General features: G+C 38.4%; 6 protein-coding genes across 10 annotated transcripts; 2 read left to right on the forward strand and 4 right to left on the reverse strand.

The window, feature by feature from the left end:
- The first annotated feature begins 16,003 nt into the window (after window positions 1-16,003).
- LOC116119372 (probable protein phosphatase 2C 63) lies at window positions 16,004-19,829 on the forward strand. Its single transcript, XM_031405310.1, has 4 exons — window positions 16,004-16,458; window positions 17,157-17,536; window positions 18,776-19,012; window positions 19,253-19,829. Exons 1-4 carry the CDS (start codon window positions 16,203-16,205, stop codon window positions 19,523-19,525), a joined length of 1,146 nt encoding a protein of 381 aa, XP_031261170.1. The 5' UTR covers window positions 16,004-16,202; the 3' UTR covers window positions 19,526-19,829.
- Window positions 19,830-31,282: 11,453 nt separating this feature from the next.
- LOC116119376 (zinc finger SWIM domain-containing protein 7) lies at window positions 31,283-33,028 on the forward strand. Of its 5 annotated transcripts, XM_031405316.1 has the most exons (6): window positions 31,283-31,675; window positions 31,763-31,784; window positions 31,892-31,997; window positions 32,265-32,372; window positions 32,469-32,528; window positions 32,815-33,028. In XM_031405316.1, the coding sequence occupies exons 1-6, from the start codon at window positions 31,615-31,617 to the stop codon at window positions 32,905-32,907; spliced, it is 450 nt and encodes a 149-aa protein (XP_031261176.1). In that variant the 5' UTR covers window positions 31,283-31,614; the 3' UTR covers window positions 32,908-33,028. The 5 variants fall into 5 exon arrangements, with proteins under 5 accessions (XP_031261176.1, XP_031261174.1, XP_031261177.1 ...); XM_031405314.1 differs by having other exon boundaries at window positions 31,283-31,784; window positions 32,815-33,020; XM_031405317.1 differs by having other exon boundaries at window positions 32,469-32,907.
- Window positions 33,029-33,425: 397 nt separating this feature from the next.
- On the reverse strand, window positions 33,426-36,347 carry LOC116119378 (pentatricopeptide repeat-containing protein At5g02860). The gene has a single exon (XM_031405320.1). It carries the CDS (start codon window positions 36,232-36,234, stop codon window positions 33,793-33,795), a length of 2,442 nt encoding a protein of 813 aa, XP_031261180.1. The 5' UTR covers window positions 36,235-36,347; the 3' UTR covers window positions 33,426-33,792.
- A 2,518-nt stretch (window positions 36,348-38,865) lies between these two features.
- LOC116119374 (upstream activation factor subunit UAF30-like) lies at window positions 38,866-41,784 on the reverse strand. The gene is made up of 2 exons (XM_031405311.1): window positions 41,374-41,784; window positions 38,866-39,210 (listed from the first exon to the last, which is right to left on the reverse strand). Exons 1-2 carry the CDS (start codon window positions 41,662-41,664, stop codon window positions 39,094-39,096), a joined length of 408 nt encoding a protein of 135 aa, XP_031261171.1. The 5' UTR covers window positions 41,665-41,784; the 3' UTR covers window positions 38,866-39,093.
- Window positions 41,785-43,749: 1,965 nt separating this feature from the next.
- Window positions 43,750-45,481, reverse strand: LOC116119375 (classical arabinogalactan protein 9-like). The gene is made up of 2 exons (XM_031405312.1): window positions 44,769-45,481; window positions 43,750-44,106 (listed from the first exon to the last, which is right to left on the reverse strand). Exons 1-2 carry the CDS (start codon window positions 45,363-45,365, stop codon window positions 44,023-44,025), a joined length of 681 nt encoding a protein of 226 aa, XP_031261172.1. The 5' UTR covers window positions 45,366-45,481; the 3' UTR covers window positions 43,750-44,022.
- A 19,149-nt stretch (window positions 45,482-64,630) lies between these two features.
- On the reverse strand, window positions 64,631-69,074 carry LOC116119377 (transcription initiation factor TFIID subunit 6-like). The gene is made up of 12 exons (XM_031405319.1): window positions 68,578-69,074; window positions 68,383-68,469; window positions 68,034-68,135; window positions 67,834-67,942; window positions 67,383-67,486; window positions 67,152-67,289; window positions 66,938-67,033; window positions 66,503-66,627; window positions 66,017-66,149; window positions 65,606-65,731; window positions 65,412-65,526; window positions 64,631-65,127 (listed from the first exon to the last, which is right to left on the reverse strand). The coding sequence occupies exons 1-12, from the start codon at window positions 68,701-68,703 to the stop codon at window positions 64,748-64,750; spliced, it is 1,641 nt and encodes a 546-aa protein (XP_031261179.1). The 5' UTR covers window positions 68,704-69,074; the 3' UTR covers window positions 64,631-64,747.
- Window positions 69,075-70,966: the final 1,892 nt, after the last annotated feature.

Genomic DNA, 70,966 nt, shown 5'->3' on the forward strand with positions numbered 1-70,966 from the left:
ATTATCCGAGATGAGGGTATAAGGAATTCCGAAACGCACACACTATTCTTGAAAACAAAGTCTTTGAGCTTTCTGGTCGTGATCGCGGCTCGGCTTCTACCCATTTGGTGAAGTAATTTATCGCGACCACGGCATATTTGACTCCCCCTTTCCCAACTAGCATGGGGCCGATGAGATCGATCCCCCACATGGAAAAAGGCCAAGGGCTAGTCATAGTTATCAGTTCGTGGGAGGGAGCTCACGGTATGCTCGCGAACTGCTGACACTTATCACACCTCTTGACAAAGTTGTAGGTGTCATCTTGAATTCGGGGCCAATAGTTGATAATCCGTGAATTATACACTTTTCATTATACATTTTTGTCGGATTTCAGGTACTTTCTAGTGCATTTTGACCTGAATTGTTGCTTAGTTCTTTACTTTTCGTATTTCAGTCTAAAATGGACATTTTGAGCAAATAAGGACAAAATTGGATATTTTTGACTCAGAAATTAGCGGATCTCAGAAGATAGGAGAGTTCCGGAGCAGGATAAAGCACGATGAAGCTTGCTCCCAAGGGAAAGCACCGAGAATCGAAGAATCAAACGAAGAAGCAAGCAGAGTGGCAGTTCTGTAATTTCAGAACTCTTCAAGAAGCTTCGCCCCCGGCGAAGGAATTGTCTTCGCTGCGGCGAAGTAAGCTAGGGACGAGCGTGTCTGCTTCACTCTTCGCCGCGGCGACAGTCATTATGTTCAGTTTTGTTAAACGCACAGTTTCGTTCTGTGCGTGTTTTGGCTGGGTTATTTGGACGAAGTATAAAAGAAAACCTTAGCCTTTTTCCCAGGGTCTTCATTTTGTTTTAGGGTTAGCTACTTTTGCAATTTTTCTGAGAAAAACTTTGAGCGATTTGGTTTGTTAAAGGGAGAAGATTCGATTTCTAACTAGAGGATTCATCTTTTGGGGAGATTTCTAATCTTTTATCTCAGTTTCATTATGTTGAACTTGTTTATTTCCGATTTTTGTTTTTGTATTATTGATTTAGCTATGAACTAATCTATTTTGGGTTAGGGTTTTGATGGTAGTTTGGATTTTAAATGGGTTAAGGGTTTGATTGTGTTATTTTCATATGAATATGCTTTGGTTGTGTGTTACTCTGATTTTTAATGTTGTATGTGATGAACATGGTGAGATTGAGAAATGAATCATGTTAGGCTTCTTGGGTAATCACCATTATAGTATTGGATGCTAGAGATAGATTCAAGAATTAATGAAATCATTATAGGATTCTTTTGCTTAATGAGTTTGGAATTATTAATCTTCAATTTGTTGGGTGCGGAAGGTTTAATAAGGATGAATAGGAAAATATAGCCCGAGAGGGTATGTTAACAATTAGTGAGTTCGATTTACAACCATTGCGTATGAATAGAATGTAGTGTAATTTTTAGGTTTAACCCATAAAAATCCAATGAAGTCAAAACCTACCCGTTTTAATTGAATGTGATTCCGTGTTTCATATGCTTTTCTTAATTAAGTTTTAATCTTAGTTTAAAATTCATTGTTGTTTTAATTAGAATTTGCTCCCACCAATCCAAAGAATTCGATGCTTCAACTTGAAACATAGGAAACTCAGTTCTTGCTTACAATCCTCGTGGGAACGATCTCTACTCATCATATATTACTTGTGCGTTAGTATACTTGCTACATATTGCATATTGTAGGAAAACACGTATCAAGTTTTTGGCGCCGTTGCGGGGACTGTTTTAAGTTAACATGAGTTTTCTTTAGTTAGCTAGATTGAAGTTTTATTTTTGTTTTAATTTCATTTAGAATTGTGATCTCACTTTTCTTCACTTTTGTTTGTTTCAGTTTATGCGAAGAGCAAGACGTCAACCAGTGGTTCTGTTGACCTTGGCTTGAGAGGAACGTGAGAAGACGTAAACAGAGAGAGAAGAGAAAGAGAGAATCTTGCTGGAGAATCTGAAGAAGTAGTTGTTGAAATGGCTGAACAAGAAAACAGGACACTGAGGGAATTTTCAGTTTCGACAGTGAATGGAAGTGGGTCGAGTATCACTAGAACTACAGTGCAAGCAAACAATTTTGAGATCAAGCCGGCAATCATCAGATGATCTAACAGTCGGTAGATTCAACGGTGATTGAAGGAAGATCCGAATCAGCACATTGCAAATTCCAGAAATTTGTGACCCCTTCAAGTCAAATGGAGTTCGGATGATGCTATTAGGCTGCGGTTATTCCCATTCTCATTGGGAAATAAAACCAAGGGGTGGTTAATGGCATTACCACCGGAACAATAACAACGTGGAATGATCTAGACACAAAATTCTCGACCAAGTTCTTTCCTCCAGCTAAATCAGGAAATTGAGAAATGATACACATTATTTTAAAGAAGAGTCCGAGTCATTGTATGAGGCTTAGGAAAGATACAAGGAGTTAATGGGAAGTGTCCACACCATGGTTTGCCAGTTGGCTTCAAGTCCAAACATTTTCAATGGTTTGATGGGTAATGTGCAAACCATGGTGGATGCAGCTTCAGGAAGGGCCTTGCAGAATAAGACACCAGAGGAGGCGTATGAGTTGCTTGAGGTTTTGGCAAGCAACAACTATCAAAGACCAAATGAGAGAGTTACAACAAGAAAATCTTTGGGTCTTCATGAAGTTGATGCCTTCACAGCCATCTCAACCAAACTCACTGCACTTCAAAAATAGTTGGGAACTATGCAGGTAAACTCTATACAAAAACCTCAAACAACATGTGATTTTGTGCAAGAAAACATGTGAGCAGGGAGTGTCAAGTTGGAAACACATTTGCTTCGTCATCTTCATCAACGGAGCAAGTGAATACTTGGCAGGAAATCAGAGACAACCCGAACAACCCGTACTCAACACATACAACCCAGGGTGGAGAAATCATCCAATCTGGCTTGGGGAAATTAGAACCAGCAAAATAACCAATGGAAACAGAGGCCAGTTCCAAATAACAACCAGGGGTGGACAATCAATCGGGAGATCAAAGAGTGACGAAGTTAGGAGGATATGTTTGGTAAATTCATATAAGAGACAACAGGTTTCATGAATGAGACGAGGACAAAATTTAGAAATCAAGGGGCGTCCATTCGGAACCTTGAGGTATAGATGGCCAATTGGCCGAGAAGCTTATGATAGACCGCAGGGGTCTCTACAAGCAACACGATGACAAACCACGTGAGCAAGTAAATGCAATTTCGTTGGAAGTGGGGAGAGTTTTAGAGAGGTGAGAGATCCAGGAAAGGGAAACTTCATCAAAGAAAAATGAAGATTCTGATGAAGAAATTGAAGCGAAAGAGAAACCACCCAGCCTAAGTAAAGATGATCAGAAGCAGGAAGAAGGGAAAAAGAAAAGGGAAGAAAAATTGCTTATCCCCAAAATCCCACTAGAGTTGGCGCATCACACACCACCGTACCCTTTCCTCAAAGACTCGGAAAAGAGATCAGGATAAGCAGTTTATTAAATTTCTTGATGTTTAAAAAAACTGCTATTAACATTCCTTTTGCAGATGCATTGCAACAAGTGCGAGCTACGCGAATTCTTAAAGAAATTTTATCAAACAAAGGAAGTTAGAGAGAGGAAACGGTGAGCTTACGGAAGAGTGTAGTGCATTCTCAGAAGAAGCTGCCCCCGAAACTCAAGGATCCAGAGAGTTTTACTATCCCTGCATTATAGGGGTTTAACATTCGATCGAGCGTTATGTGATTTAGGTGCTAGCATTAACTTTAGCCTTTTTCTGTGTTCAGGAAACTAGGAATTGGTGAAGTTAAGCCGACAACCATAAGCTTGGAACTTGCCGACGATCAATAAAGCATCCAAGGGCATTGTTGAGGATGTTTTGATTAAGGTGGACAAGTTTATTTCCTACGGATTTCTTGTTTTGGACATGGAAGAAGACAAAGAGATTCCTCTTACTAGGACGACCGTTCCTAGCCACGGAAGAGCGTTAATTGATGTTCAAGAAGGAAGTTGATCATGAGGATGCAAGATGAAGAAAAACATTTAATGTCCTGAATCAATGAAAGCCCCACCTAAACAAGAGTCGTGCCTAAAAATCGAGTGGTAAATCAGTCAAGAGTTGAGCCCTGCCAACAGAATAATTCAAGGTAGAAATTAAGAACTACATTGTAAAACCGAATAAGTTTGGAAGTGAGGATCAAGACGGTAGAGGTTGCACAAAAATTCCTAGACGAGCCACAGTTAAGTTTGAGTTTGAATAAGGCACGGGTAATCGGGATCAAAAAGGTGAAGTTAAGAAACGAAAACAGAAGGCGAGTGAGTGAGAAAAATCGAGCTACCAAAGTAGTAGTCCAAGGGGTGGAAATGGGTGGTGAAACTTTCAACAAAAGCCACTGTGTGAAAAAGATCATCAGCAATTGAAGCTCCAGTACAAGGGAAATTTCGGGATGTGATGTACTTGGATAGTCTGGGCTGATTAAAGGATGAGAGAGTCGAACTTTCGACTATAAACAAGCGCTTCTGGGAGACAACCCAGGTGGTTTTTAACTTTTTGCTTTTCATTTTGGTGCGTTCGATTTGTTTAATTTTCATATAAGTGTGTATAAATTTTATGTTTTTGTTTTTGGGTGTTTCAGGTGAAGTGTTAGCCAAAGAAAATGTATGAAAATGTTCCAGACTTCGCCGGGGCAAAGAAAATTTCGTCGCCGAAGCAAAGAAAACTGAAACAAGAGTTGTCCTGGACATTTTCGCTGCGGCGAAGAAGGTGATTTTAATTTTGTGAAAATTTGGCTAAGCCATTTCGCCGGGGCGGAAGAAAGCTGTATCCTTGGGAAGGTGTTCACCGGCGAAGAATTTTTCTTTGCCGCGGCGAAACCTGGAAATTTATTAGGGTCATGAACGAAGAACGTCGCTGCGGCGAAGTTTCTTTTCGCCACGGCGACGAACCTTTTCTATAAATACTCGCTTTTTTTTTCATTTTCACGCCGCCTTGCATTTTGAGTTAAGAGAAATTTTTCAAACTTCCATCTTTTGCTTCCATTTTGTTTTTCTAACCAAATTCTTACTCCAAAACATCCCTAAACACCAAAACAAACCTTTTCAACAACAATTTTCGCGAAAATTTCACGAAAATTTTTGGATCAAAAATTTTGGGCTTTCCAATCTGGGTCATTTCCGGTTCAATTGGTGGTGCACAATCCTTTATTGTGGTAAGATCTCAATAACCCAAGGCTTGTGTTCGAAAAATTTCAAGTTTCTAAGCATAGATCTGAGAATTTTGTTGCGATTGAATTGATAATTGTTTGGTGATTTGGAGTTGTGATTGATTGAGAGAAGAGAGGTTTGTGCAGTAACTGATTGTTAGGAGTGTGGGTGTGTGAACTTTGGAGTGTTTGTGTGAAATTGAAAAATTTGTAGTTTGGGTGGATTGCGAATTTTGGAGTGTGGGTTGTTTTTGCAGGTTTGAAGTGGCTGTGTAGACAGGTCTGAATTTTTGGGGTTGAAATTTTGGATTGGAATTTCATTGGGAAAAATGGCTCCGAAAATTAAGCAACCGTACAAGGGCAAGAGTAAGAGTAAGGGAAGAGTGTCGACAACCGGTTTGTGAATGAGGCCCGCAAAAGGTATGAGCAGCAGCAATTCAAGAAAGGATAAAGGGATTATTCTGGAGCGCGGTTTAAACGCTACTCAGGCTTTTGACTGGAGTAGAAAGAGACAGTGGGACATGTTTTGCGAGCTCTGAGCAGTTGGCTGTTGAGCCGCTGGTAAGGGAGTTCTATACCAATCTCCCGGAGTGTAAGGAAGAAATGTTTTTGTAAGAGGGGAGGACGTGCTTTTACAGGAAGGAACGGAATCAATGATTTCTTTCATTTGCCGGAAATCCTCAGGTGTATGGTATGTGCAGTTCAAGAGATCACGGATTGATGACGGCTTAATCTTCCAGTATATTGCAAAACCGGGTGCAGAGAGTGGCCAGTGTCCAAAAGAAACAGAAAAAGACTCTTAAGGGCACCGCAGTTGACACCGATGGCTCGGCTGTGGCAATTCTTATCTGTGCGAGACTAATGCCAGAATCGCACTATAGTACCGTGACTCACGAGAAGGCAGTGCTGCTCTATTCGATTGCCACAGGGAAGAGTATGATGTGGGGGACATGATTTTAACGCATTAAGCTAGCAGCAAAACCGGGGCAAGGAAGTTAATGTTTCTCGCTATCATCAACAACTGGGGTCACGGTTCAGGATGCGTATCAATGCTCCAACTTTGGATTAGATTATTACAAGAAACACCTTGACCGAACAGAATCTGCCCAACCAAGAGAAGGGGGCGAAAAGGCAGAGAACAAGCCTTACACATCATCCAGCCCACCAAGTACAATACACAAAAAGAGATGATGCAGGAAATGATGGGCCTGATGAAATATATGAAGAGACGTCAGGATTGGATGATGGAGCGAATGAGGATGCATGAGTTACTGACAAATAGCTTCAAGGAGCTTATGTTAACACTTTAGCATACCAATGGTCGACTGGAACATCAGATGAGTGGATGGGTCCGAGGAAGACAAGGAAGAAGAGGGCTCCAAGGAAGATGAAGAAGAAGATTGAACCAGAGCACCTGTTTGTGTTTATTTTTGTTAATAGTTTTCATTTAATTTGTGTCCTGAAACATTAAACTTAGTTTATTTTGGTTTTGGTTTTGTTTATTTTGTTAGTTGTTTAGTTGTTGTTTTAATTGTTGTGTGTTAAAAGGACAAGATAGGTTGTATATTTTCAAGTTAGTGTGAATTGTGCTAAAATAAAGGACACCAAGTTTAATTGTTTTGACAGATTTTGGATGATGAAAAGTCCGAGACCGGGTGGTTCATTGTGGAGCGACAATTCATGGATTAACCAGGGAGCATTCTCGTAACTTTATTGTTTTATTATTCTCTATTCCTGATTTGTGCATATGGAACATTGGGGACAATGTCATGTTTAGTTTGGGGGTAGGGAATAGAATTAAAACCGAGTTTAAGGGTATTTGGCTGGAGACCAGTAACCGCCTTAAAAACTGCCTAGCAACACTTGGCGACCTCAAGTTTAACAACGCATGTACACCTTAAAATGACTTAAAAAAAAAAAAAAAAAAAAAAAAAAAAAAAAAAAAAAAAAAAAAAGGCAATGGCTAGAAACCAGTAACCGCCCTTAAAAACTGGCTAGCAGCACTTGGCGACCTCAGGGTTAACAATGCACGTACACCTTAAATTGATGGTTAAAAAAAAAAAAAAAAAATTCTTTTGTTTATTTTACTTTGTTGGTTCGTTTTTGCCGATGATGAATTGTATAAATCCATGATGAGAATAAGGCTGTTGAATTTTTTGTTGAGAAATGTTAAGCATTGCTTCAAGTTTATGTTTATTGATTGGATTTTGATTGAGGTTGCTGAGTGGTCAACTACCATTTTCATTTTCGGCATGCTTAGATTCATTTATGTGGTTAGGTAAAGTCTTGATAATGTTGGTGGACTCTAGAACCTAGTTGAGAAGTGCTTGAGGCGAAATTCTAGGATTAGACATGGTTGAGGAGATGATTTAGGCATTTTTCGAAACGTTTGAGTCTTTCTGCCAACCCATGAATGAAATTTTCCCTAGTCACCCTTTCGAGCCGTATGAATTTTATTGCTTATTTTTCTTGGAAAACAACAAATTTGTCAAATCCTTTACCTAAACACTTATCGTACCCCTTAGGAGAATTCGATCCTAGTGCAAAACAAAGAAGGGAAGAGGTGTACGAAAAGCAAAAGATAGTTTGGGGGTGAGAGAAGAAAAATGATGAAGAGGCCGAAAGAATAGTTTGGGGTTGAGAGAAAAGAATAAAAACAAAAGAGGGAGTCACCCTATTTTCAATTCAATGTTGCACCAAAAAAAAAAAAAAAAAAAAAAAAAAACCAATTCTGCCTAGTTTAAGGGTATACCGGCTAGAAACCAGAACCCGCCTTAAAAACTGCCTAGCAGTACTTGGCGACCTCGGGTATAACAACACCACGTACGCCTTAAACGAATCTCCCCCGCGTTTATGGTATCCTAAAATAAGAAAGGTATGCGTTTGAGGGCTGTGAATTAGTGGACATGTCGATTGGTGGTTGAGAAGGTATGGGTTTCGATATGATTTTAGTTTTGCTTTAGGACAACCGAGTTCTCTTACTTTGTTATTCCTATCCTTTTTATTGGAACCCACTACCCGAGCCTAACGTTATAAGCTTTTAAAGACCTTTTGATTCTCATCTGTGTTTAGTCCTCATTAGTGGAGAGTAGTTCGATATTTAGGCTTATGGAGTCTGCCACCATTTGATAAACTTTACAATTTTTGCATAAAATAATCCTGTAAGTTGGAATTTTGATTGAAGTGGGGATCACCTACTTGGTGGACCGATTGAGGAAGACAGTCGATGTAGCTTATAACTTCTTGGAGTGTTGAATATTTCCTGATAATAATTTTTCAACAATTTTTGAGACATGTGCAATTTCTAGGTAATCCTTTGTAGAGTTGAGTCTTGTTGGTTTTTGTTTTTCAGTATTGCTGTGTGTTTTGTGTTTTTGTTTTTGTTTGTTGTCTGCGTTTTTGTCAATTTTGTACTGTATGCCCGGGGACGAGCATATCTCTAGTTTGGGCGTAGTTGATAATCCGTGAATTATACACTTTTCATTATACCTTTTTGTCGGATTTCAGGTACTTTCTAGTGCATTTTGACCTGAATTGTTGCTTAATTCTTTACTTTTCGTATTTCAGGTTAAAATGGACATTTTGAGCAAATAAGGACAAAATTGGATATTTTTGACTCAGAAATTAGCGGATCTCAGAAGTTAGGAGAGTTCCGAAGCAGGATAAAGCATGATGAAGCTTGCTCCCAAGGGAGAGCACCGAGAATCGAAGAATCAAACGAAGAAGCAAGCAGAGTGGCAGTTCTGTAATTTCAGAACTCTTCAAGAAGCTTCGCCCCGGCGAAGGAATTGTCTTTGCCTCGGCGAAGTAAGCCAGGGACGAGCGTGTCTGCTTCACTCTTCGCCGCGGCGACAGTCATTATTTTCAGTTTTGTTAAACGCACAGTTTCGTTCTGTGCGTGTTTTGGCTGGGTTATTTGGACGAAGTATAAAAGAAAACCTTAGCCTTTTTCCCAGGGTCTTCATTTTGTTTTAGGGTTAGCTACTTTTGCAATTTTTCTGAGAAAAACTTTGAGCGATTTGGCTTGTTAAAGGGAGAAGATTCGATTTCTAACTAGAGGATTCATCTTTTGGGGAGATTTCTAATCTTTTATCTCAGTTTCATTATGTTGAACTTGTTTATTTCCGATTTTCGTTTTTGTATTATTGATTTAGTTATGAACTAATCTATTTTGGGTTAGGGTTTTGATGGTAGTTTGGATTTTAAATGGGTTAAGGGTTTGATTGTGTTATTTTCATATGAATATGCTTTGGTTGTGTGTTACTCTGATTTTTAATGCTGTATGTGATGAACATGGTGAGATTGAGAAATGAATCATGTTAGGCTTCTTGGGTAATCACCATTATAGTATTGGATGCTAGAGATAGATTCAAGAATTAATGAAATCATTATAGGATTCTTTTGCTTAATGAGTTTGGAATTATTAATATTCAATTTGTTGGGTGCGGAAGGTTAATAAGGATGAATAGGAAAATATAGCCCGAGAGGGTATGTTTAACATATTAGTGAGTTCGATTTACAACCATTGCGTATGAATGTGAATGTAGTGTAATTTTTAGGTTTAACCCATAAAAATCCAAATGAAGTCAAAACCCTACCCGTTTTACTTGAATTGATATTCCGTGTTTTCATATTGCTTTCTTAATTAAGTTTTAATCTTAGTTTAAAATTCATTGTTGTTTTTAATTAGAATTTGCTCCCACCAATCCAAAGAATTCGATTGCTTCAACTTGATAACATTAGGAAACTCATTGCTTTGCTTACAATCCTCGTGGAAACGATACTCTACTCATCATTATATTACTTGTGCGATTAGTATACTTGCTACATATTGCATGTTGTAGGAAACACGCATCAATAGTACCCTTGACGAACAACCTTGTTTGCAAGAGATCGTGCGACGGTGTGATTACCGCAAATCCCTTCATGAATTTCCCTCATGATGTAGTATGCTTCTTCGTTGGTTACACATCGAAGGAGAAGGGCACTAAATCCTCTCCTATACAGCTGGTCCCCGATGAGGGTGTAACAAGCAGATCTTGTTCGCAGAACCCTTGCCTCAACCTTGTAGTCAGGCAAGATCCCATCCTTGAGGTATTGGAAAATGGGAGTCATCCAGGAATCTGATTGTGTTACAGTCACGACCTGTTCGATCGGGCTGATACTTGAGGCCTCGACGAATCGAACAGGAATGTTATCCGGTGCTTCTGAGTCCAATGATGAGGCTATTCTTGCCAGGGCATCCGCCACAGAGTTGCTATCTCTGGGAATCTGAGTGATTTTGAAGTGCTTGAACGGCTCGAGTGCGGCCTTAACTTCTTTCAGATAACGGACCATGTTTTCTTCCTTGGCTTGGTATTCCCCCAAAATCTGGTTAACGACCAGCATGGAGTCGCTGTGGACGCTGATCGCAGTTGCACCCATTTCTTTGGCCAACCGCAACCCAGCGAGCAGAGCTTCATACTCGGCCTTATTGTTGGTCGCCTTGAATCCAAACCAAAGAATGCCATGAACGCGAGCCCCTTCGGGACTCAGAAGGAGAAGACCTACACCGGCCCTCTTTCTGTTCGATGATCCATCAACGTAGAGGCTCCAGGTCGACATATTTTGAGCAGTTTCCTGGATGGCTTCGCTAGGCTATTGCTCTGATTCACTTGGAAGATAGGAGAATTCTGAGATGAAGTCAGCAACTGCCTGTCCTTTGATAGTCGATCTTGGCTTATACTTCATATCGAACCAACTCAATTCTATGGCCTATTTAAGCAATTTACCCGATGTCTCTGGCTTCTAGAGGACCTGTCTGAGTGGGTAATTAGTCATCACATGGATAGTATCGGCGTGGAAGTAAGGTCGTAGCTTTCTGGAAGCGATCAGCAGGGCATAGGCTAATCGCTCTATTTCTGGATACCGCATCTCGGCATCTGTCAAATGCTTGCTTGCATAGTATACTGGCCATTGTACCTTTTCCTCTTCCCGAATTAGGGCTGCACTGACTGCGAACTGAGAGACGGACAGATACAGGAGCAGGATGTCTTGCGAAAAAGGCTTGGACAGGAGAGGTGGTTTCCCGAGGTGTTCTTTTATACTTTGGAACACCTGTTCGCACTCAAGAGTCCACTCGAACTTCTTGTTGGCCTTCAGAACATTGAAGAACGGTAAGCAACGATCCGTTAGCCTCGATATGAAGCGACTTAGTGCCGCTATTCGCCCATTAAGACTCATGACCTATTTTTTTCTGATCGGACTTTCCATATCGAGCAGAGCTTGAATTTTCTCGGGGTTGATTTCTATCCCCTGCTGGTTAACCATGTATCCTAGGAATTTTCCTGACGATACTCCGAACAAACACTTGAGAGGATTCAGTTTCATTCTGTACAGTCGGAGGATATCAAACATCTCAGCGAGATGCGCAATGTGATCTGAAGCGACATGGGATTTGACCAGCATGTCATCCATATAGACCTCCATTGTTTTTCCGATCTGGTCGAAGAACATCTGGTTAACCAATCGCTGGTAGGTCGGACCAGTATTTTTGAGGCCGAAGGGCATAACTTTGTAGCAATACAGCCCCCGATCTGTAATAAAAGACGTATGCTCTTCGTCTGGCCCGTACATCAGAATTTGATTATATCCCGAGTATGCGTCCATAAAACTTAGCAGTCCGTGCCTCGAGGTGGCTTCCACGAGTTGGTCAATTCTTGGCAGAGGGAAGCTGTCTTTAGGACAGGCCTTGTTGAGGTCGCTGAAGTCGACACAGGTTCGCCACTTGCCATTGGGCTTCTTTACCAGAATTGGGTTAGCAACCGAGGTTGGGTAGAGTGCCTCTCGGATGGACCCGTTTCGGAGGAGGTTGTCCACCTCTAATTTTAAGGCGGCATATCGCTCCGAATCCATTGCTCTTCTTTTCTGGCGAACTAGCTTGGCTTCGCTGTCGATGTTTAATGCATGACAAATGATGTCCGGGCTGATCTCGACCATATCTACGTGTGACCAGGCAAACACATCGATATTTTCTTTCAAGAAACTGATCAGCTCGGAGGCGAACTGGGGGATGAGACTACTCATAATCCTTAACACTCAGCTGGGCTCCTTCAGGTCGACCGACACTTCGGACAAATCCCTAACTGGGCCACTGGAAGGGCTTTCTTGAATTCGAGGATCCATATTATCCTCTACTGGGCCAAGCTGTGGCTCGATCTGGCTAATCGCCATAGCCTGTCGGGGAATACCTCGCGAAATGCCCTTCCTTTTACACGCCATCTGCGCCGCTTTTATGTAGCAGTCGCGAGATGCGCTTTGCAATCCGCTTACTTCCCCTATCCCCGTCGGGGTGGGGAACTTCATCTTGAGATGGTATATGGAAGTGACTGCCTTGAAGTTTCTCAGTAGAGGTCGCCCCAAGATTTCATTGAAGGCAGATGGGCAATCCACGACCAAGAATTCAGTAACCTTAGTCACTTCGTCATAGTCACCCAGCGTGATCAGAAGTTGGATCGTTCCTTTCGGGATCAGGTGGTCCCCTGTAAAGCCGTAAAGAGGGATCAAGGTAGGCTTTAGGTCGGCCTCGTCCAAGTTCATTCTTTCGAAAGCGGTCTAGAACAGAATGTTCACAGCGCTTCCGTTGTCCACTAGCATTCTGCGGACATTATGGTGCCCTATGAGGGGCATGATCACAAGGGCGTCATCGTGAGGATGATGCAAACGGGCTGCCTCCTTCTGGTAGAAGGTGATCAGCTCCTCCTTGCGAACCTTTTGTGGTTGCTGCGATGTGTTTATCACCCTGATTGGGTCGTGATGAGCTTTGCGAGCATATCTTTCTTGGGCACCTCGTGTGTTTCCCGAGAGGTGTGGCCCTCCAAAGATTATGTTTACACTACTATACCCTTTGTGATCATAACGCTTTTTCCCTTGCTCCCCTTGGCTCTTCTCTTATGCAGGAGCGGAGTCGTCAATATACTCCTTGAAGTGCCTTTTCTTGATGAGCTCTTCGATTGCTTGTTTTAGAGCTCGGCACTCATCAGTGTGATGTCCGTTGTCCTAATGGAAGCGACAGTATTTTTTATTATTTCTGGCTGTCGCAGGAGTTTTCATGGGCTCGGGCTCCCCGAGTAGACTGGCTTCCTCGGATTTATCAAGAATGGCTGATACAAACGCATTTAGTAGAGTATATTGGTTTCTGTCGCGATCGCGACGAGGAATAGGAGCATAAGACTTTCCCTTTTCGCTGATCGTCAGCGTCCCCTCTGCGATAAGCTCTTCTACTTTCACCCCGACCAGACGTACTGCTTGAAGCACCGGGTCACGACAGCGGAGTGCCACCAATGAATTTTCTATCCGGAGGTACTTCTTCGCAATGTTATAGAATCCTGTGAGGGAAACATAGTCCTTGGCCTGTAATTCTTTCCATAGGTCGGTTTGTGGACGAACTTCGGCTATGATAAGAGTCCGAACAGACTCTTCGGGAGTATGAGCCACCTTGTTGAGTTCTCTGTGGAAACGGTCAATGTAGGACTGGAGGTATTCATCCCTTTCTTGCCTTCTATTGCTGAGGTAGCTCAAAGGCATCGAAAACTTTCGATTCGCTTGAAAATGCCTCAGGAACGTCACGCTCATCTGAGGCCACGAACTGATTGATCCCGCTGGGAGCAACCTGAACCACCGTTTGGCATGGGATGTCAACGTCACTGCCAAACAGCGGTATTTTGCTAAATCTGAGAACTGGTGAAGCTCCATCAGGTCGTTAAATTCATATAAATGATCCTGCAGATCGGAATTTCCATCAAACGCCTGCATGTCGGGCATCCTGAATCCTGGTGGGAGTGGAGCGGCTAACAATTCGGGAGAGAAGGGGGACGCAAATGCGACCTGCCCCTGCTCATTTTGTTGAGCCCTTAGTTTGTCTAGAGCTCGCTGCAGCTCCTCAATTTGCAGTAATGGAGCTGCTTGGGGGTTGCTTTCACCAATGCGAGTTCGATTTTCGCGGTTACGATTGAGGAATGTCTAGAGGTCAAGTTCCTCTTCGCCTCGACCGGCGGTTCCAGCCACTCTCGACACACGCTGGCTAGAGGCATGTGATGGCGATGAAAGGTGTGGCGTATTTCACGACCTTCGCGGGTGTAAGAATCGCCCCGCGAAGTGTGGGACCCTCTCGTACAGTGATGATCAGGATTGTTTTGCTGGCGGTGATAAGAATCACCCCGTCCAACACTTTTATGGGTGTGTACTTGTGACGTGGCATGGGACAGCTCAGGCTGCGTCTTTTCACCGAGTCTCAATGAGACTGGTATTCTATTTGGGATGCGGTCGGTGTTTACTGGCCCTTTGGAGCCCATGGGCTTGTTTTTTGTCACTTGCTTACACTTTCGTCTACGCGCTACATTGCTCGCGGCACGGGCTATTTCCCTTTGCCGCGCTTGCTCGCGACCTGCAGGCCTTTTTGGCGGTTGCACCGTCGCAGTTGACTTGGATGGCACGCCTTGGTCCAAACAGTCCAACCTTCGATTGCCCGTCTGGAGAGTATTATCAAACCTCTCCAGGTAGCTTCTTATATCGGGGTCAAGCTGTGAACTTGACATGATATCTCCTACAACATTTTGCGGGGCTGAAGGTTTTTTGGAAGAAGTGTCCCCCTGAACTTGGGGGAGCCCCTCAGGTTGGTTTGCTCAGGTTCTGGTTGGTGGGTCATTTGTTGTTGTAGGACCGGTAAGTTGGAGATTCTCCTGATGAAGGATGAACACTAAATCAGCCCTCCTTCTAGCGCCAAACTGTTGATGCGTGATTTTTACACCAACGAAACGTACGTGTGAAATGTTGAGCTGGCCCAAAGGACACACGTGAATGTAAAGGAAAATGATAGTAAATGCAATGAGGACAGTTTTTAAAGTGGTTCGGATGCTAAGATAGCAAGTCCTACATCCACTGATGCTTATATTGATGATAAGGGTCAGGTTGCTTTTAGCTGACTAACTTTGTAATGATATTACAAGGTATCAAATGCTAAGAATTCTAGGGAGAGAGAGAGAGTAGTCAATCAAGTGTAAAAATGTGCGAATCCCCTTTAATGAGAGAGGAGCTCCCAATTTATAGTGGGATGCATTGATTCAATGATCACTAAATCTGTAAGTTTGTGGGATTACCCGTGCAAATCCTTCTTTATGTCACATTGCCCACCTTCCAGAGTGATTTGCGCGATTTAGAGCAAAGATTGGACACGTGGGATCACCACAGCTTCTGGCTGGCCTGACGCACACCCACTATTCTGACGGAAGTAGGCTGTGATTGTACCCATGATCTGACTCTTGTAGGCTGATTGGACCTGACGTCAGCCCTTATATTTTTTAGGCATAAGAACATTAAAAAAAGGAACCTTAGAATGCTTGTTAACCAAGTGTCCTTAACTTTACTGCTTCCGAAAATTTTACAAAATCTAATTTTTACTCAATAACAAGAATAATAATATGATAACTCTCTTAAATACTACTAATTTCATATACTTTATTTTTTTAATTTTTTAAAAGAAGAAAAAAAGCAAGAAGAATCTAATGTTACGTACCACTTAAAAGAGGGGGAAAAAAAAGTAAATAAAAACTTTACTATCGCGAGTCAATAAACAAAAAAGAAAAAAAGAAAATCATAAGTCGGTCAAGTCTTTAGAAAGAAGCATTAAAAGAAAAAGAAGAATAAAATAAAATAAAATAAAAAAGAAAAAGAAATGATACCAACTTTAATAAAAATCAACGCGTAGTGTACACAGTAATAAAACAGAAAACAAAAACAAAATACAAGCAATAGCAATTTACATCATCACCAGTAGTCTTCTTCTTCCGCATCACGCGGCATCTCTTTTTCATAAAGACTTCCCTCTAATCTCTCCCCCTCCCCATCTCTCTCTCTCTATATCCTTAAACACCAACTACCCTTTTTTTCCATTTTTTTCATTACACACAAAACAGCTCATAAACTACTTTACTCTTTTACGAATCATAATAAATACAGAACACGTTCCTCCGACGAGGAGTATGATGATGTTACGGTCGTGCTACAGGTGTTTAGGGAGGCGTGGTGGTGGTAGTGATGGGTTGTTGTGGCACTCGGACTTGAAGCCGCACGCGTCTGGGGATTACTCGATCGCGGTGGTTCAGGCAAACTCTAATCTTGAAGACCAGAGCCAAGTGTTCACGTCTCCTTCTGCCACTTATATTGGTGTTTATGATGGACATGGTGGTCCTGAGGCTTCTAGATTTGTTAATAAGCATCTTTTTCCTTTTTTGCATAGTGAGTTTTATTGGACACTTTTTGAGTTTTTCCTTTGATTTGGTAGTGCATGTGTGTGTATTTTGATGTGTTTGTGTGTGCTTTTTGTGAATATCTGATGTGTTGAATGACGGGCTGATTTCAAAATTTCATCTTTCTCTTTGAATTTTGTATTATGTGTTGGTTGCTTTGCACTTTGTATAGGGGTGTTTTTTTTTTTTTTTTTTTAAATTTATTTGTTGGTAAAAGGGGACGTTACAGTTGAATTCTAATTTCTGATCAACCGGTGGCAGAAAGTTACTGGAGAATTGGATTTTTAGTTTTCTCTCTTTGTTTGTTTTACTAACTTGGTTTGAATTTTAGAAGATTTGGGGAAGGATTTGTGAATGCTTTTGTTGATCCCAGAAAAGATTAGGCTTTATTTAACTCAATATAATACAAGTGTTTGCTTAATTAAGTTAGGGATTCCTTTTTATTTTTGTTTATTGAATTTATGGAAACAAATAGAATTAGTTTTTGCATGCAGCAGAACTGAGAAAATTTATTAAGAAATGAAAGAATCTACACTTTGGCACCATCGGGTTGTTGTTGTTGTTTTTGTTTTTAAATCATAAATTACAAATAGTGTCATTTTTTCTGGAGAAAAAAAATTTAATGATGTTATTGCTCTGAAGTAACAGACTATCTTCTCATACTAAATTTTTATGCTTCAAATGCAGAATTTGCAATGGAACAAGGAGGATTGTCAGCAGAAGTGATAAAGAAGGCATTTCACGCTACTGAAGAGGAATTTTTGCGTTTAGTTAAGCGTGTATTGCCTGTAAGGCCACAAATTGCTTCAGTTGGATCTTGTTGTCTGCTGGGAGCAATTTCAAATGATGTATTGTATGTGGCAAATCTTGGTGATTCTAGAGCAGTTCTTGGTCGGAGAGTTTCAGTTGACAGCAAACACAAGGTGAAGGTGGCAGCTGAACGGTTGTCAACTGATCATAATGTTGCAGTGGAGGAGGTGAGAAAGGAAGTTGAGGCTCTTCACCCTGACGATTCACATATTGTGGTTTATACTCGTGGAGTTTGGAGGATAAAGGGAATAATTCAGGTATAATGAACTTCTTGTTCTCAGTTTGTTTGCTTATCTTATATGTTGGTTGCTGAGGTCTGAGTGAAAAAGTTTTGTTAGGTAAGAATTATTTGTACTAGGAACTGTAAGTATATGGTTTTCGGCGGTTTCAGAATCAATCTGTTTTTATTTTCCCTTGATTTTTTTTATTTAATTTTTTTTCTGGCAGGGTTCTCTATGATAATTTGCATTTAATAATACTCCTTACTTTTGATATTTCAATATTCTGAAATATTTATTCGATGGAGTGTTTTGATTAAAGGTATCAAAGTACTTTTCCACTAGAAAAACTCTATCTAATGACATTATGACGGAGTGTTTTGATTAAAGGTATCAAAGTACTTTTCCACTAGAAAAACTCTATCTAATGACATTATGATGTTGTTATTATATCCATCATTTACTAGTTTTTGTCTTAACACCACCTGCATTGAATTCAAATTTCTTGCAGTTTTGGTTAAAAGATTGCCAAGTTAATCGTGAAAAATTTGTTTTCTATTGTGAGAAATAGTTAAGGGAAGTTGCACACTTGCATCTTTTGTTTTTTGATAAATAGGACATGCTGTTGTTTCCTCTGTTTAATCTGGTGAATTGAATAGGAATTTCTATCTCCAAAAGTAAAAATGTTAAAAGAAAAATTGCTCGAACAGAGTCTTACTCTGACAAAAAAGATCAGTCTGCATATTATGCATAATTATGGAAGATTAATACGTGGTTTAATGTTAGTGGCATGCTCCTTCTTGGATGCCATTGACAAGACAACTGCTTTCATATATGAAATACCTATTACTTCTTTTTGGCTTCCTTTTGCTTTTTGTAAAGGTTTCTGTATATATTGTGATGTGCTGGGGTCAAAGTTGTTAGAGAAAGGGGTTATATCTTCCATGGTCACCAGGAATCTTATGCTCTGGTCTTCTACCATCTCAGGCAGCTAAGTGAAAGTACTATGTACTATATGCTTGAGATATACATGGAGATCCCTCAAGCATAATGCGGAAGCGTATGTAACTACTGGGATTCTTTTTGTTTTTCCTTTTCTGATATGCTCCATTTAAGTTTGCGGCTCCTGGAACTGTAGAAATTTAACTGAGCGTTATTCTTTGTATGGTGGTTACTTATCCTCCAGTGGGCTTGCCCTTGATTCAAAATCTGAAATTATGAGATGAAAGTAGCTTACTTAACATTTTTTATTTATTTATTTTTTTTTTTAACTTATAGGTTTCCAGATCAATCGGTGACGTCTACTTGAAGAAACCTGAGTTTTACAGAGACCCAATTTTTCAGCAATTTGGAAACCCTATTCCTCTGAAACGACCTGCAATGACAGCTGAACCCTCAGTTCTTAGTAGAAAGCTTAGGCCACAAGACTTATTTCTGATATTTGCATCAGATGGCCTTTGGGAGCAGTTAAGTGATGAAGCAGCAGTGGAGATTGTTTTCAAAAACCCAAGAAATGTGAGTGCTCACCTTCGATTTTTTGATATTTTATTGCTTTTTTCTTACTGTTTTTGTTCTTTATACTTTTTGATTCCTTGTCTATTATTTCATCTTAGACAATTAGTCTCAATCTATCTTTGCCGTGGGCTTGATTGAACTGAAATGGTTCAGCAGATAGACCTTGTTAGAAATTTGTCTGAAAGCAAACAAATAGATAGAATTTTCATAATGGTTTTTCTGTTTTGTTTGTTCTTTCAGGGAATTGCTAAGAGATTGGTTAGAGCTGCCCTTCACGAAGCTGCAAAGAAAAGAGAGATGAGATACGATGACATAAAGAATATTGAAAAGGGAATAAGGCGTCATTTTCATGACGATATCACTGTGGTTGTAATTTATCTCGATCATCACAAAAACTCGTTAGGTGGTGGCAGATTTAAGCCCAATGCTATCGGCTGCATTAGTGCACCTGTTGACATCTATTCCCTAAATGCGGATGAAGCAGAAGAGGATCTATTTAATCCGGTTTCCTGAATAAATAAGTAAACTTGTCAAGGTTTGAAGTGCTAACATTTAGAATAAGTTTATTGATAGTATTTGAAAGTATACATGGAAGGTATACAGATGGTGGACAGTTTGTGTAGATATTGTCACTGTTGATTGGTAGATGAAGACGATGCACAGATGGAGAAACAAGCTGCAATAGATTTTTCCAAGTGAAGATCTAACCCCCCATTGCCCCTTGTTTAGTTGTTTTATTTGTTTAATTATTGATTTTGTCTTGTTCAAAATTGAGAATATTGAATTCCAGAAATCTTACAATCAAGTTTTGTAATCTTTTTTTGCTTCGTATACTTCATATATATTACAGAGATTTGCTCTCTTCAACCATCTACAATCACTTTTACTGAGTTGAAATTGAAAGTTGATTATTGGCCAGTTGAGATCTTTCAAGTAAATTAACTTTTTCGTGGTTTGAAGATGTTCCAAACAAGTGGGAATCAAGCATAAAGAAAAGAAATTGCAATTGAAATGACAACACTTTCAAGTGTGGGGAGCATACCTGTCTTTTGTGCGTTTGAAATGTCAATATGTAGAAGCTTTACTCCACCAGTGCACAGGAAAAGGATTGGCAGCTGGTGTGGTGGGTTATTATTTTCCTTTGCCCAATCTTTACCTTGTTGAATTTATCAACTAACAACTCCACAATTTATTAAGTTTTAATTCCTTATGACGGAAGCTCCACTAAACTCAAATACAAATACAAATAAATAGATATGCAAATACTATATGATGTGTTGATCATACTTATAATGTAATTATTTGACTTAAAGAACTTAGACAAGTTTACAAGAACAAGAAATATTTTAAGATATTCTAATACGGGTGGTCACTGAAGTTTTAACTTGGTTGATAGTTTCAAGATTCCGATGGATTAGTTGAGATGCAGACAAACTAGCTTGGACATCTCGATAACATAACATGTGTGTGTGTGTGTGGTCACTAAAGTTTTAACCTGGTTGGCAATTTCAGGATTCCGAAAAATAATTGAAGTGCGGACAAATTGGTTTGGACACCCAATCATAGTATATATATATATATATATATATATATATATAGTATATAATGAAGGATATGAGTTTAGCATTCCTCTTATTTATTAGTGTTATAATAACCGGATATGTAAAATTTTCAATGACATAATATATATTCTCTAAGAATTTTTTAAATAAAAACATGACATTTTGAGAATTAAAATTAATAAAGTTGGTTATATAAGATAATATTTCAATAGTTTTCCCCCGAATTAAAAGTCTTCTTTCCTTTAGTTCATCTATTTTATGGGGGCGTTTATTAAAACAACCTCTCAAGTTGATTTAATTAAAAGGCTATCAAGTTTAAAGTTAACTAAATAGCCATATTATTGATTAAGGATAATTAAACTTGTTAGTCTTAATTAGGATTAAAGAAGTATTATGTAATCTTTTAAAAATTATACTATATTCCACAAAACCAAAATTCTTGCAAACAAACCCAAACACTTCTTCTTCTCCCGCCATTAACACATCTCCACCTTGTGTGTTTTCTTCTTAGCTTCGTCTACATCTTCTTTTTTTCTTCCTCTACATTCTTTCTTCCTCATCTCTATCTTCTGTCCTCCGCCATAACACTTCTTCTCCTCCGCCATTAAATTTCTTCTTCCTCCGCCATTAACATCTTCTCCGCCAAAGATCCCCCTCCTCCTCCTCCTGACATTTCGTGTAAGTATGTGTACTTCTTTACATTTATATTTAGATTTACAAAGATTTAATAATGGATGGCGTTTGGGTTATGATTTTGATTTAGTTGTTTAGGTGTGGGTTGTGTTTGACGTAATACAAGTTAAAAGGAGTGAAATTTGTTGAAAATTTGTTATGGGTATAATGGATCGATTGTAGGTGGAATGATGAAAATGTGTTCTGGTACGATGGATCACTTAGCGATCTGGTGTATCGCTTAAGCAATCTGGTAGGTCTGGTAATGCAGCAGATAGATCGTTTAAGCGATCAGGTATGTGGCATAGATCGCTTAAGCGATCTGGTAAAAGTGGTGTATGGGAGCAGATCGCTTAAGCGATCAGTAAATGAAATAAGATCGCTAAGCAATACAGCAAACCATAAAGCAACTGTGCAGATTCTTTTTTAAAATATTTGAACCCTTAGAAAGCATTTAAGAATTTTTTTCTTGCATTACAGGTAGTTGGCTCTATTATCACCATGGGACAAGTTGTTTTGGGTGTTGAATATTTTGGTGAGTGGGTGGAGGAAGAAAGTAGCTAGAAGTGGATTGGGAAGAGCAAAGAAGTTATACCAATTGCTGTGAGCACAGAGGTTAGTTTTGATGAGTTGTTTGATGAAATAATTAGAAGAGGTAATTTGAGTTGCTCGCGTAGTGATATAGTTGTGAAGTATGTTTTAAGCAAAGTTCCTGAACATTATAAGGTACCTCCTGCTATATTAAAGTTGGACGAAAGTGTGAAGTTATATATGATTGATATAGCCAATAATGATTCGAGGCCGATTTTAAGGGTTTCTTTTGTAAAAAAACCGTTGGAAGTTGGTTCAGAGAAAGGGGATAACGAGGAAATAGACAGAGATTTGCCTGGTTTTAATTTGAACTACGAGGCCATTGATTTGTTAGTTGAAAAATCAAGAGTAGACAGTGAATGGGGTAGTGAGGAGGACACTGTAGAAGAGGTTGGGGATGGGGGACAGAATGAAAATGTTGAGGAGGAGGACCCCTTACATGTTCCCATAGATGTAGAGATTCCTTTAAATACAGATTATACAGACGGCGTATATTGTGAGGAAGAGAACACTATGGTCATTTATGCAGGTTCAGAGGGGGCAATTGGAGGTAGTAATGAATCAGCTCATGTTTTTACGGATGGATTGGAGTTGCGCATAAGGTATTTATTTGACAACAAACAGGAAGTGGTGAGGAAGCTAAAACTTGTTGTCGTGAAAGGTAATTTTGAGTTCATCACCAAAAAGTCAAATTCATTGGCTATAACGGTTGCATGTCGTGACCGAAAGTGCAAGTGGTGGGTTTATTGTAAAAGGTTGGTGGAGTTGGAAAAATTTCTTCTTAGCACATATACCCGTGAGCACACATGTGGTTTGGGGCATATTTCAGGTGAGCATCGACAAGCGTCCATTGATGTTATTGGACAATTTGTCAAAAGTCGGTTCGTTGAAGGGAAAGGTCCATCTCCTAAAGACATTCAGAGACTTGTGTGCACAGAGTTGGGATGTGCTGTTAGTTACTGGAAATGTTGGAAAGGGAGACAACATGCACAAGATTTTGTGAGGGGCACACTGGAGCACGGGTACACAGTATTATAAGCGTACCGTTATATGCTTGAGTTGACAAACCAAGGTAGTAAGACGGCTTTGAAGTGGGACAGGAATATGCTGTTTAAATATTTTTTTTGTTGTTTACGGTTCTGTTATAAGGGGTTTTGTAAACATGAGAAATGTGTTGGCTGTTGATGGTTGCTTTCTGATAGGAAAGTATGGAGGTACATTGTTGGTGGCCATTGCACAAGATAGCGAGAATCACACATATCCTGTTACATAGTGTGTGGTTGACTTTGAGAATGAGGAGTCGTGGACTTGGTTTTTTCAGCAGTTACGTACGATAGTGCCTGACAGTGACGAGTTGTGCATAATATCCGATAGGCACAACTCTATAAAGAAGGGGATTGCCACTATTTACCGTCAAGCACATCATGGATTCTGTATGAGGCACCTTGGTGAGAACATAAAACAAAAGTTTAAGTGTACTGGCCTCCTTCAGACATACTACATGGTAGCAAAAGCTTATTAGGTTGATGAGTTCGAGTAGCATTTCCAGCAAATCCGAATCAAGGATGTTAGAGTTGCTAAGTATCTTGAGCATGATGTTGGTTTCGAGCGATGGAGTAGAGCTTACTTTCCTGGAAGAAGGTTTGATGTCATGACCACGAACATAGCTGAGTCCATAAATTCGAAGTTGTTAATAGAAAGAGAGTTTCCAATAGTTGCACTTTTTGATGCAATCCAGAGGACATTGTTACGGTGGTTCCATGAGCGTTGTACGGAGTCAGATAATTTTACTACAACCCTTGTTCTGTCAGCTGAAAAATTATTGCGAGAACGTATGGAATTGTCAAATGCACTGTTTGCCTATCCTTTTAATGCTCAAGAGTTCACTGTGCATGGCTATGATCCGAATGCCCTAGTTAACCTTGTTAGAAAAACTTGCAGCTATAAAGTGTTTGACATTCAACGTTTACCTTGTCCTCATGTACTAGCAGCACTGAAACACCAACGGAAGCCGGATTTTGGTTCGAGAATTTACATGGAACTTTGCTCCCCTCTCTATATGACAGATCACTACATGCTAGCTTATTCAGAAACGATATATCCGGTGCCTCTAGAAGAGCAGTGGCTAGTGCCGCCAGAGATGGCTGACATTATCATTCAGCCGCCATTCAAGAAGATAGCAGAGGGGAGAAAAAGAGTTAAGCGTATTCCATCAGCCTTTGAGGTTCCCTGGAAGATGAATAAGTGCTCAATTTGCAAGCAACCTGGCCACAAGAGAAGCAATTGCCAGAAGTAATCACATGCAGATCCAGATAATTAGGTTCGAAGAAGGATGAAATTCAGGGAGTTGCGAAGGCCAACCGTTGATGAGTTATTGTTTTCAATTATTGATGTTTTAAATTTTATTGTTACCTTTAATAAATCATTCTTTATATTTAGTATTCTTATTACATGGTCTAAATATTTGTTGGTAATTTTAGTTTGGGATTAGGTTGTCAAATTGAGGAGAAAGTATGAAATTAATACGTGTTGGTAATTTTAGTTTGTCAAAATTCATAAGAAAAGCTGGAAAAGTATATATTGCCCATGATCACTTAAGCGACTAAGTGTATCGCTTAAGTAACAAAGGATTTTTAAAACCGAATCGCTTAAGCGATATCATGGATCGCTTAAGCGATCGTGCACCTGGACAGATTGATTCTGCCCATCAAATGATCGCTTAAGCGATCCACGATCGCTTAATTGACCAAGTGAAAAAGACAAGAATCGCTTAAGCAATATCACGGATCGCTTAAGCGACACGCACCTGGGCAGATTTGCTTCTGGCAATCACATGATCGCTTAAGCGATATCAAAGATCGCTTAATCGACCAAGTGAAAAAGACAAGAATCGCTTAAGCGATATCACAGATCGCTTAAGCGATCATGCACCTGGGCAGATTTGCTTCTGCAAATCACACGATCGCTTAAGCGATATCGCAGATTGCTTAAGCGATTCTTATGCAAATGGTTTTAAAATTTAATAGATACACCTCCACCTATCCAAGGTGCCAGATTCCGGCCACCACCATCAGAATCTTACCAAGAAAGGGCATTACGACACACAGTGGTCGGATCTAGTGGATAGGGCCTCTATATGGCCTTTTCCGGGTAGATCAACCATAGATGTGGCCTGAAAAGGCCAGACGACGGCCAGATCTGGCCGTAGACGAATAGAAAAGTCCACATTTGGCCATCTACGACAGCCAAATATATGGTAGTCGTTGTCAGCCAACGATGCCCAAGATTTGGCCGTCGTTGACCGTCAACGTCAGCCATTTCTTTGAAAGTCAATGACGGCCAGATATGACCTTTTCTGGCCAGATCCACCGTGGATCTGGTCGAAAAAGGTCACAACTGGCCACTACCGGCCATTTTCGGTCGTTTGTTGCTGTCGGCGATAGTTGGAATTTGGGAAGTTGGGTGGGTGGGGGTGTTTTTGTTAATTTTTAAACTTTTTCTTCGGTATTAATGAAATTAATTTACTTAATGGGTCTAAAATTAATTAAAAATATACTAATATTTCCTAAATAATTAAACAAAGAAATATAAAAATATACTGAACGAATCGTAAACTCCATATGTTTAGCATAGACGTAAACATTCTACACCTTATATGTTTCATACTGACGTAAAAGAACTATATGTTTAATATAAATATAATAACGATCAAGGTCCACTGAACGAATATTAAACCCTATATGTTTAGCATAGATGTAAACATTCTACACCTTATATGTTTCATACTAACGTAAAAGAACTATATGTTTAATATAAATATAATAACGGTCAAGGTCCACTGAACGAATTGTAAACCCTATGTTTAGCATAGATGTAAACATTCTATACCTTATATGTTTCATACTGACGTAAAAGAACTATATGTTTAATATAAATATAATAACGGTCATAGTCCACTGAACGAATCGTAAACCCTATATGTTTAGTATAGCGTTAATCGCTTAACCGATGCTCTGAAATACAATAAATAATATCCGAATACATAGGATCGCTTAAGCGATTCTTTACTTTTACTCTGGTCACTTAATCGATCCGTCTGTATCGCTTAAGCGATTCTTTGCTTTTACTCCTGGTCGCTTAAGCAATCGGTAATCGCTTAAGTGATCTAGTCCGTGACAGATGCCCAGATCGAAAATTGCTTAAGCGATCCATTTGTATCGCTTAAGAGATTTTCGTAAAAGACTCTTGGTTGCTTAAGCAATCCATTTGTATCGCTTAAGCGATTTTCGTAAAAGACTCTTGGTCGCTTAAGCGATCTTGTCCGAGGCAGAATGAATATCTGCCCAAATCTATGATCGCTTAAGCGATTCTTCCTAAAAGAGTTTTTGTCGCTGAAGCGATTAGGGATCGCGTAAGCGATATTCTCCGAGTCAGAATGAACATCTACCCAGATGGGTAATCGCTTAAGTGATCATATGTATCACTTAAGCTATGCTTCGTAATAGACTCTTGGTCGCTTAAGCGATTTGAGATCGCTTAAGCGATCGTTTCTGGAAAAGTCTTGGTCGTTTAAGAGATATATGTGGTCTGTCATATACGTAATTGTTTGGTACCTTGTTTTTCTTTAAGTTAATTAATTTTTAAATGACTTTTATTGGGAAACATTTGTACATCACTCATTTCCCTCCCAAATCCGAAAAGAATTTGTATCGCAAAATTAAGTAATTTATATCAATCTAATTCATCACAAATCAAAATATAAGAGACATCAATATAACCTGTTTATCAAAACACAAAATAAAAAATAGGCATGGGATGCAGCAGATATCAAAATATTTGGACAAGCTAACCATTACCCCCAACTGTGGTGAATCAAATAATCACACCAGTACATTACACATTGTACTGATACACAAAATGAAACAAAACGCTAAAAAACCATTATCCAACTTGGGTGCAGCAAATGATCACACCATACATAGTAAATTCAAACTGCTAATGAATTATCTTATATGGACAAACAAAAATATCTCTCAAATGTCAGATCCAATTCTTTATAATAATCACACTATACATAGTAAATTATTTACAATTTCTTATACACTGCCTTTAATTTACTTTTTTATGCCAAAGAGTTTAATATCACTAACACCTTTGCACAATCCCTTTATTGCAGATGCCTCCTCCTGCCAACCAACCTTTGGGAAGTTTTCGAATTCTGTTTGCCAACAACCTACCAGGAACTTGCAAAAAATATCCAGCACACACCTGCAGACACATCAGCTTTTGTAAATAAAAAAAAACACGTAAAAAAGTTACAGAGTGGGTAGGTGAGAAGTTCACTCAGTCCGTCTCTTTTGGTAAAGCTCCATATAAGCATTACACCAGCAGTATCAACACCGCAACCCAAGTATGAACATCAATATCACATAAACTACAAAATTCAGAGTCCAACTTTCATACCTTTTGATTGGGTTCTGGTCACTCAAAACGGATCCATCTGCCCATGGAAGCAGTTGACAGCCCAGTGCTCCCGACAGTCTCTCATTGTTTCGTCATTCAAGTTGTCTATCGAGCTGTTAGTCATGTCGAACTGAATAAATTTCAGGGCATATGCCCCACATTCAGCACTACAATAAGAAGAAGACATTAGCATTAGAATAAACTTATAGAACAATTGTATTATGTAAGTTAGTTTTATACAAAATTTACCTTGACTCATTTATTGGGCAGGAAGAGTGCTTAACTGGCCACTTTTCGGTTAGTACCTGATCACCCAAGTGCCCAAACATCCCACTGTCATGCAACAGCCGCAGGAACAACCTGGACAATGGCTCCAACTCGACCTCCAACTGCTTGTCTTGACAAATAATTGGGTTGCAGCCAATGATCTTTAGCAACCCCTCCTCTAGATGCGCGATGACTGCTATCCAGTGCATCTGTTTGACAAGGATGATGCAGTACACTCTTTTAACAAAGGCCCAACCGTGGCCATATTTGGACCGATTCCCCCGTACGTATTGCATAATCCTATCATCAAACTGGAAATCATCAGGGATGCAATCCAGCTGTTGTGGGGCCAATCTTTTTCGCTTCGGTCCTTTTGTTGCACCACTAGCAACGACATTTTTAATTAAAGTGCGATATGCCAAAACAAGCGTTTGGCCAAATGCCACATTGGTGATAGCACAGTCGGGATACAACAGATCACCATCAGTAGTCTATCGTAGCCTCATCAGTGCCAATATCTCATCGATGTGCTACATCAAATAAAACAACAAAATAAGTATGGAAAGCATAGGCAAAAATAAGAAAAATTAAGCGAAAATAACTTACCGAGTCCTCAAGCCACGTGCCCATCGTCAACAACTTCTCAAACCATTCCCGAGGATAATCCCCTGTCTTACATTTTATATGGCCATTACTTCCTGATCCATTGTAATAGGCATAAAAGAGTTTTTTCTTTTCCTCCATTGGCCTATACAAATCGACATTTGAGTCCAATTTCCCTTGCCCACTTCCTCCCCCTTCCTCCATTTTTACATCCCCGCTTCCTTCACCTCCCACCTCGCCCTCCTTCATTATCACTGCCCCAGTTCCTCCACCAACCTCCTCAAACTCCTCCATTTCTGGTTCTTCCTCCATTTGTTTCTTAATTTTCTTCTTCTTTACCTGTGTCACTATCATGTAAGGCGATTTCACAAACTTGCTCTTTCGGCTCTCTCTTTCCAAGCCAGTTTGCACTTCAACCGCCTTTAATTCTCCACCAACTTCCGCCTCCACTGTACCAACTTTCTCTCCCAGCTTATCCACTTTCTCCTCCAACCTTTTCATGCACTCTTCCATCTTGTCAAACATTGCATAAACGGCTATTGTAAAACTCTCAAACAGACCGTTTATGAGGTCCACAATCTCATTCTCCCGACGTCGATGTCTCGGCAAAGTGGTACTTGTTGTACCGGTTTGTTGAGGCATATGAACCTCTTCCTCCCTCGTCTCCTCCTCATCCTCGGGCCTCCCGCCCATTAGAGCTTCATAATCCTCGGCATCAACGACATTGTCAAGCAATGGCCCTGCAACTGCAGTCACATGCGTGACCCCTTTTAGGTCCCACATCAGGCGGTCTATCCGTTCATCTCTTTCATCCTTCATTGCTTTAAAAGATGTGACATATTCCTCTTCCACTTCATCCTCAATAGCGGTGAGAAAGGGACGGATGACTCCGTGCAATAAGAAACAAAATCAATCAGATTGAAGCAAAATCAAAAAGCAACTGCATATTCAAAAGCTTAATCCTTTAATCTTACCCCAGCCGCTTGAATCTCAATCTCTATTTGGCCGTAATCTGAATGGTTACACTTCCCGACATGCCACCGCAACATCCTAGGAAATTACTGTTTAACATCCAAACTGTTGCTCCTCCCCCCACCTTAGCGAAGACAGGGATGGCCTCGTACATCCAAGCCTACATTGTAAAAAACAGTCCATATCATAATTCAAACACATATATTATAAAAAAATATAACAGAGAGCTATTAATATTTACCTACATTGCTCATGGGAAGCCAAACAAATTATAGGTGCTTGGTTTAGCCTTCCCGCCCATTCGGCATGCTTTAACGCCATGTCTGGTTTTTTCAGGCTCTTGATGGTTCGCTCAAACGATATCCGTCTCCACGGATAAGAATTAAAGAACTCCAAGTCGCTTGCAAACAACAACCAATCTTTCTCAATAGCTTTTGTTGAGTCACCAACCAATAAGATAGAATGTAAAAACAATAGCAAGCACACTTTTATCTTCTCTCCATCATTAAACCGAACTGTTTCTAGCCTCTCCTCTGAAACATGTCCTGTAATAGACTTTGCCCCCTGTAAAACCTTATTACGAAACCTTATGGCTCCCGGACTCGTCCTTATTGCGTTTGCCTTCGCCTTATTTGGCACTTCCCTGCATCCTAAGCCCATCACCAAGGCATACTCCATCATCCCAAACCGTAGTGGCTTTCCGTCCACCACGAACCACATTTCATTTTTTTTTTTTGTTGCATTTTACTGAGTGCATCAACATGTAATGCACTCCTTGCCCCCAAAATGCATTTTTCCAATTTGTTCCAATTCTTAAAAACTGACCGAAACAAGTGCGACCGAAATCTCTTTCACCACGCCTCATTCCAGCTAAAATGGCCCTTATTCTGTCAAAAACCTCCCAACTCGACCTCACCGTCACCCTTGCAGGGAAGTAGGGTACCTTCTCACTTATAGGCTCCAACTTGTAGTCTCTACAGTTTATGGTCCGCACAATCTGCACAATCGATATAAACAAAATGTCAGCAACAAAAATAAACCAAAACAACTAATAAACAAAATATCAGCAACAAAAAATTACCACTGTAGTCGCTTAAGCGATTTCGGATCGCTTAAGAGATCTTGACTCTGCCTCGTGCAAGATCGCTTAAGCGATTTCATTTGAAATCGCTTAAGCGACCAGGAGTAAACTGAAAATATCTTAAGCGATACAAAAGATCGCTTATTATATCTGTGATTCTGCCTCAACAAGATCGCTTAAGCGATCTGAAATCGCTTAAGCGACCAAGAGTAAACACTCATGATCGCTTAAGCGATCATGAGTAAAATAGATTAATCGCTTAAGCAATACAAATGATCGCTTAAGCGATAGTACAAGCAATATTCCCAAACAACATACCCTTTCTTCGCCGGCCTCCTCCTCGTTGCCTGAATCCTCGGATGACTCCTCTTGGCCTGAATTCTCGCCGGAATCCTCCTCCTGACCTGAATTCTAGCTTGACTCCTCGTCTTCAAAACCGTTTGCTGGTTCTTCCCTCTGTTCTTGTGCCGCCGGCGTCTCCTCTGCGTGTGGACCACCTTCACTGATCGAATGATCCACCGGAGTAGCCATTGAACTGGTTGCGCCACCAGAATCTAGGATTCGAAGTGGCGTTGGGTTTTCCTCCTCATTGTGAGTGTCAGCCATGGTTTTGTATTGAATTTGGTGTCAAAGTTTGCAGTTTCGATCGGAAATGTGGACTGTATCGTCGGAAATCGCACAGATTCCGTTTAGGGTTAAGGAAATCGATTTTAGGGTTCAACAAATCGATCGGAAATCGCGACTATATCGCCGGAAATCGCGACTGTATTCGATTTAGGGTTCAAGAAATTGATTTAGGGTGCAAATTTGTAAGTGTTCGATCGGAAAAAATCACGTCTCCCTTTGGTTCAAGATATCGATTTTTGCCCTAATGAATTTCGATTAAGCGAGGTGAATAGTGGGGCTTGTTTCGAGAAATTTCAAATTTTAAAAATTTTCATTATTTCTAATTCGACCCACATATGTTTTAATCTTTTCATTTTAACCTATTTTACGTGTTTAATTAATCCTAACTACGTCATCTTCTCTAAATTAAACAAAAAAAATGAAAAACAATTTCAAAACTATTTTCTTAAATCGAAACTTGGGATGGCCGGGCAGCTAAATTTTCTCTACTTGATGTTTGGTTGCTGAGAATGGTGGGAAAAGAAAACTTCCAATCTCCCACATCCCATTTAACCCTTTTAATTGCTTTTCCTCATAGTTTTTCTCCGCAACCAAGACAAGCCCTTTCGGGATTTTGCTGAATCAAATAAAACCCTAAGTAGTTATTTACAGTTCCTCATAAGTTGATTCGTCAAGCTTCTTCCTTTTGCTTTCTGAACTCTTGTTGTTTCAGACACAAGGAAAGTATTTTAAAAACACTTTTGTAGGTTAAATCTAGCCAAGAAATGCGTGCAAGCAGTTTGGTTGCAGAGTCACTGTGGAAAAGCATTGAATCAACTCGTTCAGGTCTATATATTTGTAATTTTGCTCTTTTGACTCATAATCTCAGTGTAGAATTTCTCATGTTCACTTGCACGAATGATTTCATTACAGTGAGTGAGGATCAGCTCTCAACGTGAGTGTACTTGTTTTCCCTCTCGATTTATTATTATTATTTTTAGTATGATAAAAGTAGCATATATTTCTGTTCTGGTGAATAAGTGTTTGTATCCATAAATGCAGCTTGTACTTCTTGTTTGGTAAAAATTTGGAGAAAGCAACTAGAATCGTTGATCAAAAGGGTGTCAAGACGATCTCTGGTGAGCCTAGCAGCCGATTCATCTTTCAGGTTGATTTTATTTCTTGGATCTAATCCTAACATTTACTGGAAATAATTCGGCCTTCAATTTGGAAATGTAGCTGAAATTCGATACTTTTTTGTTGGAGTTTTGGGAAAGTTTGGTTGGCAAGACTTGTCTATAAATATAAATTAATTCATGCAAAGTTAGATTGGGGTACTGATTCTCCCCTTTCAATTTTGGCAAAGTTGTTTGTATGATTACTAAGGAAACTGGAAAAGTTTTAAACATGGTTTCTAGTTTATTTGGTGTCATAGGTTATGGGAGAATCACGGAGGAAAGAGGAGTATTACTGTTTTGCAGAACATTATTGTGCCTGTTACTCATTCTTCTATGACATTGTGAACAAGGGAGAGCAACTTTTTGTAAGATCCCATTACTGCTAATTAGTTATATTCGTATATCTGTAGCATTATCTTTCTCTTTTCACATTCTTATTCTTTAGCTTTTCTCTCTTCTAGTGTAAGCATCAGTTAGCTGCAAGGCTTGCTGCGGCACTGGGAGCATGCATTGAAATTAAGGTATCTGATGAGCAGCTGGCCCTATTGCTTGCAAAACTCTAACTTCTGCGGATTGAAATCTCCATTTTCGAATTTAGACATGAGGTAGTGTTTGAAGAGACACAATCAGAAGCATTGATTGATTGTCTGTAGGATGTAAGATATATTTGTATCTACGCCTGGCATGTTCATGTTTAAGATTTATGTATGTTATGTGGAAGCTTTAGAATGTATATGACTAGTTACACAAAAGGAGATGACTATTTCTTAGTTTTGATGGAATGATTGTATTTACTTGCCTTTGCAGCACCTACTGCTTCTAGTTCCTACTCATCACCGGTGCATTGTATGTGGGGGAAAACTAGGACCACATTGGATCTTATTCTTTAGTTATTCTTAATCAAAGACCTTTCAAGGAGTCTTCCATATGTTTTTTAGCAATTTGGTTTATAGAAAGCATCATTTTGGTGATCAACTGATTATATTTATGGCCAAAAATTAAACACTGCACCGTTTGACACATTTATGGAAGGTTTAGTTCTATTTTACCATCGAAACTTACTAGACTGTAGCTTTTGCGTAATCCGGGCAACCAGAACTTACCAAATCCAGGGTTGATTGTTCAGCGGCATGTATATATTATCTATTGGATTGTATAATATTTTGGATGTTACTGTATAATATACCTTTGAATGCTGTTACACGTATATCAAAATTCATGGACTACTTCTGAAGAAAAAATAAAAATAAAAAAGGTGTTCTAAAATGAGAGAGCCCTCACGCAAATCCCCCGCTCATCTAGCAAATAAATAAATTTTCCTTTTTACCTTTAAAAGTATTATAATGAATTTAACATAAAATTTAGTAATACGATTTTACAATTGATAATAGTCATATCCTATTACAGCAAATGTAGAACCTATCAAAAATATTATTTTAACGAAAAATTTACATAGAAACATATGTCAACAGAACGTATCAATTTATATTTCACTGGTACTTAGGTTGACTGCACATGCTGTGAAGTCAATTTCATAATCCTCCCCTCTCTTCATCTTTTATCTCATATATACAAGGTCCCCGATTGGCCATATACATAGACCAAAAATATGGTTCCTGGAGAAACAGTAGAATTGAGTACAAATAATTACATTCCTGTTCATCTCCAGCCCAAAACAATATACAAATTGGGCACAAGATGAGAAACAAAATACCGGATGCACAAGTGTCTGACACTGAAAAAGCACACAAACTGAACTGCCATCCCTTTGGAGAAGAGGAATGTCTATGACCATTTCTTCGCTATACGGTCTAATAACCTGCATTCTTCCCGCTTAGACGTGTGTGGATCAAGCTTGGAAAGATTGTTGACAAACATGATTGCCTCATCTCGACGATTGAGTTTACAATAACCATCTACAATGGAGTTGTATGTGTTCTGGTTTGGTTTACATCCTTGCTTGATCATGTATTGAACCACATCAATAGCCTCCACAAACAATGAATCAGCTGCATAACTTGAAACAAAGGTATTGTAGGTGATTACATCTGGAACAAGGCCAGAATCTCTGATTTCTGAAAATATCCGCGAAGCCTCTTTCATCCGACCATTTCTACAATAGGCATAAATGACAGTATTATATGATATTATATCAGGTTTCAATCCTTTTTGCAAAATTTCCCTTAACATCTCTTCAGACTTCTCAAAATTTGCAGAACGGCTGTACATATACATCAAGGTATTGTAGGTTGTCAAGCTAGGAGTGAACCCACTCTCATTCATGAAGTTCAAGATCTCATTTGTTTTGGTTACCATCTGCCTCCTGCCATAAACCGAAATCATGGCATTTAGAGTGGTTATGTCAGGGGAAAATCCTTTTTTCTTCAACTCTAAGAAGGCATGCTCTGTTTCTATAAGGAGATCACTTTTACTATTGACCAAAACAAGGGTCTTCAAGAGCACAACATGAGGTTCAATCAGACCAGAGAATATCTCTTCTGCAAGAGCAAGCATCCGCTCAATCTGCTTGCCATTGGCATAAACATGAAGCAGAGAACAATATGTTAGCTCATTGGGTTTACACCGACCATCCTTCATTTCAGCAAGTATTTTCTCAGACTGTTCCCACATCCCTCCCCGAGCCAATGCTGCCAAAACAGCATTGTAGGTGGAAAGATCTGGTGTAACCCCAGCTTCCAGCATTCTCTTATAAACAGCCATGGCTTGTTCTAAAGAATCACAACGACTGTATGCACTTATTAGGGTGTTGAAAGTGTCCCTCTCAGGAATGAAACCTGCCCTCTTCATCTCCTTGAACACTCCTGACACTTCCGAGTCCATCCCATTCTTCCCAAATACTGCCAGAAGTGTGTTCCAAGTAACAATGTCCGGGTTACAATTACATGTCTTGATCTCATCAAAAACCTTCATCATCTCCACAAACTTTCCCCTGTACCCATGCATCTTAATCAAAGCATTAAAAGTACAAATATTTGGCTTGCAGCCTGCACTTCTCATCTCCTCAAAAACCTTCATTGCGGACTCATCCTTCCCGGCTTTCTCAAACCCTGATAAGAGGGTGGTGTAAGTAAAAACATCAGGCTTAATCCCTATTTCCACCATCTGGTTTTTAAGCTCCATCGCCTCTTCCAACAAACCATCTCTGGCATAAGCTGATATCAATGAATTGTAAGTCACAATACTGGGTAAACAACCATTAACCTCCATCTCCCTTAGTACCTCCATGGCTTCTTTAGGCCGCCTAGACTTCCCATAAACATCCAACAAGGCATTATAAGTAACCTTATCTGGACTAAAACCCGCTAATTTCATTTCCCCAAAAACCCAAGCTGCTTCTTCATGCAAAGAACCCCGCCGACAACAACTTATAAGTGTATTATAAGTATAAGAATCTGGGGCAACTCCGGCATTCTTCATTCCCTCTACTAGAGTAATAATCTTATTCCAGGGCATACCCATTTTCCCATACACATTCAGAATCACATTGTAAGTTATCAAAGTAGGCTTACATCCCTCCTCCTCCATCTTCTTGAACACCATCACAGCCTCCCTATACCTCCCATTGCTAGCATAAGCACTTATCAATGAAGTATAAGCATAAACATCAATATCAATCCCATCTTTCTGCAAACTATTAAACAACGAAGCCGCAGCCGAAACTTTTCCTTCTTTCCCTAACATACTAATAATTACAGCTATAAGAGAACCATTCAAGACCAACTCACAATCTTTATGACTCCTAAACCACTCAAACACGCTCAACGCCAAGTCACATTTCTTGTAAAACCCTAAACCCTTAACAATACCCAAAATATCAAAACTCAAAGCACCAATCTTTACATCTAGGTTTTCCCGATAAGACTCAAATAACTGTAACAGAACACTATCAATATCATTCACATCAAAAGATTCATCAATTAAAGACTGGAGAACCCGCTGACCTTTACTGGAGAGGCGGTGGTTTAACCAGGGTTTCCCACGGTTAACGTCAAGTGACTTTCCAATTCGGGTTCTGTTTCTGGGTATGGAAGATGGAGAGTTAAAGGGTTGTAGAATAGGAGTGAAAGAGGGAGGTGGTGAAGTCGTTTGTTGTTGTGATGATAAGGGCGCTGTGGACTGAGGATTGTGTTGGTTTTGGTTAAGAACGAGAGGCTTTGTAGGCGGTGGGTTTGGGAGGAGAAGAGGCAGAGGTAGATTTTGCGCCATTGAAGAGAGAGAGTGTGGAAGGCTTCAGTGGATTTGAGCTTGTTGGTTTATAGTTAAGAGTAGCTTGACGGAAGATTTTTGTTCGGGGAAAGACAATGACGATATTTTGGTTGGGAGTTAGGACCATATCTGCAATTACTTTCAACATGCCCAAATTTTAGCCCCTTATATCAGCTCTAGACAAATTTTTGTAAAGTTTTATTAACCTATGAAATAATTTCGTATTAAATTTAACCGTTTTATTATAAAGTATTAAAAATCTCTATAAATATCATGTATTAGTATTCAATATATATTCTGAACGAAGTGGACGTGTTCATATTTTAATCTTTTTACAATAGTAAATATAACAAGTAGTATTCTTTTTAATCTTGTTTAAGATTTTTACACTTATTTGGTAATAATTAGTTAATTACTTAAGTTTTTTATCAAAAAAAAAATATATTTTAATAAATACATGATATTATACATACGTTAAATATGATTTTCCAACAATAATTAAATATTAATCACAAAAATTATGAAAATTTATTAAAAGGATTCATGTTAATCACCAAATTTTAGTGTTCTTGTTTAATTGGAATTTCATTCCTTTTATCATTTTTGTGTCAGTTTCTTGTCTTTTACCACAAATTTCATATTCACATCACCGTTTTAAAACCCGGACCGATCCAACTGAGACTCGACAACCTCTCCAATTTGGGATACCATTTTTCACTATTCACAAGATCCCTAATTTGAGAGGCTACCAAGTGTCAGGGTTAGAAGACTTTTGTAGAGTGGAAGTCGTTGGTTCAAGGGGTGGTGTCGGATTGAATTTTGGACGCTGAAATTTAGCCAAAAAATTCAACCCAATATGCGAGTCACAGCCCGCGAATGGGGGGCTACCAAGTGCCGTGATTAGAGGATTCTTGTAAACTGGAGGCTAATGGTTTAGGTGGTGGTGTTTGATTGAATTTTTGATGTCAAAATCAGCCAGAATTTGACTAGAAAAATCAACCCAATCACAATGGTATATACTTGTCACGGCTGACGAATGGAGGGCTACCAAGTTCTTGGATTAGATGGGTTTTGTAGAGCGGAGGACGATGGTTCAAGTGGTGGTGTAGGATTGAATTTTGGCCCGCAGAATTAGTTGAAATTTGGTCGGAAAAGTCAAAACCTAAACAAATCATAGGGGTTTATTTGCTAGATTTCAAACCTGTAGGAACTGACTTGTATTTTTTAAGGGTGTGTTTGTAAGGTTTTAAACTTTTTGGATCACCAAAAACCACCAATTTCCAATTTTACCGGTTGACCGATCAACCCGAGACCTAGTGGCCTTACTGGGTCCCTTAAGGGGTTAGGTTCTAAAACAATGAAATCAACTCATAACGATTGTTTTATCATAAATCAATGATTATTTTCATCAACCAAACCATAAAATAATTCTCACAATTTAAAATCAATAGAATTAACCGTAAAACAATTTCTTGAGGGGGTGTTTAGTTGGAGCTAACGAAAGATTACTGGAGTTATGTTATCTTATATTACTTAATTATAATGTTTGGTTGTCAAGTAATATAAGATTCTGGTAATCTTGCATTACCAATAGTTGTTACTGTTAGTAATATTGGGGGTAATCTGATTACCTCTATTTTCTTAAGTATTTAAAGATTCCCTTGGTAATCTTATTTTTTTTACAATTCTATCTCTTATTAATAAAAAATTTGGACAATATTGTCCTTGTTTTAAAATAAATTTACATTAATATACCATTTCAATTTTACCATTGTTTAATTAAGTTTTTGGACAATAATGCCCTTATATTTAAAACAAATTACAGACCACCATCGTCACCCAGCCACCATTGCTGACAGCAGGCAAACCACCACGGACCGTCGCCAAAAAGTCGTCGGAGTCCCTAAAAATGACCGAGATTCACTGAAACGACCATATCAGGCTAGATCTGGCCGAAAATGACCAGATCTATTCTGACCATTCTCCAACAGATGTGGCCGTTTTCAACCATCAATATGATAAAAAAATGACCATATCAGAGCCTCATAGTCACGGTGAACTATTCACAACGACTTTTGAAGACTTCCAACAATGGTGTGCAATGGCGACAGGCAAAACAAGGGGTGGAGATGATTTTGTCATAAATTAAAATCTTATATAAGCAAAAGTGTTTTAGCTAAATCTCAAATATTGGGGTTAAAAAAAATTATTTAAAAATTAATAATAAAAATAATATTATATTAATATTTAAAAAAGAGACAATTTAGTAATTTAAATAACATACTTACCAATTTATTCCCCCTAACCAAACATATATAACATACCCACCAACTAACCAAACACATTTTCTTAAAAGTTCTAGTAATCTTAAAAGTAATATAAGACTCCAATAATCCAACATTCTCAGTAATCCAATATTCCCTGAACCAAACGCACCATAAGAGTTAACTTGCATTAAAGTTGGGCAGTGGCCGGAGAATTGAGATCGGTATCATGCTGGGTCGCCGTGAGAATAATGAGCAGGGTTTGAAAGCTGCTTGCACATAGTAACTTACCCAAATAAAGAAGTTCTAATTTCTAAAATAAAAGTAGAAATTATGCATATAAATTCCACCAAATTTAAGATGCATAAACCCCTGCAACAAGTAATAATATTGCATTAAAGAACCTACATCTTAAGGAACCAGAAGCCAAAAACTCAATTAAACAGTTGTACTTCTGTACGCCAATACTACCAAGACTAAAAATACTACTAATTGCAGAAAGCAACATCCACCTTCACTAGTATGATCCACCAAAATACAAACTCCTCAAACAAATTATGGTTCCCAGCTATTCGATCCATTCTCTTGGATTTCATTACAGAAAATGAGGACTAATCAACCCTGCAATCTCAAGGAAGCCAACTCGATCCTTTCCTCCAAATATCTTCTTCAGCTTCTCGTCACAAACTATGACCTTCTTGTTTTCAGGATCCTAAAAAATGGCAATTCAAATAAGTTCAAGATTCGTGATATAAGAAAGTATAACTGATATTAACACTTGTTATAAATAACAACAGCATAAGAAAGGAATAGAAATGGGAAGTTAATGGTTGCAAGTTTTTTAGGAACTCAAACATATGATACATCTCACTTACTAAGAAATGATAACTTCAAAAAAGAAAAAACACAGAATAATCACCAATAACAGAACTGATTAATAGGACAACTTCATCCACAAAGAATACATGCCTTACCACCTATTGCAACGTTACAATCTAACAGGTAGGGGAATTGGCAAATGCACAAACATTTTAGTTTTGTAACCAATAACAATAGTTTAACATTAGAGCACAAAGAAGCTCTGTAGTGTCTCCATGTGAATCACTAAAAATGTTATTTCTCTCATCAAATCCCTTTTGTACTTATCTTGAGAGGACAATGAATACTATTTACCAAGAGCTCATACACATGTAAGTGAACTAGCTGTCCACATGAGGATCAGAGGAGAAAACCTGTTACCCATCTAAGAATCTAGACCTAACTAATGGCTTATAAGTAATTACAAAAGTAAAACCCCTCTCATTCTCGTGAACCAAGCAAATAACTCTACCAGGGTTAACCTCAGAACCCAAGGACAACAACCTGGAATACCAGAACCAAGGACCTCCATGAGGGTTCTCACAAATTAATCAACTTCAGTCCTTGTTTCTGCATTTTTAAATAAAATGCTGTTGTATAACTACATACCGTGCAGGAATAATGTGGAAGGCAAATTTTTTTAAGTAGTTTCTTTGCCAATTTAAATCTACAAGGGAAAAATGCAACAAGTATGACACTATAAGGTGAAAGCATTTGAATCTAAATCTGAATATATCAGCGGACAAAATAGAGTCTTTATGCTTTTATAGAACATTTTTGAAGAATTTGTCAGACCAAAACCTTTATTATTCCAGAAAATATAATTTTATTATCGGAGTTATCATAATGACGATGATTCATGTGTATTATGAAAGTCCAACTTATTTATATTCAAACAATAAAAGAATGCTGCACAGATTTTAAAATTCATTTTATCAGCCATGGGCCTTCACCTACACTAAGTCATCTCTACGACGCACCGCCTTTTAGCACATTAGCATAGTAGTAAAAAAAACCCTCATAAAACGTATTCCTTCAGAATACTCAACTTATTTTAATATTACCTCAATCCTTCAGCATACAAGGCCAAGCACTTCTGTCAATACATATCAGCTTATGACCATGTGAAAAGTAAATTAGCCAGTTTTAAAAGAAAATTATGGCACTAAAAACAAACTACTATTCCAAGTTTTTACCCCAAGAAAGCTAAAGCTCTGTCAAAAATCACCTGCATTTCATAAATATATACTGCAACACTTCGAAATTTCATTTACAACAAATTTGTGAAATGAAATGGATATTGTGATGCAACTGGATGTAATAGGAGGTTATATTCTTTAGAAAATTAGAGGCAAACATCCCCATTTCCTTTCAATTCCAACTTCAAAACAAAACTCATTTTAGCAAACAAACTTTTCTCGTTCATCAATATGGAATTAACCCAAGCACAAAAAGAAAAAACAAAAAAAATACCACCAAGATCCCACCCAAAACCCCAAAGGAACGAAACCTATTTCTATTAATATAACAATAATACAATACTTACAAACATTTTCATACAAAGTGAGATGGCAAATAATGAATGAAAGAGTAAAATAAAAAGTCAAACTCATTATATTCACTCTTCTATTCATTTTTTGCCACATCGCTTTGTATGAAAATCTTTGTAAGTGTAGTATTACTCTTAATATAAAAACTCACATGTATGCCAAACCAATACCGTCTTATCCAAACCCAAAAACTCCATTAACCTAAAGCACAAGTAAAACTCATTTCTAAACACAAAAACAAAGCCGCATCATTCTAGTTTTCTAAGAAACACGCGATCCAAATGAGCCAAACCCATTTCCACTAACACAATAAAATAACCTAACATCATTTCTAAACAAACACAACCTTATCCAAACACAAACCCCTGAATAAAGCACAAAAGGACGACTAAGCTTCGTCAAACAATAATACAAAGTAGTACTATTACTAGTAACATTAATAATAGCAGAGAAAAGAAAAATAAAACCTGAAGATTGTGTTCTTTGATATAAGCCCAAATCTGTTTGAGAGCCTGAGTGCGAGGGATTTCAGGGACACCGACAAGTGCTTGCATTTCAGGAGACACGGGGCGAGGCTTCCTAATGCCACGTGGCTCACGCTTTCCTGTAGCGGGCTTGGAGGCAGTGGCTAAGGTCACAGTACGAACCATGCGGAGATTACCGGAAGCAATGAGGCTGGGCCGGATGGAGGGTATAAGGAACGACGCCGTTTCGGGGGAGAGAAAAGCGGTGGAGAAAACGCCGGAAGATATTGCCATTTCTGGGTAATGGTTTTGGGAAGTGGAGGGTTTTTTGTTATCCCCTTTGTTTTGTTTTGTTCAGTTCGTGTAGGAGAAGAGATATCGTGTGACGGTGTGGGGGTGTGAGGGGGAATCTAGCCCGCCTTAATTCTTCTTCTACGGATATCGAAACGGTGCGGTTTGGTTCGTGTGAAATTACTGGAAACACCCTCTTGGTGGACTCGGACTATGACAATACCACCACACATATTTGAAATTTGTGTTAAAACATCAGTCAATAAAAGTTTAATAGTAACTGCATATAGAAATTTGTAATACACTAGAATAATTAATTGATTAAAAGTAGGATAAAACTCGTATAAATTCATTATTTTTTATAAGTATCAACCCCCGTAAAGTTGGTGCATAACATATTTTAGTTTGGCAAATTTCATGTTCTTAGTTTTAATATCGTCAATGATACAAATCATTGTGTAAAATGGCATACAATAGCATCCATTTTTTTTTTTTTGAGTAAACGACTTTTTCTCACCCAAATAATAGTCTAATGATACTTTCCTATCTAAAAAGTTTCAAAACACAACTTTGTTATCCATCTTAAAGCTAGATTCAAACCAAGTCTATTTGAGTATCTAGCTATTCGAACTGGACTTTAAAGCTACAGTACCGAACCCAAACTTGGTCGAGCCTGACATTTTGAATTCGAAAGATCAAGTGTAAAAAGGGGTACTCAAACTTGAGCTAGCTCAAGCTCACTTGATGCTCAATTAGTGGGACTTTCAAGCGTTAATCTTCTCTTTTCCCTCGTTCACTTATTTTTCATCCACTTGAAAAAACGCTCAGGTATCCAAAATTATTGATTCGTGTTTTGTAAAACCAAGAGTTCTGTTCTTCTCATTGTATACAAAATTCATCAAATATAGAAGAAACCACAAAAAACTCCCAATTTACAAACTATTAAACACTGTGAATCCCAACCATCCATCCAAGAAAAGGAAAAAAAAAAAAAAAAAGAGCTCGGCTTGGCTCGAGTTTATATTAGAATAAATGAGTTTTTGGTTTATAACTTTTGCTTACATGTCAAAAGAAGACAGAAAATAAAAAAGAGAGCAAGAAAAGAAACTAAAAAGTGCTGCAAGTTCCCTATTTTAAGGGCATTGGCATTCCTTTCCTTGCCAAATCAATGAAGAGGAAAACCCATTCCTTCACCAATTCGGTGAAGCATATCACTATCGGAATTGCCGACTCCACCAGATATCCCATCTTTATGTCATTGAATGGCTTCTAATTGTATTGCATTTCTTTCCCCCGTTCTTTATGAGGTCTCAATAGGTTAATTGGTTCCTGCTCCCAGGTGATCTAAATAGACGAATTGGTGTGTTACCAATATGATAATTTAAGAGGGGATCTGTTAAGTTATAAGTAAACAATGTTTTAAAATTCGGCTCGACCCAACTGATTCAACTAGAACTTGGGGTTTTCATCGGGTCGGGTTAGCAATTTTCCTATTCATCGAAAACCCTAAATGAGACGATGATTGGTGAATAATTGAAGGTTGAGATATCGGGGTTTTTTAAGAGGAAGGGTCGATGAGTGCAATGGTGGCAACGGAGGTGATTTCCAATGAGTGAATTGACTGAAAATCGCAAAATTAAATCGGGAGAGGGGTGATATGGGTTTTGATCAAGAGACCGAGGGGAATATTTTCATGGTGATGGAGAGTGTTTCCATCGCCGAAAAGAAAGCCTTATTTGCCCTGGTTTGTCGAGGCCGAGTCACAGACAGTGGTGTTTGGGGTATTTTTACAAGATTTCAAACCTTAGGGACTTAGAGTGAGTTTTAAGGGTGTTTTTGTTATATTTCAAACTTTTGTACTCCGATTTAATCCGTCAACCAAGCCCTTTAAACCAGTTAACCTGGGAGCCGACCACTTTGCCGGGTTGGTTATTAAGACATTGCCGATAAGTTTACCCATTTCAATATTACCAAACAAAGAATTTTATGCTGTTATTTGGCTACATTGTGTTTATCTTATATCATGTAATCCTGGGAAATTGCTCTAATACAAAATGCAAGAATATATGAAGAAAGAAACAATAAAACTAATAATGAATGAAATGGCAAGCTAATAATAATAAAGGAGATAGTAAGAAGGAAGTTGCTACAAGCAATTCCATACAAATAATAATAAATCCCCCTCAAAAATCTCCCAAAGAATCCAACCGAATGTATATATAACTCAAATACAGGCAATAGAGACTCCCATCATCAACCCCGGGGGCGGCTAAGCAATATATGAAGAAGGCAGAGAGTAAAAAACAACAAAGATTAAACAAAAAATAGAAACTTCAGACACATAAGAAACAAAATATATGTCTAAAGTAGCAATAACACCATAGCCCATCCCAACACCAAGCTCCCACCCATCTTCTGCATTATCCACACCTTCTCTACTCCACTCTGCAATCACAAAAACATTTATCAATATTCATCAAAACATCCAAATACTTTAAAAGAATGGCCTACATTCTCAATTAATTATATATTAACACACAAGCACCTATTCGCTAATACTAGTATTATTTTCTGAGGAAAATAGGACTGGGCGGTTCTTGATTAGGCAGTCCTTGGGATTCTATGCCTCGTGTTCCCCAATCACTGCAGTTTTGAACATTTGCTAGCTGTCAATTCTAGCCCCTGGATCTCAGTTTTATCCCACAGCCGTAGGGAGTAAAGACATCATTGTTTTGAAGAATGCGCAGGAATTGCACATTAGGCACTCAATACTACTGTCTAATCACATTTTGGTGTTTCCTCCCATTAGATCTCCCAAGATCTGACCAGACTGTCCGAGTTAATAAGACAAGTAAACACGAAGCACGAAACATTACCACCCGGCTAAGTGCTAACGTTAGACAACCTATTTCACATTACGCCTAAACGACGAGATCTTTTTGACAGTTAAAATTTAAACTGAGTCTTAGCTAAACCAAACTGTGATCACGAAACAGTGTAGATATCTATTCATGTTAGAGACAATGCAGACGTGAAGAATGGAGATCTGTAATAAAACACGTAGATCCAATGAGGATGAAACTAAAAGGATGTCAAATGGAACGTACGATATCGGTCTGAGAGGGACCCGGGGAGACTGATGTAAGGCTGGGACCGGGTGCACCCAGAGGGGGGACAGGGGGACTCAAGCCCAGAGGTGAAGGTGCCAGAACCTTTGGTTTCTTGCTGGGGGCAGGAGCCGGAACTGATGCTGGAGGAGAAGCAAGTGGAGCTGGTGGAGGAACAGCCGGTGGTGGAGTTGCTGGTGGTGGAGTAGCTGGAGGAGGTGTAGCTGGTGGTGGAGTGGCAGGTGGTGGGGTGGCTGGTGGTGGGGTTGCTGGTGGTGGAGTAGCTGGTGGGGGAGTGGCAGGTGGAGGAGTAGCTGGTGGGGGAGTAGCTGGTGGAGGAGTAGCCGGGGGAGGAGCACTAACCGGTGGTGGTGTTGCCGGGGGAGGAGCAGAGACGGGAGGAGGAGTCGCTGCAGGTGGTGGAGAAGAAGTCGGTGGCGGAGTGGTGGATACAGGGGGAGAAGCAGTCGGTGTCGTTGGTGTAGGAGGTGTAGGAGGCGCCGGAGTGGCGGTGGGTGAAGTGGCCGGTGATTGACCCGCAGCGCCGGCAATAACAATGCAGAACAATGCAATAAAGAAACGTGTTTTGTGAACCATTTTCCTTCTCTCTCTTATCGTACGCACCTTTTTTATGTTTAAAGTGTGGCCTCTCTAAGTTTAGTACAGCAAAGATTGAAATGAGGAGGAGTGTGAATGAGAGAGGAGGGGCGAGTGCTAATAAGATTAAATAAGAGCGTTGGGAGGGGCTTGGTGTTTGGTGGGGTACTTTCTGGATGAAGAAACCAAAGGAAGGTTCATTGTGTATGGGTCCACATGGGAATCATGGGGCCCATTAGCTACCAAACAGATCAGCGACGTAAGGGACCAGTGATGTAAGTTTGTGAAAGTGTGGGATCAAGAGCCACGTGGCTTTCAGATCTGTGGTTTGGTTTATAGTTATAACTCTGTCTGGTAAGGGGTGAAAAACAAAAGACATGTGATGCTGTAACTTGTAAGTAAGACCGTTGATTTTTATCCTTAGTTGGATGAGTATTGATGATATTTTGTCCGTCGCCATCATTTTTTCTTTTCTTTTTTCTTTTTTTTTTTTTTTTTTTTGATGATATTTTGTCCGTCGCCATCATTTTTTCTTTTCTTTTTTCTTTTTTTTTTATTTTGGGGCCAGTTGTTAGTTAGTTGTGATTAATAAATTAAAAAAAAACAAAGATAAAAGGGAATGGCATTCATAAATAAGGAGAAGAAGTTCGATGGTAGGAGCCCACAGTAAATAATTATTTTCTGTTTGCATTAGGAGATGGTAATTTCGTAATTCAGAAGTCAAATTTGGTTGATATTACACATGTATTATATTTGATTGGGTTTATTTATTAGCTAAAAAAGTCATTTTTAAATTACTTGATTGCATCTTAAAAGTATTACTTAAAATAAATAAGCTATATTTAAGCTTATTTAAAAAATTAGAATTTTTAAAGTTTCATATACTACTTTGTAAATTTTACTTTATACATATACATATTTGTTCATCGTTGGTGTCTGAGTCCACTTGTGTGTATCTTAACTAATTTGTTAAGGTTTTGAAACTGTCGATTGGACAAGAGCCTTAGTGGCCACTTTCAACTAATCCCTTGGAACCTTAAAACTATCGATTAAACAAGAGTCACGATTGTCACATCTATTAGTGCCTAGAGGAAACTTGAATTCAAAATCTCATGGAACTTCTTTTACTATCGAGTCACCCAATGGTGATTAATTTTACTTTATATTTGTTATATATGAAATTCTTATTTGGTAATCTATAACTAGAAAGCTCATTTATATCTTTCAAACAAAAAAACTAACAAATTATTTGTAAAAGATTAGTCTAATAAGTTGTATTCGAATAAGTCATATCAAATGAACTCTTAATTCTTTTATAAATTTTATTAAATTACTTAAGTTATTAAATCCTAATTTTCAAGAATTTATGTATTATATAAAATCTCTTTGTTGAATAACAAAATTTGATTGTTAAAGCAACACTAGGTGGTCTAATGATAAAGAAGCATAATAGAGTTATCTCAATCGAGTTGCTTGAAATAAAAAAAGTAAGAGGGAGGGTATTTTCAGGTTTCCGGTAAAAAAAAAAAAAAAAAATGATTGTTATTTGTCCCCTAGAGTAACAAGCACAGAAGCCCACCGAAGGAGAAGATAAAGAGGGAAGCAAAAACATAGAGGGGCAGGAAAATGCAGCTAAGATGTAACATGAATGGTTGTTGAGGTAGATTTAGTGGTGGATGATTGATTAGAATAATGATGAGTGGACCCTGAGGTTCCATGTGGAGCATATTATGGCAACTGGCAAGTTTGATTTATACGCTAAGTTGAGAGGAATAGAGCTAAATCTAATGAGCCAAATTTAGTTGGTATGTTCGAGCACCGCCGCAAAGTGGGCCTCATTCGCTGTCTGTCACGCCGTGATAGTGCCTTCAACCCAAATTTTTGCCACTTCAGTAATTTCCCATAACTGTGGACAACGAACAAACGGGTTGATTACGAAATTTAGTTTTCAAATTCTTATGATACCGAGAATTTGAGATAGAATGGTAAAACAAATAAGATTTTATGATACGTTTAACATTATTCAATTACAAATTAAATATTTAAAATTACTATTATAAGTTAATCTTATATGTGATTTATATTCACCATACAAGTTGTTAAACTACAAATCACCTCTAGTGGGGGTGGCAAATGGTTAAATAAAGGGATATATTCAAGTGTCGATTTGAGTTTTTTTTAAAAAAATATAAGTTTTAATTATCTCGTTTTTAATAGAATATCCGTTGGAGGGTATAAAGGTTGTCAATTTTAAGACTATTAGTACTTCTCATATATATATATTATATATATATATATATATTATATTATAATATTATATATATTTAATTCACCATTCAATTTCTATGAGAAACTTAATTTTAATGAAAAAGTTTTAGATGATAATAAAAAATTGGTTTTTACTTAACTTAGATGTTTAATAAATAAAAAATTATGAACTTCTATTCAGATTTCTGTACCACGAGAAGGAAGCGTCCTTCCATTTTAGCCGTTGTGGGTGAGGAGGGATTCAAACCCCAACATTTTGGTACATAGTCATGTGCTCTAATCCTTTAACCTACAGAGCGAGGGTGGGGTGAAGGGGGATTCAACCCCTAACACTATGTTTCGTAACCACATCCTTAATCCTCAAAGTTATGGGCTTTGTTCTTTTATGATGGATCTGTTTTTGAAAATATCTTAAAAAAAATTACTATTCCTATCTATTTCCGGTTAAGAAGATGTGAAACACGTTTTTCTCTATAGGAATAAAAACACAACATGGTCGGATTTTTTTTCTTTTTAGATTTTTTCTAACATGTATCCCATAATTAATTTAAGATATTGTAAGAGTAAGATAAAATTTTTCTTGTTAAAAAAATAAATAAAAATCAAAATGAATTAAAGGCATATTGTTGCCCAAAAGTTCTATAGGCTATAGCTGTGGGCCTTCGGACAGATGGGTAAGTGAGTATACGTGGTGGGCATTTGGTTTAGAATTAAGAAAAGAAAGCAAAATCGGAGTAGAGGACCTTTCCTTCACTTCTAAACCAATTCATTTAAAACACTCGTTTTCATTTTTATTTATTTTATTATTTTAACTCCTCCAATGATTACTACTAATTTGATTTTAGCTTCTAGGCCTCCGTTGTTATCATATAGATTTTCTTCCACGTTTTACTTAAATTATTACAGAATAAAGAATAACCAAGTATTCATACCCGAGGTTTAGCAAAATCTCAATTGATGCCCTATCTTGATGTATTTATTCTAAATTCTTATCATTAACTATACTGTTAGTGACTATTAGAGGTAGTAAGAAAATATGAGTGAAGTAAGCAAATGAAGGTATTAATTTTATAGAGGAAGTTGTGGGGAGTCTAATGGTGATTCGGAAGTGATTTTAGACTTGAAATCAGTCAAAAAAAGCCAAAAACGTTGGCTTGGACATTACTACATGAGCCTCTTTTTGCTAAGATGAGCACTTTTTCAACTAAAGAAAACGTTGACGCATTTAGCGTACTAACATGTGTCATGCTACAGTGAAAAGTTGAGAATCTATTAAAATAAAGAAAATGACATTACTTTAAAGATAGAAATCTAGAATAAATACAATTAGGAGTATCAACTTAGTGTTTTGTAAATCTTGGATAAAAATATGTTCATTTGCCCGGAATAAAATCATTTCTTGAAATTATGTATATATATATATATCTGCTTAATGAATAAAAACAAACACACTTAACCATTTATTAAAGCAATTAAAGTCACTTTAAAAACCCTGAACCTTTTTAGCAGCTATTCTCATAAACAGATTATAAATATTTGACTGTTGAAAAAGGGAAGACATTTTCTGTGAAATGATAATAAAACTTGGAATGTTTAGTATGGAAGACAGCTCAGAAAGCAGGAAAGGGGCAACAGCAGCGTAGAGCAAAAGGGATTTAATGGTGGGGGCTGAATTGCAGAGGGGTCATGTTTGTTTAAACATCACAATAGCTATGATCTCTTTTATTTGAAATGATTTTAACTTCTCAGCCTCCTTCTGTTTCTTTGTCAATGTCTTTCCAGATCTTAAATTAAAACCTCTTCACCCGTTAATTCAGCTTGACTTTACAGGTTTTTTCAACTCAATCAACCTGTAAAGTCACTCTTAACTGGTTCCAGGAGTGTGTGTCAAGTGTCACTTTAACTTTCTCTCTAATACAAGTTTCATGCATGGAATGAGTACTAAAAACTCAAATATGAGTAACTCAAAGTTATTGGGTTTTTTAAGAACCACTACGTGGGATGTTATATATTTGTCAAATCTCGGCCTAACCAAGTATAAATTGTGCAAGCATTCTTCACCCTAAATACATCAACTTTGTTAAAGGTCCAACAATCTAGATTTACTTTTGGGCTATATAATATTATTTAAGAGATCCAAATCGTACGAGATCGCTTTTAAATTTACGTAAGCATTCTTCACTCCAACGTATTTACTTAAATAAGGGATCTAAACCATTTAAATTGACTAAAACATGTCTACTTTGTTAACATCCAATTAGAGGATCTAAGTTGCACGATTTGCTTTTAAATTTCATGTAAACATTCTTGACCCAAAACATATCTACTTAGATTTGGCTCCAAAGCATATAAATTAGATCCAAGCTTATTGGCTACCTTAGCAGGTAAGGAGCTCGTGCGTCATTCATTCAAACAAATTTATTAAGTTTAAAAGGATCCAATCTAATAAAACAAATTTTACACCCATTCGTTAAAGGTATGAAATATAAATGATATTAAAGATTGAAAAAATAAATAATCCTCTCAAACTAAAGTGGCATGATTAATTGTTGTTTATGCAACTAAAATGATGTACGTGTGGGTGGAATGTCACCTCAATGACCCCAAAAAAAAAAAAAAAAAAAAAAAAAAAATTAAAGGCAAAAGGAAATCAAATCAATTGTTTTAAAGTGTGAATAAAAGATTATTTTTCTGTTAATATTAAGTATCAAGTGATAACGATGTAAATGGATCCATGTCTGTGTCTTTGGTGCTTTGTATATGCAAACAAGAAATAGGTTTGGCAGAGGATGTCGAAATTGTACCTGTGAAATACTTTTGAAAATAAAGTTACTTCTCTTGTTACAGATGTATAAATTCTATTTGACATTTTTATGGTTTTGGGTTATCGCTTTTTCAACTTATATTTATTATTATTTTTTTTTTACTCTGGCTAATTTTTATAGGGACTGCATTCATTACTTTTTGTACATTTCTTGGAATTTGTTAAATTACCTTCTGATGGTAAAGTTGTTGGATAATAATTTGTAAGTGTATGGCTAAGAGATTTTGAGTTTGAGTATTTCCTTAATTACTAATAAGGGTAATCACTGAAACTTTTATTTGATTGGTAGTTCTAAGGTTTTAGTGGATTAATTGAGGTACGTATAAGCTCGCCCAAATACTCTCAATCATAAATAAATAAAGAATATCTAGATAATAGATGAGGTAAGGGGATGTTTTTAGTTTCAAAATTATTTGCTTTCAGTCTATTTGTTTTGTTGTATGCTATGGTTCATGTTATATAATTATAGTGAAAATCAAAATAACCTTAAGGACATTAGCGGATCCAGAAATTTCTGTTAGAGTGGGCCAAAATAAAAACTAATTGCAAAATAATATTTTTGTTAAGGTGGACCAAAATCTATAAATTATACATATTAGTATTCCAAAACTAGGTTGGATCCACCCCTACTTAAGGGAGCCGATTTTGGTAATATCATTATATAATGTGGGATGTCATGTTTATTATCAAATAACATTATGCAATTGGTAACTATCACTAGGTGACCTGATGATAAAACCATAAAAGAGTTAAGGACGATCTAATATGATCTCCTAAGTTTGAGTCCTCTTGATGGTCAAAGAATAAGATGATGATCTAATATATTGCTAATAGAGATAACCACTAGAGTTTTTACTCGGCTGATAATTCCAGAATCTTAAGAGATTAGTTGAAATGTGTACAAGTTTGTTCTGTCATTAAAAAAAATTAAGGAAAAAAAAAAAAAACATTATGCAATTGGAATCGTAACCATTGGGGAAGTAGCCTGAAGGATGGCAATATTGGGTTCGTGGGGCAACCCACCCCACTACATTACTTACAATCCAAAATTGGGTGGGTGTTTACGCCATCGCCGATCCCATAAGAACCAAACGATGGGCTTGTTGTTATGATAGAGCATGATAAAATTAATTGAACGAAAAATGATAGAGTTACCAAAAATTACATACCGAATCTATGCACCGAACGATGTGGCAAAATCCTGATCGTTGATTAATATTAACTTATAATGAATCAACGTTCAGGATTACGTCACATTATTCGGTATGCATCCTTCAATAACTGTAGCATTACTCTTAATTGAACATGATTGAACCGATGCTCAAGGAAGGTTAATGCAGCCTAAAGCAATACTACATTAACGTCTTGTAGATGTAAAAATCTACTTGTACGGAAAGGGGGTCTGATCCCATGAGGTTGAGGCCACTAGCGATCCGCTGGACCTGCACATGTAGAGAAACAAACGCATGAAGCGAACGAGAAACACCGGGGTGGTGTTTGCCGTAGGCACTCTGACGTTCAAGTCAGCAAGGCTGAAAGAGGCTAGTATAGTGAGGGCTAGGGAGTAAAGAGGTTATCGGAAGTCTAGTCGGAGACTGTGACTACGGCAGTGATGTAAAGCTCCAAAGTAGAAGCTTCGGATGTGAAGGTGTAATGTTGTGTCCTTTGTGAGAGGGCTAGCCTCTGTTTATATAGTGACTGTCTAGTCTTCCAATCCTGGTAGGAGTAGGAGTCCGAGTGTAACTCTGATGTAAACCCTAGAAAAGTTAAGGCGGTGGTGAGCTGTCTTACCTGTGTTTGAATGGGAAGGTGATCTGAACAGGAAAGTCACTTTGAGTAGGAAAGTGACCAGGAACAGGAAAGTGACTTCAAATAGGAGATTGAATAGGAATAGGAAAATGATCAGTGGGGGTCGTGGGCTCTGAACTCGCCTATAGGCCCATGAAGTGAGCTGGAACTGGGAGGCCTATGCCCAGATGGTTTGGGCTGGTCGTATCTCGTATCAAATGGGACTAATTTGGCTTGGGCCTCTTTAGGACTGGGCCTTGTCTTTTCTTCATTGGTGGTCCTGTTTTCCTATTTGGGCCAAGGACGATTTTTGGCCCTAACAGTTTGTCTCCCATTATCTGAGTTAAGAGTTTCTTAAGTCAGAGAGTAGGTGGCGATCGAGGCGAGCTTGGTCTTTCTTTGTGGACGATCGATTGTCGGCGTGGATGATCTGACTGTTGCAGGTAATTCTTGGTTGGACGTCATTCGATATCCATTCCTAATCCAGAGTATGCCATCATTGCATAATGTGCCTAACAGGTGCAACGACCCGAAGGGAAAGAGAAAACTAGGCCCCGGGGCTCACGTGCTCGTTTGGTACATTCGTCCGACTAACAAGGTGGGTTACGGTGTTAGACGGGGTGTTCACTCGTCATGCCGGGTCGAATGAGTTAAGAAGTTTATTAAAAAGCTTCGCTTGGTCGGGATGCGGGGACGATCAAGTGGATTAGACATAAACCTCGACTACAGATTGTCTACTCGTTCACTACAGAAGGATGAACGGGCAAGGCCTCCAGCCTTGCTCTGAAGAGGGCTCGACCCGAGCTGTTCCAAGCTGATCGACCGGTCGACTAGGCCTTCTAGGCCGATGGAGCATAAGACACTTAGAGTGCCTCCGAAAGTTAAAAGCTGAGTCAGTCGGGAGGATCGGGCGGTCGAGTGGATGTGAAATGCAGATCTAGACCAGGGGTTGACTACTCGTCCGTTACAAATGAGCGATGCATCTTGGATTGGTCGTCTGGAAAAAGAGCACTGGCCGGGCTGTACGAAGCTGACCGGCCAGTTTGGAGGATGTCTTGGGGTGCGAAGATTGGATGCGAGTAGGGCCCATTTCAGAAGACACGAGCTGAGTCGACTGGGAGAGCTGGGCGGCCGAGCTGCAACTTCCGTACAAGGCTATGGTTTCCTATGTGATCTGGATCGTTGCCATGTGTATAGTGGCGATCGATCCGTCATTTCGAGAGCGGAAAACGAAGAGACTCCTGACCACTAGCCAATCACAAACTGCCATGTGTTCGCTTTTTCCTTACAAAACTGAGGAACAGACTGTTCATCTTCCATTTGCGTTTGTCTTGTGTTTTCGTCCCAAAAATTTTTTCTTTCCTTTTTCTTCCTTCTTTTTTGTCCCAATTTCTTGAGCGACAGTGGTCTCTTTCTACAATCTTCCAAGGTCAACATTTTTTCTCTTTAGGTTGATTTTCTGCTTTGTTTTGGTTGTTTGTTGAATCTTTGGAAGGTAGAGTGAAGTTTTTGAACTTTTGAGTGGGTTTTAATTGGATTTTGAAGTGTTTTGGTATTAGGATTTTTAGAATAGGCATAGATTTGGATTTTTCGGTGGATATCCGGCAAGAATCCGATAATTTTGGGTATTTTCTGGGTTTTTGGACGGGATCAGGAAGACAAAGTCGTGTTTAGTATCGTTTGGTACGGTCGGTCTGTCTTACCGAGTGGTGAGGAAGTACGGAGTGGATTGAATAGTTGGTCGGTCATCCAGACCGAGTGGGTAACATTGAGTGGGTGCATCAGTGAGCAAGGGCGAGTAGACTTAGTACTGAATCTAATGGCGAGTCGACCACTTGGGGTGAGCGAAGAAAGGCTTGAATCAAGGTCTGGGTCGATCGGTAGGAAGGGCCGATCAAGGATTATGAGTGACCTTGTTGCCGGGTAGGTCGATTGGTGCTGAGGGACGGGTGATAGCTGGGTTTTTGCGGTCTTATTCGATCGGATGGTTGGGGCGAGCCGTTGCTTGTTCACTTGGCATTCTTGGAGTTAAGTTTGGATCGGGTCGGTCGATCGGTTCCGTGGGTCAACCGAGGTTTAATAGTTGACGTGTTGCTAGGTAGGTCGATCGATGCTGAAGAGCGATCAACAGCTGGGTTTATTATCTCCATTCGGTCGGTACTTAGGGCAAGTGGTTCTTTGACAGTTGAGAATTCCAAATCTAGGACCGAGTCGGTCGGTCGGTCGGGACGGGCGATTGGGCCGTTATGTCAGACACTGAATCAGAAAGCTCGAGTGAAATTGTGGTGGATGCTGGGGATGAGTATGAGCGTGCCCCCACCATAGTGATGATGCCCGAAGAGGGCGTCCCGATTGGGGTGCCGACTGGAGTTAGTGTAGTTGCCCCAAGTACGAGTACTCCTGGCCTGAGTGGTTTGGGTAGGCATGGGGGAAGTGGGAAAGACTCCGAAGGAGTTGCTAATCCATCATCTTCCAATAGTGGCTCTAAGGAAGAGCCGAGCCAACAGGTAGCGGGATTTTGACTAGAGATTATCCGCCGTGCTGAAAGATAGTGATGTGTGACGCATCCGGACCTTGTATCACATTCCAAGTTCGATTGATATCCGAATGCCCCGGTCGTACGAGCGGGTTGATTGGGAGGCAAAGGGCTAGATTAGTGTTTACGAGAAGTGGTTTCATGATGGGTTGAGGCTACTCGTCCCTCGCCTCATGTGGGAGGTACTGAACCACTTCATGATTGCCCTGTCTCAGCTTATGCTGAATGCTTGGAGACTGCTAATGGCTTTGGAAGACTTCTATGTTCGGAACTAAGTGAGGCTCGGGCTGCACGAGCTGCTGTATTCGTACTTCTTGAAGGAGAACGATAAAGAGAAGGGTCGGTATCTGTTGAACTTGAGCCATGATCGGTCTTACTTGGTGACCGACTTACGGTCCAGTGAAAAGAACTGGAAGGACCAATACTTCTACTTGAGAGGTTAGGCTGTTTTTGGAGAGAGAGGTCAGGGCGAGATCCCGATCGGCTGGCGAGCTGCTGGTGAGAACTTAGTTGTTTCTTTCGTACTTTTGATTACTAAATCTTGATTGTGTTTTTTGTTTGCAGAGCTTGAGTTCAATCGGGCTGGGCAGAGCGGAGATGGTTTGGACGTAGCGACCCAGAAAGTGTTAGCCATCCCATTAGAGCAGAGGGATTGGCGAGTAGTGCTAGTAGAATCTAACTTGAGGACCAGCATTCTTTGGGCCGGAGTAGAGGCGATACAGAGAGGTATTCCCTTCCCTTCGCTGAAGCAGACTTGGGATGTGCTTCTGAGTCGATAATGTAACCATATCNAGGGTCGGTATCTGTTGAACTTGAGCCATGATCGGTCTTACTTAGTGACCGACTTACGGTCCAGTGATAAGAACTGGAAGGACCGATACTTCTACTTGAGAGGTCAGGCTGTTTTTAGAGAGAGAGGTCAGGGCGAGATCCCGTCGGCTAGCGAGCTGCTGGTGAGAACTTAGTTGTTTCTTTCGTACTTTTGATTACTAAATCTTGATTGTGTTTTTTGTTTGCAGAGCTTGAGTTCAATCGGGCTGGGCAAAGCGGAGATGGTTTGGACGTAGTGACCCAGAAAGTGTTAGCCATCCCATTAGAGCAGAGGGATTGGCGAGTAGTGCTAGCAGAATCTAACTTGAGGACCAGCATTCTTTGGGCCGGAGTAAAGGGGATACAGAGAGGTACTCCCTTCCCCTCGCTGAAGCAGACTTGGGATGTGCTTCTGAGTCGATACTATAACCATATCATTTTTGGTGAGTCCGGGCTGAACCCACTAACCGTTGGAGAGTTTGCACTTGCAGAGTCACTGATGAAGAAGTTGACCGTCCCAAGTGCGAGCGAATCTATCGCCCGACGCTGCGAGGAGAGTAGGAGGGAGTCTTTAGCCAGGGAGGACAGAAGAGCAGAGGATGTGTTAGCGACGCCCTCGAGTCAGCAGCTGTCGAGTTAGCAGCCTACAGTTGGAGTTGGGTCGTCCCAGACTGCAGTCATGGATGAAGAGGCTGGGACGATTACCATTATGATTCCGGCTAATGAGTTGACTTACTCTGATGCGACTACCATGAGTAAGCTGGCTGACTCATTTTTGTTCCCGGCGAATGAGGTGCGTCTTAACTAGATGGGTGTAGTTGCTGCGGCTGATTGGGGGTAGCCTGCACCGTTCAGGTATGACAGTAGTATTTGATGATTTTGTTCTTAAATCTCGTTCTGATGGCAATGTTTTGTTGTGCAGGTACTCACTAGCAGTCTTCATCTGAGGAAGTCTGTCGTGGCGCAGGAGAAACAGATACAGGATGTATCCAAGGCCAACACCAGCTGCGCCAAAAGAAGGCGGTGGCCCGGAAGGCCGAGCAAGAGTTTCAACAACGTCTGAGGGATAGCGAGCGTGAGTTGGAGCAGTTGAGGAGTGAGTTGGCCGAGAAGACCGCAGAGATTACGTCTCTAAGGGAGCAGTGTATTTCCATTGCCGATGACGCTATCATCAAGGCCCGCGGTGAACTCATGCTTGAGTTCAAGGAAGGAAGGGAAGACTTCTCACTAGGATCCGAATGAAGACATCCATCTCATGCGGGAGTTGCTGGAAGAGGGAGCCGATCATCCAGGTTTACAGGACGAGGAATCGATGCCTGACCTTGCTAGTCAGCCAGAGCCGTCGGATATTGGGGATGCAAGCGAACGGGCTGCTAGGACGGGTGCTGGTGGTGCAAACATTATGATTGAGTTGGAGATAGAGGAGGCGACTCGTACTGAGGATAGTTAGCCTAGTTTTTTCCTGTATTTTGGGGCCTGCGATGCCCTTTTTCTTGGCGTGTGCCGTTCTTTTGTATTTTGAACTGAGCCCTTTGAGGCCATCTGTTATTATACTCGGTTGTTCTAACTTCTGGTGCTTTCTTTATGGATGAATGAGTTCATTGCTTCTTTTCTTGTAGATGCACCAGGTTGTGTTTGTTACTTCAGTGTGACCCATTGGCTAAGGCATGTAAGCCTTATGTTGGGCTAGGTTGGCATTTCGCTTATTACCAATATAAGAACCATTCATTCGATCTGGCCGACCGAGTGTTAAGTCTTGGATTGGATGAAGTCAACCCGAAGGTGTCAGTTCTTGGGTCGTACGGGTCCAACTTGAAGGTACGAATCGTAGGTCAGGCTGAGCCGATTTGACAGTGTCTCTTTGTGGATCGGGTTGGGCCGATTAAAGATGATCCTGTGAATCCAGTGAGGTCGATTTGAAGATGTTTTCGTGAACCGAGCGGGGTTGATTCGAAGGTGTTTTCATGAATGGAGCTGGGTCGATTCGAAGGTGTTTTCGTGAACCGAACGGGGTCGATTCGAAGGTGTTTTCGTGAACGAAACGGGGTCGATTCGAAGGTGTTGAACCGAGTTGGGCCGATTCGAAGGTGTATTCGTGAACTGAATGGGGTCGATTCGAAGGTGTTTTCATGAACCGAGCTGGGTCGATTCAAAGGTATTTTCGTGAACCGAACGGGGCTGATTCGAAGGTGTTGAACCGAGCTGGGTCGATTCTAAGGTGTTTTCGTGAATTGAGCTGGGTCGATTAGAACGTATTTTCGTGAACCGAACTGGGCCGATTCGAAGGTGTGAAATCGCGGATCGGACAGGGCCGATTTGAAGTTATAAATAATAATCGATCGACCAGAGTCGATTTAGAGATGTAAGATTTTTGAATAGTACTTTATTAATATTTGGCCATGAGGCCGACTGTCTAAGAGGAAGTGGATAGGCCCACTCATCCCTTTAAAAATAAACAAGGAAAAAATAGAAAAAAGGTTTAAGTTCACCTAGAAGTAGTAGCGTTTGAGGTGAACAACATTCCAACTATTATTGATGTCTTTGCCTCTAGGGGTCTGGAGTTTGTAGGCGCCCTTCCTTGCTTCTTTAGTTATCTTGTACAAGTCTTCCCAAGTGGGACCGAGTTTGCCAGAGTTGACCTCCTTAGGGTTTTAAAAGACCTTGCGGAGGACCCAGTCGCTTATCTTGAAAGTCCGGATCCTCACGTTGCGGTTGTAATGTCGGGCGGCCTGTTGCTGATAGACTGGGTTACAGATGCTCGCCCGTTCGCGTAGCTCATCAATGGTGTCCAGGTTTTGGCAAAGGTTTTGGTCGTTTGATTCTTTATCCGCCCATTGGAGCCTGGTGGACGGGACTGACACTTCGATTGGGATTACTACTTCCGAAAAGTATTTGAGGGAGAATGGGGTCTCGCCCGTTGACTAGCGAGCCGTTGTTCTGTATGACCAGAGGACTCCGGGTAGCTCATCTGCCCATGCATCCTTAGCTTTCTGTAACCGCTTCTTTAGTGTCTGAATGATGGTCTTGTTTGACGACTCGGCCTCGCAGTTAGACTGGGGGTTGCGGGGGGTTAAGAAGCTCAACTTTATCCCCCACATNTAACGATAATGTAATGATATACTTAGAATTTGATAATTGAAGTAAATAACTAAATATTATATTATTATTCAATCAAATATACTATTTTATTCAAAAAACAATTCTTTTAATAACATTAAAACACTTTTAATTGGTTATAATTCCAATTATATACTTAATTAATAAAAACTTTTATACTAACATATTATAATATATTAAAGTTTTTTATATGGTGTAATTTATATGTAATAAATATAATTGTATATTTATTTATTTAGGTTATTGTAAAAATTTAACTTTTTCTATTTAAATTTTTTTTATATGTAAAATTATAATAGACCCTCCATTCTTTACAGATATTTATTTCAGCTCAAGTTCCAAAACAGGGTACCTGCTGCAGGTTCCAAGTCGGTTCCAAGTCAGGTATCTGCTGCAAGTTCTTTTTTTCAAGTTTAGGTTCCGATTCCTCCACATGTAGGAACTGGAATCGAAACCGGAACCGCATAGTATCGGTTTCAGAAAAAGGGAACCAGAACCTACCCGCATAGTATCGGTTTCAAGTAGGTTCTGGTTTTGATTTCGATTCTACCTGCAGGTTCCGATTCTATCCGCTACCTGTGCTCATCCCTAATGGTTTTAAAATAAATTAGAAGAATAGATTTTGAGTTTTATATTGGAGAAATGAGAAACTGTTTCAAGCCTACTGTCACGCACTTAACTTCTTTGCTAAGTTCGTGCGGCCTTAACTCGTCGAAAATGAGTTAAGCAGCCTAACACTCACACAAACTCACATGCTAAAAGTATATAAACGAGAGAGAAGTATAGAGAAAATATAAACTCTGTATTGATGGAATTCAAGTTATGAACTTTACATGGCGGAGTTGCCTATTTATAGGCTCAAGCTCCTCAAAGTAAATGTATGACTAATCTATGTGCTTCAGCATTAAGAAACCCTAGGTGGCAAGCATTGGTGTAGCCTTGGAAACGTAGCTCGTGGGTGGCGCGTATTTGTGCATCCTTGGAAACGAAGCTCGTGGGTGGCGCGCATTTGTGCAACCTTGGAAACGAAGGTGCTTAGTCGCCGAACCTAGCTGCTGAGTCGTTAACTTAGCTATTAAGTTAACTTAACTCTTAAGTCTGCTTCACCCTGAAGTATATGATAATCCGTAAATTATACAGTTTTTAATTGAGCTTTTTGTCGGATTTCAGGTACTTTCTAGTGCATTTTGACCTGAATTGTTGCTTAATTCTTTACTTTTCGTATTTCAGGTTAAAATGGAAATTTTGAGCAAATAAAGACAAAATTGGATAGCTTTGACTCAAAAATTAGCGGATCTCAGAAGATAGGAGAGTTCCGGAGCAGGATAAAGCACGATGAAGCTTGTTCCTAAGGAAGAGCACCGAGAATCGAACGAAGAAGCAAGTAGAGTGGCAGTTCTATAATTTCAGAACTTTTCAAGGAGCTTCGCCCCGGCGAAGGAATTGTCTTCGCCGCGGTCAAGTAAGCCAGGGACGATATTGGATTTCTTCATTCTTCGCCGCGGTGACAGTCATTTTATTCAGTTTTGTTAAACGCACAGTTTCATGTTGTGCGTGTTTTAGCTGGGTTATTTGGACTAAGTATAAAAGAAAAACTTAGCCTTTTTCCTAGGGGTCTTCATCTTTTTAGGGTTAGCTATTTTTACATTTTTGAGAGAAAAACTTTGAGCTTTTTGGTTGTTAAAGGGAGAAGATTCAGATTTTGACTGAAGGATTCATCTTTTGGGGAGATTTCTTATCTTTCATCTCATTTTCATTATGTTGAACTTGTTTATTTCCGTTTTTCGTTTTTGTGTTATTAATTTAGCTATGAACTAACCTATTTTGGGTTAGGGTTTTGATTGTAGTTTGGATTTTAAATGGGTTAAGTGTTTGATTGTGTTATTTCCACATGAATAAGCTTTGGTTATGTGTTACTCTGAATTTGAATGCTGTATGTGATGAACATGATGAAATTGAGAAATAATTCATGAGATGTTTTGAAAAGACAAAGCTGAAGATCCTGAGACTACCTCATCAGCAATGAAGTATGTAAAAAAAGGAACCAACGGCTGTATTCCTGAGCTTGTTGCCAGGCTTGTTAATGATTGTCTAAAGAGGATAGAGTTAGATCTATTCACTTAAGCGTTTTATTTTGTCAAAGTAAAACTGCAAAGAGATTACAGAAAGTCTCTGTCATAAAAAAGTTTCATTATTTTACATTTTGTAAAATCATAGGCACAGGATATACAATATACCTGAAGCTCCCTAGAAAGTACATGCTTAACAGGTAGTTTAATGTCAGCAGAAAGCCCATCTTCCCTGTAATCAGACCTTTGCCATCAGAGACGCTGCAGGGGCTGCAAACAAAGTAATACAATCTAAAATGCCCATGATAGCAAAATCACAAAAAGTTAAGATTAAGAGGCATATGCATAGTCCATACCAAGAATCACTAGATCAAAACATGGAGCAGTCCACTTGGCCATAAAACAGAAAAATACTAAGGCTCAGAAGAAACTACCTATAGAAATCTAACCAATGAAAAACACTCTAAATGATGCATCCATAGTGTTACTCCAAAGTAATTTTGGCCACCCAAAGTTCTTCCATATGTATACATACTTTTAAAACCAGTCTCCAGTTTCCCCTTCATTAACTAGTATTCCAACAGAGGTCAAAACAATACCTTCAACGGAGCATTTTCTGGATAGCAAGCTGACACACTTCAATTGCTAGCCAGTGAGTAGTAACAGATGTTTCAATAGGTGCCTTTGGTAAAGGTGCTGCCAACACCTGCATCCATTCCAACACGAAAATAAGAGAATAGCAAGCAACAAAAGCCATTTATCACACAATTTAAAACCACATTTCATTCCGTACATCCTTAAAATCCCCATCCTTGTCATCAATATAGTACAAACCTTAAGCCCATCCGCCCTTTTGAATCGCAAAGAATCACTCGAACCAAATCATTTATTGCCTGGCAAGAGTAAAAAAAAAATGAACAACCAAATCCAAAGCAAAACTAAGATTTCGCGTAAGTTCCAAATTAAACTTCCAAACTCTTGCAAATCAAAGCAATAAAACAAATATTTCACCCACTCCAATACCAAATCCACAACTAAACATCAAATTTTCACATACTTTGAAACTATACTCCAAAACCCACAACAATAATTAAAAAAAAAAAAAACCAAAAATACAAATTATTTACCTCCACATTCTTAACAAGTGCACGATCAACATCCTCAGCTCTCAAAACTGTTCTACGTGCGTGCCGATACATTTAACCGCCTCCTACAAGTTCAAAGCCTCAAGGTTCACTATCAATAACAATGTTAACTCCAGAACTCAAAAAATCAGTAACCACCAAAATAAAAAAAATAAAAAATTATATTGACCTGCATAATTTCGCGCATGCGATACTCAACATCGGGAGCGACAGCGAGGGCAACATCGGGAGACAAATTGGTAATCCAATACTCGGAGCAATGACTTCAATAGCTCTTTTAGGTATAAAGGTCATTGCTAAGGAATTTTTTTTTGTTTGTTTGCAATTTCGGTTGTAATTACACAAAATTAGTCATACACTGTGCTTACGTACATGCGTGTCGAGAAAATATGGAGACTCGAACAGCTGAATTTGGTTGTTTGGTATGTAAAAAATAAGAAATTTGATGGCGAATGAAATTTAGGGTAATTGTAAAAGTTGTACAGTGGAGACTGAGAGTGGCTTCGCTTGGCTAAGAAAGACGAAGTTGATTGGGCTTTGTTTCCGATACTTAAACAGTGGTCTTAATTCTTGAAAATCGAAATCTGTAAGATTTTTTTTCTTCTTTCTGATATAATCTTAAATTCAGAAAACCTACTCTGGTTTTTCTTCTATAGATCGACTGGAGAAGAAGAATTGTGTTCGACAAAAGATAGTCTAAAAGTAAACGGTGATGCTGACGTTAACTGCGAGATAACGATGACGATGACGGAAATTCTCTGTAGCAATAGCACAATTAACAATATTCATATGAATAATACTATACAACAACATTTTTTACAAACTTTTTCTAATAACTCTGATTTAGTGCTACAATTGATCCATTCATACAGATTCCACATTGAGTCCTACTAATTAATTGTAAATTGACTAATTGAAGCTGTCACGCAGGGTTGTAAAAGAAGTTGTAAGAGAGGGTTGTTGCTGTAGTATCTCTATTCATATTGATGTTCCTATTAGTAATGACATATAAACGTCATTGTTAGGTAAAAACACATGGCATCACCCTTAGTTAACTGCAAGGTCAACTGCAATGTTGTTAACGAGGACATTGATGTCATCGTTAATAACGAGGATATTGACTACTGTTAGAATGGGGATATTATGTCATCGTCATTGTGTCGTGTCTAAAAATTCAAGGCCTATCTATCGGGGCCGTTGTGCTAAGGCCTGTAGAATATGTCTTATCTACTGTTCTGCCTGCCAAATCTGAAGGCCCACAACACGACCGCTATATAGCTGTTGTGCCATGGGTTGTGTCGTGGCCTAGTTTAACACTTCCATTAATTTTATTAATTCTTTGAATATTTGTAAGCCATGGCAGGCAAGGAAATTTGCGTGTTGTGCTAGACTTTTTTTAAGGAGAGTTGTGTTGACACGTGAGGCGACACGATCCATCGCCAGCTCTAGATGTCAGCAGTTTTTGTGAAACGATGGTGATGACTTATGGGGGCAAGATTTAACCTACCAATAGAAACACCAACCATTTCTTCGAAGAGCATTGAGGAAGATTGAATTTTACTTTCTCAAAACTGCTTAAAGATGACAATTTAGCAGTAACTCAGAAGAAATTACAACCCTTGAGCCATTTCAGGGTTAGGGGTGAGCGGTTCTGGGTACCTGCATATTTCGAGGAACGAAACCGCACAATGCATGTTTTTAAATTCAAGGAATCGAAACCTATGGAACTGAACCCAAAATGCAGGTTCCGGTTCATTTCCCGAGTACCCTATAAACAATTAATTACCCCCTATTAGTTTTAAAAATGACAAAAATATCTTAAAAGTTTACAAATACACCCCTAACAATTTTGATTACTCATTTATTTGTCTGGTGTGACTCATAAATCTCTCTAATTTAGGCAACACTTGAATTCAATCAATTCGTCACAATTCACATAAAATTCCTCAATCAAAACCAAACACAAAACAATTATTAAGTAACCATACTTAAATCTATAATTTAATATAATAATTAAATTTCTAATAATTAATAAGTATTTTTACTAATGTTATAATAACATATTATAATTAATTATAATCATATAATAAACATGATGTAATGTTATAATTAATTAATTTTTTTAATTAAATATGTACTAATGTAGTAAATTACTAAGTTTATAATGTAATGTTATAAATTTTAATTAATTAATAATCATTTAACTATGAAATGTTATAATTAATTAAGTGATTATATATAATGTAATGTTATAATTAATTAGTAATTATTTAATTATAATGTAATGTTTAATTAATAAATTTCTAATCATTTAATTAAGTATGTAATAATGTTTTATATAGAATGTTAAATTAATTAAGTAATCATACTATAAATTGTAAGTAATATTATATTAATTAAATTTCTAATTATTTAATTAAATATTATGCTAATGTAGGAAATTATTAATATTTATATATAATATCCTAATTAAAAATAATAATTTAATTATGTAATGTTATAATAATTAGTGATCAAACTATAATTATGTTATAATTAATTAAGTAATCATTTGTTTATAATGTAATGTTATAATAATTAAGTAATATACTATAAATCTAAATGTAATGTTATAATTAATTAAATTTATAATTATTTAATTAAGTAATGTACTAAATTACTAATGCAATGCTATAAACTTATAATTAATTAAGAAAATTTACGTAAATAATTCATACCTCACTTAATAGCTTACAAGAATCTATAATCTATTAGCTACAGTTTTAATAATCTAACAGATGATTTACAAAATTACTGTTTAAACATCAAGTCCTATTGTTTAAAAATCACAAGAATAGCAGCAACTCAGATTTGGGAGTAAATCGGAACATGCTTTCACCGTAAAGTTCAAATAGTGATGCCAGTAATTGCCCTCCATCCATGTCCTCCCTCCAAGCCTGAGCTAGAACAGTTGAAGTCTTCGATGTGCGACCACCCATCTCCCTTCCTAATGTGTTTTCCTTTGGTAACTGCCGGGGCATTGTTGATATACCAACACTCGAACTTCCAAACATCGAACTTCCCACGATGTTGGGAAATCCACCTGTTGGTCCATGCATGTCAACGGACATAGAATTCACTGGCATCAAACCCATAGCGCCACCTGTTGCCATTTTCTTGAGTGGTGGTTGGTGCATTGAGTTGTCCATGCTTGCTTTGCGTTTATCTTTGGAAAGCAATTGAAGAGCAAGATGATCAGAAATAGAGAAACAGAGAATTAGGGAACCAACTACCGCAGATTATTTTTAAAGAGGTGCTATCAGTGATGAATGCTTCTCGTATATTCTTAGATAAGGCTAATGATGCAATAAAATTGGCTTTTGTGTTTCAATCATCCTATTATTAGCAAAGCATGGTGAGCACATATGCGTACTGCATGCACGGATGCTACTATCTCTCCGCTTATGTATGTATATACATCCCAAAGCAACAAGTTCAAAGAAATCATACTTGGCTGCAAACTGGTTCCGACTCTGCCATTCCTCTTCAAGCAAGAACGAGTTGGAAGAGTCAACAAACGGGGGAATTTTTTTAGCCGATCATACACACATAGACCAGCTGCATGCTGGAAAGTTGCACACCGTGTCAATATTAATCCTATACATAGAATTTTCTGAAAAGAAAATGTTGAAAGATAAGCTAACCTGCAAGGCCCCATAGACACGCCAAGCTTCGGTCCTCTTCATCTTGTTCTTTTGTTCCTCAAAACGCATTTCTGGTTCAAGGAGCTGCAGGTACGGCTCAAGATTTGGTAGGATAAGAAGACGAACCTATCCAAAATATAAACAAAAAGCAAAATGCTCAGATAATTATACTAAAGTTCTAGAAAAACAAGATATACCTTTAGATGTTTAGATGTGAAACAGAACCCAAGAAGAAAGAGAAATATTCTAAGAAGTTCATAGAGATGAGAAAGTGCCAAGTAAAGGTGGATTCCTATAAGAGCATGTAGAGAAACTGGCAGTCATTTTAGATCGCAAGTCTTTTTCCCTTCTCCCGTCTTGCAGAAAAATGGCATACTCATGAAAGTTAAAAAATAAGAGAATTTAGAATACCACACTGGTTCCAAGGGCTGCTAGCCCTTGGATTGCACCATAATGTTGAGGCAATGATTTTGTTGGGTCCAAGAAAGCATGCAGCAGAGTCCTTGTCACACGTGACTGGAGGTTGTGATAAGAATGCCCAAATCTGCAAAAATAGTTAAGAAGTGATGAGCTATATAAATGGTAATCTTTTAATTTCGAAGACAAATTCAAGAGTGTCATTCTCTCAAACACAAGTTTTATCTCTCACTTGTAGAGCATATCCTATCAGACAAGCTAAAATGAAGAATTATTCACATAACAGTATTTTTGCAACTCTAAGCACATCCATCTTAAGTTTCCATAAACAGAAAAACATTTTAAAGTTAGATTCTATCAATGAAATTCTCAGATGATAAATAGGGTTAGCAAACCATGTTTTTTAAGTCAAAGACTTTATTGGACAGAAATTTTAATGCCGTTCAGCTTATGAAAAATCAGAAGATACAGAACCATCACCTTTTACATATCGAAGCAATCAGGTTCGCTGCAAAGTTTCTAAGATCCCAGTGATTGTCGGAAAATCTATTACCCAATCTTTTTGAAACAAGGCAGGTCATAATGGATGGAATCATTTGGTGTAGCTGAAGAAAATAACACCAACAGTGTTTGATTAGCACTTATCTGTACGAAGCCCAAAAAGGACTGACGGATCCCAACAGTCTGGAAATAGTTAAAAATTAATGTTGCAGATGTTTCTCATCATTTTATCTCTTATGCTTATCATTTGTCAAAATCCAAGAAAATTCCAGAAATAATTAAAAGAAAGTGACTGTAGTCAGAGAACATTTTGAAACAAGGCCAACATCACAGCCATGCTATTTTTTTTTTGGAGCCTTTCCAGAGATTTTTCTGAGACAGTGTTGTGTAGCGATAGAGTGACATTACACTTACATAAAGTTCTATATGCAAATGTGGATTTTGGAGAAGGCTTCGGGCAACACGCATCAAAGCAAACAAGAGAGGAAAATTAGTCAAACTTCGTGTAACCTGAGGAAAACACATCAGATCATAACATTTGATAAGCAAAATTGAATTCTCCGACAGAAAAGCTTCAATTCTCTGATATATGTTTTGAAAAGACAAAGCTGAAGATCCTTGAGACTACCTCATCAGCAATGAAGTATGTAAAAAAAGGAACCAACGGCTGTATTCCTGAGCTTGTTGCCAGGCTTGTTAATGATTGTCTAAAGAGGATAGAGTTAGATCTATTCACTGTAAGCTGTTTTATTTTGTCAAAGTAAAACTGCAAAGGAGATTACAGAAAGCTTCTGTCATAAAAAAGTTCATTATTTTTTACATTTTGTTAAAATCATATGGCACAGGATATACAATATACCTGAAGCTCCCTAGAAAGTACATGCTTAACAGGTAGTTTAATGTCAGCAGAAAGCCCATCTTCCCTGTAATCAGACCTTTTGCCATCAGAGACTGCTGCAGGGGCTGCAAACAAAGTATAATACAATCTAAAATGCCCATGATAGCAAAATCATCAAAAAGTTAAGATTTAAGAGGCCATAGATATTGCAATAGTCCATAAACCAAAGAATCACTAGATCAAAACATGGAGCAGTCCACTTGGCCATAAAACAGAAAAATACTAAGGCTCAGAAGCAAACTACCTATAGAAATCTAACCAATGAAAAACACTCTAAATGATAGCATCCATAATGCTTACTCCAAAGTAATTTTGGCCACCCAAAGTTCTTCCATATATACATACTTTTAGAAACCAGTCTCCCAGTTTCCCATTCTATTAACTAGTATTCCAACAGAGGTCAAAACAATACCTTCAACTGGAGCATTTTCTGGAATAGCAAGCTGAACACCTTCAATTGCTAGCCAGTGAGTAGTAACAGATGTTTCAATAGGTGCCTTTGGTAAAGGTGCTGCCAACACCTGCATCCATTCCAACATGCAAAATAAGAGAATAGCAAGCAACAAAAAGCCATTTATCATACAATTTAAAACCACATTTTCATTTCCGTACATCCTTAAAATCCACATCCTTGTCATCAATATAGTACAAATCCTTAAGCCCATCCGCCCTTTTGAATCGCAAAGAATCACTCGAACCAAATCCATTTATTGCCTGGCAAGAGTAAAAAAGTAAAAATGAACAACCAAATCCACAAGTAAAACTGAAGATTTCGCGTAAGTTTCAAAATTAAACTTCCAAACTCCCTTGCAAATCAAAAAGCATAAAACAAATTATTTCACCACTCCAATAACCAAATCCACAACTAAACATCAAATTTTCACATTACTTTTGAAACTATACTCCAAAACCCACAACAATTAATTAAAAAAAAAAAAAACCAAAAATACAAATTATTTACCTCCACATTTCTTAACTTAAGTGCACGATCAACATCCTCAGCTCTCAAAACTGTTCTACGTGCGTGCCGCATACATTTAACCGCCTCCTACAAGTTCAAAGCATCAAGGTTCACTATCAATTAACAATGTTTTAAACTCCAGAACTCAAAAAATCAGTAACCACCAAAATAAAAAAAATAAAAAATTATATTGACCTGCATAATTTCGCGCATGCGATACTCAACATCGGGAGCGACAGCGAGGGCAACATCGGGAGACAAATTGGTAATTCCAATACTCTGAGCAATGACTTCAATAGCTTCTTTAGGTATAAAGGTCATTGCTAAGGAATTTTTTTTGTTTTGTTTGCAATTTCGGTTGTAATTACACAAAATTAGTCATACACTGTGCTTACGTACATGCGTGTCGAGAAAATATGGAGACTCGAACAGCTGAATTTTGGTTGTTTGGTATGTAAACACTAAGAAATTTGATGGCGAATGAAATTTAGGGTTAATTGTAAAAGTTGTACAGTGAAGACTAAGAGTGGCTTCGCTTGGCTAAGAAAGACGACGTTGATTGGGCTTTGTTTCGCGATAATTAAACAGTGGTGCTTGATTCTTGAAAACTCGAAATCTGCAAGATTTTTTTTCTTCTTTCTGATATAATCTTAAAACATTCAGAAAACCTACTCTAGTTTTTCTTTCTACTATAGATCTGACTGGAGAAGAAGAGATTATGTTCGACAAAAGATAGTCTAAACAAGTAAACGGTGATGCTGACGTTAACTGCGAGATAACGATGACGATGACGGAAATTCTCTTAACAATAGTCACAATAATACAATATTCATATAAATAATACTATATCAATAACTATTTCTTACAAACTTTATCTCATAACCCTAACTTGGTAGCTCATAATTGGTTAGTTTATAATGGATCCCATATGAGTCTCATTAATTAATTACAAGTTGACTAATTGGAAGCTGCCACATTAGGATTGTGAGAGAGTTTATAAGAGAGTGTTGTTGCTGTAGTATTACTCTTTTCATATTGATGTTACCGTTAGTTAACGACATATAAGCGTCATTGTTAGGTAACAACACATGAGCATCACCCTTAGTTAATTGCAAGGTCAACTGCCATGTTAGTTAACGAGGACATTGATGTCATCGTTAGTTAACGAGGATATTGATGTTACTGTTAGTTAATGGGGATATTGATGTCATCGTCATTATGTTGTGTCTAAAAATTCAAGGCCTATCGTGTCGGGGCCTGTTTCGTGCTAAGGCCTGTAGAAATTCATGTCTTGTCATGCTGTGCCAGCCTGCCAAATCTGAAGGCCCACAGCACGACCCGCTATATAGCGTGTTGTGCCATGGGTTGTGTCGTGGGCCTAGTTTAACACTTCCATTAATTTTCATTAATTTCTTTGAATATTTGTAAGCCATGGCATGGCAAGGAAATTTGCGTGTTGTGCTAGGCTTTTTTTAAGGAGAGTTGTGTCGACACGTGAGTCGGCACGATCCATCGCCAGCTCTAGATGTCAGCATGTTTTTGTGAAACGATGGTGACAACTTGTGGGGGCAAGATTTAACCCTACCAATAGAAACACCAACCATTTCTTCGAAGGAGCATTGAGGAAGATTGAATTTTACTTTCTCAAAACTGCTTAAAGATGACAATTTAGCAGTAACTAAGAAGAATTAACAACTCCTTGAGCCATTTCATGGTTTTAGGGGTGAGCGGTTCTGGGTACCCTGCATATTTTGAGAGAACCGAAACCGCACAATGTAGGTTCTTAAATTCAAGGAACTGGAACCTACGGAACCAGAACCTAAAATGCAGGTTCTGATTCTTTTCCCGAGTACCCTATAAACAATTAATTACCCCCCTATTAGTTTTAAAAATGACAAAAATATCTTAAAAGTTTACAAATACACCCCTAACAAATTTTGATTACTCATTCATTTTGTCCAGTGTGACTCATAAATCCTCTAATATTTAGGCAACACTTGAATTCAATCAATTCATCACAATTCACATAAAATTCCTCAATCAAAACCAAAACACAAACAATTAATTAAGTAATCATACTATAAATCTATAATTTAATATTCTAATTAATTAAATTTCTAATCATTTAATTAAGTATTGTACTAATGTTTATAATAAAATATTATAATTAATTAAATAATCATACAATAAATCAATGATGTAATGTTATAATTAATTAAATTTTTAATCATTTAATTAAATAATGTACTAATGTAGTAAATTACTAAAGTTTATAATATAACGTTATAAATTTATAATTAATTAAATAATTATTTAACTATGAAATGTTATAATTAATTAAGTGATTATAATATAATGTAATGTTATAATTAATTAAGTAATCATACTATAAATTTTTAATGTAATATCATAACTAATTAAATTTCTAATTATTTAATTAAGTGTTATACTAATGATTATAATAAAATATTATAATTAATTAAGTAATCATTTGTTTACAATGTAATGTTATAATTAATTAAATAATCATACAATAAATCAATGATGTAATGTTATAATTAATTAAATTTTTAATCATTTAATT

The sequence above is a fragment of the Pistacia vera genome, unplaced genomic scaffold (assembly GCF_008641045.1).
Source record: "Pistacia vera cultivar Batoury unplaced genomic scaffold, PisVer_v2 Contig886, whole genome shotgun sequence".
In the NCBI taxonomy this organism is placed as follows: domain Eukaryota; kingdom Viridiplantae; phylum Streptophyta; class Magnoliopsida; order Sapindales; family Anacardiaceae; genus Pistacia; species Pistacia vera.

Coding starts and splice junctions, on each gene's coding strand:
- LOC116119372 (XM_031405310.1), top strand. CDS start 16,203: ATGATGATGTTACGGTCGTGCTACAGGTGTTTAGGGAGGCGTGGTGGT. Junction 16,459..17,156: donor TCTTTTTCCTTTTTTGCATA/GTGAGTTTTATT, acceptor CTTCAAATGCAG/AATTTGCAATGGAACAAGGA. Junction 17,537..18,775: donor GGATAAAGGGAATAATTCAG/GTATAATGAACT, acceptor TTTAACTTATAG/GTTTCCAGATCAATCGGTGA.
- LOC116119376 (XM_031405314.1), top strand. CDS start 31,615: ATGCGTGCAAGCAGTTTGGTTGCAGAGTCACTGTGGAAAAGCATTGAA. Junction 31,998..32,264: donor GCAGCCGATTCATCTTTCAG/GTTGATTTTATT, acceptor TTGGTGTCATAG/GTTATGGGAGAATCACGGAG. Junction 32,373..32,468: donor ACAAGGGAGAGCAACTTTTT/GTAAGATCCCAT, acceptor TCTCTCTTCTAG/TGTAAGCATCAGTTAGCTGC.
- LOC116119378 (XM_031405320.1), bottom strand. CDS start 36,234: ATGGCGCAAAATCTACCTCTGCCTCTTCTCCTCCCAAACCCACCGCCT.
- LOC116119374 (XM_031405311.1), bottom strand. CDS start 41,664: ATGGCAATATCTTCCGGCGTTTTCTCCACCGCTTTTCTCTCCCCCGAA. Junction 39,211..41,373: donor TCAAAGAACACAATCTTCAG/GTTTTATTTTTC, acceptor GCCATTTTTTAG/GATCCTGAAAACAAGAAGGT.
- LOC116119375 (XM_031405312.1), bottom strand. CDS start 45,365: ATGGTTCACAAAACACGTTTCTTTATTGCATTGTTCTGCATTGTTATT. Junction 44,107..44,768: donor GTCCCTCTCAGACCGATATC/GTACGTTCCATT, acceptor TTGTGATTGCAG/AGTGGAGTAGAGAAGGTGTG.
- LOC116119377 (XM_031405319.1), bottom strand. CDS start 68,703: ATGACCTTTATACCTAAAGAAGCTATTGAAGTCATTGCTCAGAGTATT. Junction 67,290..67,382: donor TACTTTCTAGGGAGCTTCAG/GTATATTGTATA, acceptor TCTCCTTTGCAG/TTTTACTTTGACAAAATAAA. Junction 67,034..67,151: donor CATACTTCATTGCTGATGAG/GTAGTCTCAAGG, acceptor TGTTTTCCTCAG/GTTACACGAAGTTTGACTAA.